Source organism: Rhipicephalus microplus, unplaced genomic scaffold (genome assembly GCF_043290135.1).
Source record: "Rhipicephalus microplus isolate Deutch F79 unplaced genomic scaffold, USDA_Rmic scaffold_18, whole genome shotgun sequence".
Lineage (NCBI taxonomy): Eukaryota > Metazoa > Arthropoda > Arachnida > Ixodida > Ixodidae > Rhipicephalus > Rhipicephalus microplus.
Window position 1 is genome coordinate 5,963,358 of NW_027464591.1, and position 72,089 is coordinate 6,035,446.

The window sequence follows — 72,089 nt, forward strand, 5'->3', positions numbered from 1 at the left end:
ATGTTCGCCTCAGGCGCCACGCTGATGTACTCGCGCGGACACTTCGGCGTACCGTTGGCCGCCATCGTGGGCCTCCTCTTCCTGACGGCCGCCGTGGCCTTCGTCGTAACCGGCGGCCAGGCCGGTCGCGCCTGGTCCCGACTGGGTCTCGCACAAGGCCGCAGCTCGCCCGAAGGCTCCGAGCACGAGACGGCGTAGCCATAGTAAGGCGGCTGTGCGAAAGATCGGACACGAGAGTTACGTCAAGCTGTGCCTGCTGGAGGTCAAGATGCCTTCCTCACGATCTACTTTACCAACTTTCAAACTTTTCAATTTCGCGGCAGTTCCTAATAAACCGTTTTACGGGCTCGCACGTGTGTCTCAAGAGCCAGAAAACGGCCTCATCCAGGCACCATACCTCATGAATGGTACCACGCCTCCTTAATCTGGTTGTCTTAGAGGCCATATATGAAAGCAATCCGTTCTTGCTTCTCATTTGCTTGCCATTTTGCTTGCCATTTTTCACACTCGGTAAACGGTAATGGCAGTGATTTTTTTTTTTCACGTGAAGCATTTTTTTTTTCATCAAACTAAAGGCACGTGCTTTGTGGCCATTTATCCAGCTAGCTATGTCTTTGTGCTCTCGAGGCTCTTTCGTTAGCTTGATATACTACACCAAAATCACAACGACCCAACGTGCACATTTGAATACACTAAAATTTTTTATACCGAAGTTGCATATGAACTCTTTCGCTACGGACCCATAGCCAGTCGGACATGGAGCTGCGATAAATTCAAATCTCCCGCAAATATTGAAAACACGCGTTTTACGGACACGTAGCATTATCTAGCCTAAGCTTGGGCAACCAACTTTCCCCTCTCTCTTTCCTTTGTTTACATTTCTCTGCCAAGCTGCGCTGCAATTTGGTTTGGTTTTGGTAAACAAGAAAGATTTGCAGAGATTGATGGACATCTGCGGAAATGAGGGAGATTTCAGATTAAGTAAGGGAAAATCAGCAGTCATGATTTTCAATGATAATGAAGGTTGTAAGCTTAGGATGCAGGAAGTCACGCTAGAGATAACAGATAAATACAAATATCTGATATCTGGGCGTATGGATAAGCAATGGGACCGAGTACCTAAGAGATGATAAAATATACGTGACGGCTAAAGGTAACAGGAATGCAGCAGTGATGAAAAATAGGGCGCTGTGGAATTACAAGAGGTATGATGTTGTGAGAGGAATATGGAAAGGGGTCATGGTCCCTGGGCTGACGTTCGGCAATGTGGTCTTCTGCATGAGATCAGAAGTTCAAGCAAGATTAGAAATTAAGCAACGTGGAATTGGTAGGCTTGCTTTAGGAGCTCATGGGAATACACCAAATCAGGAGTACGGGGTGACATAAGATGGACATCATTTGAGGGCAGGGGATTAAGCTAACAGCAAGATAAAATTTGAGAAGACATTGAGAGAGATGGGGGAGGAGCGTTGGGCTAGGAAGGTTTTCAGCTACTTGTGCATGAAGAATGTCGATACGAAATGGAAGAAGCGAACCAGGAAATTGACTGATCAATACTTAGAAAGCAGCAGGTGGCCAAACCAAAAAGAACTATCGGTTAAGAAGAAAGTGAAGGAAATGGAGACTGACATGTGGAGAATTGGCGTAATTAGGAAGTCTGCACTAAAGACCTATCGAACTTTTAAGCAAGAAATTGTCGAAGAAAGGATCTATGGTAATACTCGGGGTAGTTCTCCACTGTTTGAGGCAAGGATGGGAGTGTTGCGAACCAAGATATATCGGGCCAAATACGAAGGGGTAGACACGGTATGCAGTGCATGTGGAGAGGAGGAGGAGGAAACTGCTGAACACATCTATAATGTTCTGTAAAGGGCTTCAGGATGATGGCGCAGAGTTTTTCAAAGCACTGGGTTTTAGGGACAGAGAGGGCAAAATAGACTTTAAGCGGGTAGAATTAACTAGAAGAAGGTTATCTGATTAGTGGCTGAAGTCAAGACACGAGTGAAAATTAAACCCTTCACTGCAAAGTAACAGTCCTCAACTTCACTATTTAAAGGGAAAAAAAGATAAAACTAGTGGTTAGTTCACTAAGGAAAACGGCTAGAGGGCGTTAGTCACCGCCCAATTTAAAGGGTACAGCCACATCTATCCATCCATTCATCCATCCAGCTGTTGCTAGCACTTCGGCCGCTTCTACCGACGATTTTTTCAATCTGAGTAATGCAGACGACTCGAGTGAGGACATTTGAGTTCCGACAATAAAACTCCAGACCAGACGCCTCAGACTTCGACAAGTATTATCAGGTATTACCAAGATCGCCAAGCTCGACAAGTATTACCAAGCTCGCCCAGGCCCCCCTCCTGCACCACCCTGCACACCCTGCTCCCAATAGCCTCATGGTGGACGCTTCTTCAGAAGCAGTTGGGGCGGCTCTTCACCAATAGATCAATGGTGCATGGGCTCCAATTTCCTTCTTTTCCCGCAAGTTAAGCGACACTGAGCGCCGATATAGTACTTACGGACGGGAGCTTCTCGCGGCCTACCTTGCGGTGAAGCATTCAGGTACTTCCTTGAAGGGCGACAATTTGCCATTCTTACCGATTACAAGCCCCTTGTTTTGGCTTTACGTTCCTGCCGTGCCACGCACACTCCTAGACAACTTCGACACCTTGCTTTCTTTGCCGAACTCACCAAAGACATACGTTATGTAAAAGGCAGCTTTAAGAGCGCAGTGGACGCGCTCAGTCGTATTACCATCAATGCCACGACAGGCACCACCGACCTTTCATTGTGACGACAGAAAATAGCGCAAAGAAACGGGGACACAAAACGAGGACACACGGCACAGGTGCCGTGTGTCCTCGTCTTGTGTCCCCGTTTCTTTGCGCTATTTTCTGTCGTCACAATGCATCAACAATCCCAAATTTCGACAGTGTTGACCTTTTATTGTCCTCGCTCGCGGAGGCACAGGCATTAGACGATGAGCTTCCACGACTCTGATCCTCTACTTCCCTCCGACTCGAACAAGTCAACTTTCCCGACGACGACGTTACGCTCTGGTGCGATGTTTCACACAACTGCACTCGTATCTATGTTCCTTCACAGCTTCGTCGTGCGGTTTTTGACACCCTCCACTCCATTTGACCTCCAGGCGTAAGAGCTACGCAACATCTGGTCACTGAACGCTGTGTCTGGCTGCGCATACGCGCTAACATTCGTGACTTGTTTCGCACTTGCAGAGCATGTCAGCGTATCAAGGTGCAACGGCACACGAAGCCTCCATGGGGAAAATTCCCTCTCCCTGATGCACGTTTCGACACCATTCATTTGGACATTGTCGGCCCATTACCTCCATGTCGGGGAAATACGTATTTGCTTACGTGTGTTGACAGGTACTCTAGGTGGCCTTAAGCAGCTCCGATGTCTGACATCACGGCAGAAACAGTTGCTCGTACCTTTCTTGCTACCTGGATTAGCCATTACAGTGTACCATCAACGGTGACTACTGATCGAGGCAGACAGTTTGAGTCAGCGCTTTTCACCTCTGTCACATCTATACTGGGTTGTGCGCGTATTCGCACAACTGCGTATCACCCAGCATCAATGGCTTAGTGGAGAGACTTCACCGTCATCTAAAAGCAGCACTCGCCTCGCGGCCTCACGCCGAAGATTGGGTATCACACTTCCCTATCGTGCTTCTCGGCCTGCGTTCAACACTTCGACCAGAACTTGCCTGCTCTGTAGCCGAGATGGTTTATGGCTGCACACTCCATTTGCCTAGTGACCTCGTCAGCCCCGTTACTACGCAGAGTGTTTCAGATCAATCTTCTTTCGTCCAGCGTCTGCGGATCTTCATGCAAAACTTGCTCCCTCACCAACTTCAGCTCACATTAAGAACGACGTTTTTCTGCTGGCAAACCTACAGACATCTTCACGCGTTTTTGTTCGTGTCGATGCGTCTCGCCGTGCTCTTCAGCCTCGCTATGACAGTCCTTTCCCAGTCATCAAGCGTTATGAACATCATTTTACAATCCTGCGTAATGGGCATGAAGACACAGTCAGCATTGAAAGGATCAAGCCGGCACCCACTCTGACAAGCCCCATCTGATCTTTTTTTTTCTTCAAGTGCCCATGGCCACTTGTCTGCAGGGGGGGGGGGCCTATCTGTGGCATACTTTTCTTTTTCTTCTGGCACGACACACTCGGGACATAAGCTAGTAGTAGGTAGTCTGCTGAGAAGAGGGGAGAAGAGGAGTTGGAACAATGGTGGAGATGCATTAATAAACCGCGCTGTGTATTCGGAACCGCGTTTCAGAGTGCTATACCTTTATGTGCACTAGCCCACTGGCGGGGCAGATATATGCGCGCATAAGCCAAAACGACAAAAGAGCTTGCATGAAATGGCGATTAGGAGCGCAGCAAGTTAGACCCGCACTCCGCCGTCGCAGTCGAAGCTTCCTGCGCCAGGCAAGCGCGCCGAGCAAAACAACAGGTACGCGCTCCGGGTAGATGTCTCGAGCTACGCGGCACGCACCGCACGCTTACTCGCTCAGTCGTTCCCGCCATAGAGTGCAGTAGGCCCTCTCCCTACCCCCCCCCCCTCTACCACTTTCATGAAAGCCAGCAGCAAGATCAGGCGCATAATCGTTCGCGTCTCATTTCCAAAGAGCTTCGCTCATAGGTTTCATTCGTTCAAGAAGCAACTGCCAGATGGTTTCTTTCGACTAACTATCTGTTTTATACTAAAATAATACAAAAACGGCCACTAAACGCGCTGAAATAGAAAGTAAAAGCAGCTAAAAAGTATCCATGGTCCAACCTGAAATTTCTGTCGCCAGACAGAGCCGTAAAGTCGCTTTCTGGCGATAAGTAGCCACTAATGGTGACCCTGGACTTACACCAAGGGTGTGGCTAAAGACCTTTGTTTGGCCTGTGAGGGATAAGGTTCGAGTAATCTCGGCAACTTAAATAATCGTTGTCGAGACTGACGAAGACATTTGCAACTTGAGTTATAAGGCTTTAATGCCACGAAAAAAAGAAGAAAACGATAATGAAGCTTGGCGTGTTACATGGCAACAGCGACGAACTGCCTTAGGTACGAGCACGACACACGTTCTCGAAAGACAAGGTCTGACGCTTAGCGGAGTCCCCCACTGCACTACACAAGGTTCGAAACACTTCACCGTGTGACGTCGAAGGCAGATGAGTCGATGCGTTGCGCTGCGTCTTACGCCGACATCAGCGATGCCTCAGGCATGGTCGGAGCGGAGCGTGAGGCAGAGTCGATGTGTGGCAAGCACGTCCCGGTCAGCCAGTAGTAGGCCCAGGTCTGGAAAACGCCCGGATCCGAGTACAACGGACCGGCGCCGGCTGCTGGATCACACGGTAGAAGGGAGCCAGGCTCGTGCGGAACACAGGCACAGGTAGGCTTCGGGACCACGACCCGACGAGCGCTTCAGCCTGCCACTGTTTCGTTCCGATCCTTCTTCTCGAGCGCCCCGTCGTCGTCTTCTTCTTCTCTCTCCCCATCGCTTGGCTTGACTTTGACGACACGATTCCGCCTTTTCCTTGTCTCATCGTCATCTTCGTCGGCGTACGGCACAGCACAAACTCACAAACATCGCGCACCAGATGAACCTGCCGCGCATATCATGACAAAAGTCCCCCCTTTCAAAAGTTTTTTTTCTTTTTTTTAAAAAAAAACTGTCCAAAGTGCGCGGGAGACAAGACTTATGACAAACAAATGTACAGAACTGTTGCACCAAGAGAATAGTCTGTATGTGAGAGTCCCTAGGCATATGGTACATTATTACATTAATGTTGTATAGCTAGCACCTACGTTCTCTGATCCTTTGGCATGCGTCGCATGATTTTACGAATCTTCGTACCTCCTCCTGTACACCGGGCCAATAAAACGACTCCAAAACTCGGTCCTTCGTCTTCTTGATACCCTGGTGACCAGATATCGGTGATTCATGTGCCAAGTGCAACACATGGACACGCAACGCCTTTGGAACCACCGCTTGTTGAACTGATTTACCCGGAGTCAAGTGGTAAACGCGGTACAAGATTCCTTTCTCGAACATAAATGAGTGGTATGTGGTTTCTTTACCGCGGATGAGGGTGTCGACTTTCGCCCTACAAACATCCAGCGACCGGTCTTCCTCTTGTTTTTGGCGAAATGACTCCTGTGTCACCTCTAAGTTTCCAAATTTAGCAGTCGTGAGCTTCCGGCGATGTCCTTTGCTTGAAACACCAACCATGACTGTGCTATTCGTCCCGCATCCATCCTTGGATTTCTCTTCAGAATTCAATGCCTGATTAGTTTTCGACTTCAGGCTCGCTGACTCCTTCCACGTTGAGTCGGGGTCATTAGCGTCACGGGCGCCGGGAACATTTCCTACGATGACATCGTAAAGTGGCGACGTCATGCATTTGACTATCGCATTTCCGGTGAAATAGGGCGATAGAATCCGTACTTCTGCTTCCGGTACCTCGATGCAACTACCATCGGCCAATAAAATAGTGGCGGTAGTACCCGTCAGCGCATCATCGGGAACGAGGGAACGTCGCACGACCAGGGTGTTGCTTCCAGTATCCCTCAAGACTGATACAGTATGTCCAAACACTTCCCCCTGTAACACCGGCAAGTTTCGTGTAGCCGTTGCGGTGCGCGTTCGGAGTGCACTAGCAACATATTCATCTTGTGATGAATCATCGGCACACCGGGGCGTCTCGGACTTCTGGTCAGTAGACACGATGCAAGATGTCATTTTCTTTGACCCGCCGTTGCTTGGGCATGATCTTGCATCGTGGCCGGGCTTCCGACAGTGTCCACAGAAGACTCGTTGGGGTTTCGTGCGGCAATCAGATGCTCTGTGGCCGGGTCGATCACAGACGAAACATCTAAGAGGAGGCTGGGTATAAGTAAATCCTTCTTGCTCCTTGGGAATGTTGTTTGCAGACTTGGTACGAAATACCAGCAAGTTTGTTTGCCGCTGGGCTTCCAAGAAGGTATCAGCTGCTTCTGCCATTTCTTTTACCGTCCTGCATTTCTTCTCCCTTAGAAAAAGTGCCAGACGATCGTGGCAGTTATTCAGAAACTGCTCAGCTACAATGAGGTTGCGCACGGATGCAAAGTCCTCGTCCGTTTCCGACATTTCCAGCCATCTATCGAAGTAACTCTGTAATCTCGTGGCGTACTGTTTACCAGTTTCGCCGTCTTCAGGCTTGCTTTGCCGAAACTTTTCGCGATAGCCTTCGGCTGTGAAACGAAACCTCTGGAGCAAGGCCATTTTCGTATTCTGGTAATCCATTGAGTCTTCTGGCGACAGACGACCGAAGACTTTCAATGCTTCCCCACTGAGGCATAAACTAAGCGCTGTCGCCCACTTCTCCTCAGGCCACTCTTGACCAAGTGCTACGCGTTCGAACCTCTTGAGATACGCATCGAGATCGTCACGCCCCTCGTCAAACACTGGAATCAGGTTGTGAGGATTGATCAAGCACGGGCGGCTTTGACTCCTCTCAGGTTCGCGGTCCCGCGCTGTTGGCTCTCGGCTACCTTCAACCTCAGCTAGTCGAATTCGCAGTTGAAGAATTCTCTCTTCTATCTCCAAACGTTCCTTCGCCGCCTGCCTTTCCGCGGAACGCTCTTCACGCGCTTGCACAGATTCCTCATGAGCCCGCTCTAACCGCGCGTCTACCCACGTCTTTAGCTCGGCTCCTTGAAGCCCCATGCGTTCCGCTAGCGTTATAAGCTCTTGCTCACTCATCTTCCCTATAGATTTCAACCCAGTGCAAACGGCTTCGTCCTGTCGCGCGGACGCCAATTGTGAGGGATAAGGTTCGAGTAATCTCGGCAACTTAAATAATCGTTGTCGAGACTGACGAAGACATTTGCAACTTGAGTTATAAGGCTTTAATGCCACGAAAAAAAGAAGAAAACGATAATGAAGCTTGGCGTGTTACATGGCAACAGCGACGAACTGCCTTAGGTACGAGCACGACACACGTTCTCGAAAGACAAGGTCTGACGCTTAGCGGAGTCCCCCACTGCACTACACAAGGTTCGAAACACTTCACCGTGTGACGTCGAAGGCAGATGAGTCGATGCGTTGCGCTGCGTCTTACGCCGACATCAGCGATGCCTCAGGCATGGTCGGAGCGGAGCGTGAGGCAGAGTCGATGTGTGGCAAGCACGTCCCGGACAGCCAGTAGTAGGCCCAGGTCTGGAAAACGCCCGGATCCGAGTACAACGGACCGGCGCCGGCTGCTGGATCACACGGTAGAAGGGAGCCAGGCTCGTGCGGAACACAGGCACAGGTAGGCTTCGGGACCACGACCCGACGAGCGCTTCAGCCTGCCACTGTTTCGTTCCGATCCTTCTTCTCGAGCGCCCCGTCGTCGTCTTCTTCTTCTCTCTCCCCATCGCTTGGCTTGACTTTGACGACACGATTCCGCCTTTTCCTTGTCTCATCGTCATCTTCGTCGGCGTACGGCACAGCACAAACTCACAAACATCGCGCACCAGATGAACCTGCCGCGCATATCATGACATGGCCTAGTTCAGTGCCAACAAAAACCTCGCCAAACAAGTGAAGTTACTCACAAACATTTTGAGGAATCTGAAGCTAGCTTCACAAGCCGTGAAATAAACAGTTAGTGTATGTAAGATTCCTTCTTTAGCAAGCGTGTCTTATCAGGGACCGTCATTATCACCTAATTATTTATTCTACAAATGAGAAAACGTTTGATATCAAGCAGCCAGGTTTGTAACAATTGCAATTCTTTGAAAGTATTATACTGTACCCAACTAAAATGAACATTGCGATGGGAACCACTAACGGTAAGAAGGCAAAACTGCGGCCTAAACTTCGTAGTATTTGCAATAAATAAACGACATTAATCCCCATGAATATCTCAAAACTGACGTACGTTTCAATTTGTAGACATAATTCATGGAGAATATTATAATACTCGCACAAAAGGGGCGCTTTTTGTGGTTCTTTCCTTGAACAGTCTTTATCTTTCATGACATCGTCTGGGAGACGGTTCTTCTTCAGTGTGACAAAGACCCCTTTATTACTGTCAATACCACTGCTTTATTACCAGCATTATTATGTTTAGCCAATGGATGTTTAAAAACGTTTAATAACAATGCGTTTTGTACATTCTATATAATTCACATAATACTGGTGTTATCGTTTTTCTTCGAAGTATCCTGTGTTTAAGCATATCTAATGCTAAATGTGCTATGCTGTGACTGTGTCCACCTTCCCTTCCTAACTACAATATGACGATGTAGTTGAAGTGTAAATAAATAAAAAATATGCAAGTTTTTTTATTAGAATCAGCACGAGTGCGCCACAATCAGTACGCATTTGCACTCTATCAAAGCGAGCCTACAGGAACAGGCCGTACAGTTGACCGACACGCCGTCGCTGGCCACGGCGCACTAAATGACCTCCTCCCTTCAACTCCTGGTTACCATATCCCCAATTCGAAGGACGCTCATCATGGCTCGGTACTGCGAGTACCACAAATTCTAAGGAGCGTCGTTCATCATCTGGCGTCACCACGGTTGCAGTCGCGCGTCCTGTGTCGTCGTCTTCCTCCAAGCTTGTTCTGGAAACGTTGCCTTCCTCCGAGTAGTTAGTTCTTGCGACGGTGCTCGTGCTGTCGACACTCTGTGTGCCACCTTGAACTCGCGCCTTCGGTTCCCGCGACGTGACGGTGGCACGCCTATTTCCCAGAGGCCGCCGTACTGTCCAGGTGGTGCCGCGTCCGAGTTCACGCTCCTCGGCGACTACCAACTGTTTCGACGCTGACAGCGTCGACGTCTCGTCGGTACTCATTTCCACTCCTGGTTGTCCAGTCGTCAGGCTGCGGTACAGGTAGATGAGCAGAGCAGCCATGGCGAACACCACGGCGCACATGTAGACGAACACGAAGACCACGGCGCCTTCGGCCATTTCTTCGCGGCCGCTAAGCTCCTGGTTGACTCCAGCTGCGTGACTCTGCGGTGGACGCCCATCCCCCCGTCGATCCAATGTAGGACGAGTGACGTTGGCGTCGATCTCGGCTGGTTCAGGTGCCGACCTGCCGGCAAGTAGAGCTGCGGATCGTCAGGTGAATCAACAAACCACACTAGGAAAAGACCATACGCACTAAAAAAACATACCAATCACCAGACTGGAAGTATCTTAATAACACTTGGTACATTCTTACAAAATAGTTCAAATTTCAGATCTCGTAGGCTGATTTCTAGTACATGCAACTCTTCTTTATGTTCTAACTATAGCGCTCGTCTCATCTCTTTGTTCCTCGCTTGTGTTCGTATTTTGAGTCACCTGCTCAAGATGCAATCTTACAAACTAGCTCAAATTTCAGTTCTCGTAGGCTGATTTATAGTACACGGAACTCTTCTTCATGTTCTAACTAGCACTCGTCTCATCTCTTTGTTCCTCGTTTCTGTTCGTATTTTGAGTCGCCTGCTCAAGAATGCAATTTTGCAAACTCACCCATTTTTCAGTCATCGTAAGAATTCGTGAAAACAAAACAAACAAAAAATACCCCTTTCACACCCGTCCCGTGCTTCCAACTTCAAGTTATTCTGCTTGTTTTCTTCTTTTTTTCTCTCAAGAAAGTTTCTAGAAAGCCTAGGAAGAATATTACAAGCTTTGTATCATTCCGTATAACCATGAGGAGTGGATGTTTTTTAATTTGCTTTTTGTTTTTGGAGCAAATGTGAGTCAAGGCTACGGGATGCAGTGCATGCATAGTCATTGAGATCAGCAGGGTCCCGCACTTTTTTGTTGACTCCAGTTGGCTCAATCGTGCTAACTACTTGCGTGCCCAAATTCAAGCATGTACGAGCACCAAAACATGAACACCAGGTGGGTAGCCAGATTTATTTTTCGGCGGTGTTTCAAACAACTTTCACTTATGTTCATGTGTATGCTCTTATTTGTGCGAGAATACATGCTCATCTAAAACTGAAAATTTTCAAAGATTTTCAGCCTGTGTCCCCCCCCCCCCCCCCACCATCTGGCTATGCCAGTGGCCGCAAGGTTCTGCTTCCACTGCGATAATCAAGCGAACTGCGCTGAGGAGTGTGTATACTGCTATGCACCCCTTTCGTGAACGAAACGAACTTGCTCTTGAGCAGCCTCACACAACAACGTTGTGAAACTGCCCTTCTATGTAGCTAGAGTCAGGGTTCGTGAATCCTAAAGCTCTTTTTACGCAAGCAAATTTTACTATGGAGATTACGCCCCCTGTCCTGATTTAGCCTGCTGCGCTTCTGTCGCAGTGTCTGAAGCTGCTCTTGGGAAACTGAAGGAACCCTTGACAGTTCTCGGCACCAAACAATTGAGATGGTCCCTCATGTACACGTTTCAATGAGCAGCTCCAAATGCAGCTAGTCGTACGCACCGCTGGGAGATAGCGACTATGCATAAAGATTCGACTTCAGCCGGACAAGAGCTGTAGACACTGGGCCCTAATGCTACGCTGGCCTTTTGAAAATGCACACTGAGGCGCTGAAAAGACAGGTTCTGGCGATGTGCAAGAGGTGAGCACAGAGGCCACCCCTGCTGGAGCAGATCAGCGAAACATTGCGGAAAGTTCTGGAGCGGACTAGCAGAATGCCCAATTATTCTTTTGTCTTCCCATTCTTACGAAGTTATGGGCATTCCGTGCAGCTTTTTGTCATCCACTTAACCGTCCGCATAGACATCTAGCTAAATTTAATTTTTATAGCCCGACACACGTGCACACGCAGAGACCTCGGAACAATAATTGATCGACGATGCCTTTCACAGGAACGCGAGAAGTTGGCGCACCATGCTCGAACTTGCAACGCCATAATAGTGCGGCATTCACTTCCGCCGCATCACATTAGAACAGTGTCACATTAGAACAATGAGATCAATACGACACCCAACTTTTTCTCTTGTTTGTCCTTCTTTTTATTTTTTTAAAGGGAACTACAGCTGAAGCATAAACTTGGACGCTATTCACTGCCTTAAATACAAGCTACAATGTACCACGTGTCCACATCGCTAGCGAATCCATATGTAATTATTTTGCGCATGTTACTCGAAGTGGCAATCGCAACCATATTGTCCAAATAAAGTTCTGTCCTCCTCCTCTTTCAAAGTCAGGATCAATGCTCCCCGCACTGCTACGTCGGACTGTTAGGCCTCAAGTTCATCCTATACCGGCAACACGACTCAACTCACCTGCCTTGTGTAGAGGAGGTGGAAGAGGGCCACTGGGCAGTGACTGAACGCCATGCTTTGTGACCACCGCTCCGCACTGTTCCTGGGCCAGTCTTAGCAGGCCGTCATGCTTGGCATGCTCATGATCCTGGCCCACCACTGGCAACAATTTGGGATACGAAGTACGCCTGCCGGCCACGGGCACGTTACCTCGGGTGATATAGGGCTGGTGCGCAGGTGCTGTGACATATACAGTGCTGTTGTGGACATCCTTAGGTCGAGCGAGCTGTTTCTGTTCCACCGCGGCTCCCTTAAGACCCACCATTTTGCCCTTCTTCTAATTTGCGATGATGACAATGTGGATATACATGTACAGCCTGTTAGCTGGTGGCACACAACAACTGAGCAATTATCTAGGCACTGTTTATAGATAGGTAAACAACACGATAGATAGATAAAAAACACGATTTTCAACTTTGCCAATCCCACACGGTGGACATAAGCCACTGTGTGGGATTGCGTCATCAGAAAAAAACTCGCAAGGGAACGCAAGACAAACAATAATGCTTCACGAAAATTTAAAACACTGCTGTCACCGTAAATGAGTTGAGGAGTCAAGGAATTTCCGAAGTATCCAACCCTTTTTAGCATTCGTGATAACTATCATCATTATGTCAGCCTGCAATGTCTTCGTCCCTTTCTTCATCTTCTGTTTCACACCTCGAACAAGTGCGTCCATCGCGCGCCACTACAACAATGTGACCGGCTTGAGATGCAATGACTTGGATGGGCGAGAGAACGAGTGCATAGAGAGAGACAGAGAGAGAAACATAAAATAAAGGAAAAAAAGAGTAATACAGAGAAAGAAATAGGCCGAGATAGAGAGACGGAAAGAAAGATCACCGCCCAAGCGCTCCGTAGGGCTAAGCAGCGAAGCTGAAACGTGTTGCCACAGGTGGTTGCAGACGACGCAGCTGAAGCCGAACCGCCGCTCGAGGAACTCCCGCCAAACGCAGGCTTCGGCCCCGGGCCCCGGTGAAGCTCTGCGACGAACGCGTTTCCTCCATTGGCACGTTGATGCTACCCTGCCTGCAACGCCCCTTCCAGCTCGCCGTTGTCGCTTCAATTTGGCTCGAAAAGCTGCCGGATCTTCAGTGAGAAGTTAGCGCTTGTACTTCGCCATTCGAGCCTGTCTTACGCCCGGACTATTGCATAGGCCCGGCGAACATGAATTCCCTCAAGGATAAGCTGCCAGTGTTGTTCTTGGAAAGTTGTCTGCTGTTCGGGCGTTCGTACGATTCGTGCTCTCCCCATGTACAAGTTATAAGTTGAACCTTCCAGCGACGCAGAACTTTTCACGCACCCCTGCAATCACTGGATGTTTCTTTGCATTTCTGACTTGCCTGCCAACTTGATTGACGGCTTTCCTTGGCTAAGAGGGGCCCGTGCGCGCGCATACAAAGTGGGACGAAATTACCTTTTTTCCCATCGTCTCTATTTTCCTTCTCTCCTACATTCGTTTCTTTCCCACTCCCCAATCTCCCTGTGCAGCGCTGTAGTGGTGACCTTCACTGAGAGAGAGAGTTACAGCACTGCACTTTTTTTTCTTCGTTTTTATCTTCTTCAAAGCCACTCCACTGGAACTGCTGCGCCCGGGCTCGGCGGCACGGCTGCGAAGATATGAACGACGTCCCTGACGGCGCTCCCGATAGCACGCGCACTTGGAAGCGACGTAGAGAACGACATGGCTGACGGGGCAGCCAATGGAGACCATTCACGTTTTTCGCGGCGAACAGTTTTTCGTTTCGCTTAACCATACGCAGCTACTGCTGTAAGACAGACGCAGAAAAGAGTGAGAAAAAATAGATCAATACACAAATAGAAGGAAAGAGAAAGAAATAGAGATACAAAAAGGGAGCAAAAAAATCAGAAGGTTCGGAAAAAAAAGATAAAAATAGAAAGCAAGAAAAAGAAATACAAAGAAACAGTGCGTGCTCGGAGCATGAACCGACTGAATAATATGAGATGTGCATGTCCTCTTCTTGGAACCTTCATCGGCCAGTGAACAGATAAGCAACCGACCATGCCTTCAAAACTTTTGTATCTTCTCCAATAGAGCACTCTTGTGAAAGCTGCTACTACGTTCGTGTGGTTAATAAACGGAGACAAAAAAGATAGAAAAACGGGAAAGAGAGAGGGAGACAGGAATAGAAAGAAGAAAGAGAAAATGAGATAGAAAGTGATAGGAAGATACAGAGAGGAACAGACACAAACAGAAAAAGAAAAAAAAAGCCAGCAGATCCCACGCACAGTGGAAACCGATGTTATGGGTTACATCCAGTAAGGAGCAAATAATGCTGTACATAACGTGCATGTCATGACTGGCCTGTACGGACTTGTTATTTACGCTTGTCATGTAGTCCCGTCACGCGATACCAATTTTGTAGTGTCTCAAGCAAGAGAAACGGCCGCGAGGACATCATGAGCATGGCATGTAGATAACGTTGTACATGACATGCATTTCATGATTTTCATATTACAACCTGTCACTTATGTCTTTTTTTCCGGAACTCTCTTTTTTCTTTTTTTTATCTCTCTCTCTTCCCCATTGTGCGCCAAATCGATCGACGTTCGTGTGCTGGAAATGAAGCAGAGGAGATCAAGAAAAAGAAACAGCACCAAGAACGGAGGACAAGGAAAAGGAGACACACAGACAATCTTCAATTATTTGTTTAGTTTAATATTCCTTTTTAGTTAATTATTATTTTCTATTACATCATTAGTTTTTTCATTAAGGATAAACCTTTTAATATATCTCATATAGGATACTTCTAGATTTCATGGCCAATCCCCCATAGTGGGTATGTGCCAATGCGAAGGGACAACAACAACAACAACAACAACAGTCGGCGAAGCTCCGGGGGTATATCGGTAAACCGCGAATCCTCCGTGTTCTACGGTCCGTCTGTCTGGATATTTTGTAATGTCTGTGTGGACATTTTGTAATATGTTTATTTTATAACATTCCTTGTTCTAAATTTAGTTCCATAATAACATTTTATAAGACCACACAATTGTTGGAAAATCCCCGCAGTGGGCGTGAGCCACAGTAGAAGGCGAAAAAGAAGGAATCTGCTCAGAGCTCTGGTAGGGTTGCTCCTCATCTTTCCAATGATCGTAGGAACACAGTTAGAGACATTGAAGCGTTGAAGGCTTCGATCCTTTCTTGAGGCCAAAGAAGTTCGAGCCAGAGACTTTCCTCACCCAATACCCATAGTCCAATCGATCTTGTCATGCACTACGATGGCCAGCAGCCGAGGCGGTCCAGCTTCCAGTGGACGCCGGACAAAGCTCTGTCGCTTCCACTGAATGTGATACAGAAGACGCAATCAAAGCCGGGAATCTCCGTCGACAGCTCTCAGTTACCGCAGTACATCCTCGTTACGCCATCTGGTGAAGCCCAACCGCAGCAGCTCGTTCAAAGCTTATTCCAAGACGAGAACGCCTGGGCCGGCACCAACTGGCTACCTCCGCAGCCGCCAGCTCTACTCGCCGCTCCATTCCTGGAGCCGCGAGCGAAGCCTTTTGATTACTTCTTGGGCAAGTTTCGACCATCGACTCCCAGCGAATTGCAGACTTCATTGATGAGGTGGATCGCAACAGCCAAAACCGTGTGCCTCACTTTCTTAGTGTTGTGCGTCCTCGCTCTCTGTGTGTTGATTTTCTCGATGGTCGGCGAGCTACCTGCCATCACAGCGAGTAGCGTCGGCGAAGGCACCATAGGCCGATTAAGCATTCCTACTGGCGTTTTCAAAGAGAAGCCCGTCACTTCCGACCTGCCGACATCGGTTCGGAACGCGGAGCTGAAAAGCGAGGAATCGCTGGCTGTTGCATTGGGTAGGGGTGATTCCATGGGCGATGCCCAACAGAGGATCCTCGGCACTTGCACGGTGTGTCGTTTCGTGACGCGACATGCGACTGGAGATGCCAGTCTGGAAGAAGGGCACCGTCACGTAAGCACTCCCGGCTCTGGCCGAGGTGGAGTGATGCGAAATGCGGAAACGGCCACCGCGAAACTGCAGACACGAGCACGAATGTCCAGCTCATCTACTTCAGAAGAATCCCGAAACTAAGTGACCGCGCTTGCGACACCGCGGCGCAGTATTATTTTCCACTCGAAATGATTTGCAGCGTTCATTATGGACGAAGTTCTTACTTGTTTTCCTTTCCTTCAAAAATTCAATATAGCGTTGACAGTACGATCAGCTTGTTTACTATATCATTAATGTACCTTTAATTGGTAAGCTGTGCAGTATGGCGATTTTTAATTGCATTAACTGGTGTTGGAGATGAGTAGGATGAGACAATCTGCATAAAACTAAGATTATACCTGCGCTTTTTATTTCGTGTTGAGGACCTCCTCTTACGAGGTTGCTATAGTATAAAGTCAATATTTTTCTAATTATTTCAAGGTCAAATTTTCTCATTTCATGCAAGTACGGCCACCATGTCGGCCCCTACACTGTAGCTTCACTTTGTATTTTTCTCAATGCAGGCAAGTCAACCACAGCGGGGACGAAGAAATGAAGAACCTTCTTTCTTTCATAGGGCAGCTGTTTAAGCTAACCGTAATTTGTGTGTGTGGCCCATCAGAAAAGAATCCTCATAATAAATGGCTATGTGGCACGCAAATTAGGAAAATCTCACTCATGCGGCGTTCATGTGGTGTCCCGGGCCAGGGACTCCGACCATGCAGCGGTGTCGTGCTTTGGCCCCCAAACAGTTCTCCTTTTAAATGCGAAGCAATTCTTAGTGAACCACAGGTACTTTGAGCGCTTCTATGTACATATAGCCGCCTACGTCTGGGTGCTCTCGTGATATCCTCCTTCAATTACAGTAGACCAAAATTAGTATGGGAGGTTAAAAGGCTTCGACGAATATGTCTGGCTGATCTTGACAAAAATACCATGAAAATGCCGTCACGTACGTCGTCAAAGTGTTTCCTCTGGACCGATGTGAAGCATACCCGAATACCACCAGCCACGATATGCGGCGATGAGCCAAAGGTGAATAACAGTTTTTACATATACCCAGGAACTGCCAGAACACGACGTTGACGCGACGAATGCAAAGAATAGATATCAGGGTCCCAGCAGGAAACTAACTCAAGCATTCTGCGTGTCAACGGAGTATTCTACCACAGAACAACGCCAAGCTTTAGAATTTCTCCGCAAAAAGACCGTCGTGCCAGCGTAATTTTGGTAGAAACAACTATTGTGGTTATAATAAATATCTAATTATACAAACTCTACATATGTACTCTTCTAATACAGCAGTCACGTCGGGTTAACGTTAATTGTAGTTACATACCATCTACTAAAGGTGTTCTACATTACACTATCCACGGCTACCATCTTCTCAGGCACAAGCGCTACATATCAGCTTACCGCTTCTCGTGTTATATGTTGGCATCGATGAATACGCAACTGTGAATGACTGGCTATGTAAAACATATGCGACTGTTCAGCATACGTCTGTACATACATTTTTACATGTATTTAGCGTCAGTTTGTGGTGTCGCTTCACAACAAAAAGAAAAAAAACTGGTGATCCCACAAATCCTATCGATGTTATGCGAAGCATGTGAAGGGAAGGTAGCTGAGTCGTGCTTTTTTTATTGGGCAAGACGTTACAAAAAATGGCGCGAAAGATGTGTAAAAATGTTGTCCGCATAGACATGAGTTGAACATTTAAATATTTTTTATATAACCACTTGTTTACAGTTACGTAACCATCATCATCATGATCATCAGCCTGACTACGTCTCTTGCAAGACAAAGGCCTCTCCCATGTTCCGCCAGTTAACCCGGTCCTGTGCTTGCTGCTGCCAATTTATACCCGCAAACTTCTTAATCTCATCTGCCCCCCTAACCTTCTGTCTCCCCCTAACCCACTTCCCTTCTCTGGCAATGCAGTTTATAACCCTTAATGACAAGCGGTTATCCTGTCTACGCGCTACATACCCTGCCCATGTCCATTTCTTCTTCTTGATTTCAGCTGTGATATCCTTAACCCCCGTTTGTCCCCTAATCCATTCTGCTATCTTCTTGTCTCTTAAGGTTACACCTACCATTTTTCTTTCAATTTCTCGCTGCGTCGTCCTCAATTTTAGCTGAACCCTTTTTGTAAGTCTCCAGGTTTCTGATCCGTAGCTAAGTACCGGCAAGATACAGCTGTTATATACCTTCCTCTTGAGGGATAGTGGTAATCTACCTGTCATAATTTGAGAGTGCTTGCCAAATGTGCTCCACCCCATTCTTATTCTGCTAGTTACTTCAATCTCGTGGTTCGGCTCCGTGGTTATTACCTGCCCTAAGTAGACATACTCTTTTACAACTTGAAGTGCACTATTACCTATCTCGAAGCGCCGCTCTTTTCCGAGGTTGTTGTACATTACTTTCGTTTTCTGCAGATTCATTTTAAGACCCACCTTTCTGCTCTCCATGTCTAACTTCATATTCATGAGTGTCAATTCGTCCCCTGAGTTAATCAGCAATGCAATGTCATTGGCGAAACGCAGGTTACTAAGGTACTCTCTATTAACTCTTATCCCTAACTGTTCCCATTCTAGGCTTCTGAAAACCTCCTATAAGCACGCGGTAAATAGCATTGGGGAGATTGTGTCCCCCTGCCTTACACCCTTCTTGATTGGTAATCTGTTGCTTTTTTTATGAAGCACTATGGTAGCAGTTGATCCCCTGCAGGTTTCTTCCAGGATGTTTATATATACTTCATCGACGCCCTGATTCCGCAGTGTCTGCATGACGGCTGATATTTCTAATGAATCGAACGCCTTCTCGTAATCCATGAAGGCTATGTATAGTGGTTGGTTGTATTCTGAGCATTTCTCTATTACCTGATTGATAGTATGAATGTGGTCAATTGTTGAGTAGCCTGTTCGAAATGCTGCTTGTTCCTTCGGTTGATTGAATTCTAATGTTTTCTTTACTCTGTTAGCAATTACCTTTGTAAATAGCTTGTGTACTACAGAGAGCAGGCTGATCGGCCTGTAATTCTTCAAGTCCTTGTCATCTCCTTTCTTATGTATTAAGATGATGATAGCATTCTTCCAGGACTCTGGTACTCTTCCCGTCAGGAGACACCTCGTAAACAGGGTGGCTAGTTTTCCTAACACAATCTGTCCTCCATCTTTCAGCAGATCTGATGTTACCTGATCCTCACCAGCAACTTTGCCTCTTTGCATGCTCTCCAAAGCTTTTCTGACTTCTTCTATCATTACTGGTGGGGTGTCTGTCATCTGGGTTACTGCTAGTTCTTGTAGTATCAGGGTCGTGGTTGTCTCGGCTACTGTACAGATCTCTGTAAAACTCCTCCGCTATTTTAACTATCCTATCCATATTGGTAGCTATTTTGCCTTCTTTGTCCCTTAGTGCATACATCCAATTTTGTAACCTCAACTTGGCAACGTTTAACGCTAGAACCTTATCTAGTGAGGGAAGTCTAGCTGTGCTGTTTGAGAAGTAGAGGGTGTTAAATGGCATATAATAGGGCTTAATGAGGTTAGGAGGACAGATGAGGCCTATACGGTGCTACAGAATGGGCACGACCTTTGTTATCGGGGCTTGGCAGACAGAAGAGAACAGGGAGTGGAGTTCCTTATTCACAGAATCATAGCTGGCAACATAAAGGAATACTATAGCATTAATGAAAGGGTGGTAGGTATCGTAATTAAACTGAATAAAAGATACAAGATGAAGGTGGTACAGGCTTACGCGCCTACATCCAGCCATGATGACGCTTCAGTTGAAAGCTTCTATGAAGACGTGGAGTCGGCAATGAGTAAGGTAAAAACACAGTATACTGTAGTGATGGGCGACTTTAATGCAAAGGTAGGGAAGAAGCAGGCTGGAGACCAGGCAGTAGAAGATTATGGCATCGGTACTAGAAACGCCAGAGAAGAACTACTAGTAGAATTTGCAGAACGCAATAAATTACGCATTTTGAATACCTTCTACCAAAAACGAGGAAACCGCGAGTGGACATGGAGGAGCCCTAATGGCAAAAATAAGAACGAAATTGACTTTATAATGAGTGCACACCCGGGAATCGTGCAGGATGTGGAAGTGGTTGGCAAGGTACGATGCAGTGACCATAGAATGGTACGGTCTAGAATTCACCTAGACTTGAAAAAGGAACGACAGAAACTGATACGCAAGAAGCTAGTCAATGATCTAGCACTGAGAGGGAAAGTACAGGAATTCAGAGTGTCGCTTCAAAACAGGTACTCGGCTCTTAGTGAGGAAACCAACCTTAGCGTAGATGCAATGAATAATAATCTGACTAGTATCATTACGGAGTGTGCAGTGGAAGTTGGAGGCAGGGTAGTTGGACAGGACACTGGCAAGCTTTCCCGGGAAACAAAGAATCTAATTAGGAATCGTCAAATCATGAAAGTAACAAGCACGTAACGATGCAGTTGCGTAATGATTGTTACCAGCGAGTCATATTCGTCCCACCACCTTACCCTTCCGTATTAACTTTGCTTTACGCCAAGCCAACGGGCTGATCACGAGAGTGCCCAGACGTAGGCGGCTAAGTAGATAGATACCGAGTACGTAGACAGACATGTTAAGAGTGCATGCAGTAGGCAAGGAAATGCTTTGAGTTTAAAATTACACCACTGTCCCCTTCTGCCTACAGGCTTGGGGTAACGACTCCCATTGTACGTGGCAAATGTCAACTCTTTCTGTTTTACAATAAATGTTTTCATCTCTCTCTCATCATCATTAGCACGCCTGGATTGCATGCCGCTTTTCGACCAAAGAACCTCAGAATGCCGGAACGGCCAAGCTTCTAAGCAGAAATTGGCTCCATCGCCACTGAAGCTTCTGAAATCAGAAGGAACAATTCTGGTACTTGCGTATTTAGGTGTGTGCAAGTTTAACAGCAAAGCTGTTTAACGAACCATTCCTTGTTGACCTCGCCCAAAAAACTTGTCATCACCATAAATAGACATGTGCCACAGAAATTGGGTAAATACCACAACTCACCAACTTGTTCATGGACTAAAGATAGGCAACGGTTAGCCAAATAAATGGTTGCAAAATGACGGAGGCGAGTTGAAGACCCCCAATACGTGCAACGAGATAATGCTAATGAACAGCAAAGATAACGGCGACTGTTAGGAGAATCCAAAGCGATTGGAGGCCTATGTCAACGACGGCAGGCCCGTAGACTTGTGAAAGGTGCGAACGCTTTGTTTGAGCGCGAGTTTCTGTCTCTGGAGTTTCGACATACGCGTCGTGTCTGTGACTGTCCGTGGCTTAACTCGAACCTCTCTACGCTGATAATCAACTTAAAAACAGCCTAGCATCCCGTAGCCAAAGCCTAGCCACGTCCTAGAAGTAACCTACAAACAACCTGCATCGCATATAAAATTTAAGCCTAGAAACAATCTCGAAACAACCACATTAGCCATTACAATCATCCAGCTTTGATGGATGATTGATGGATGAAAACAAGACGATGTTCCTCTCTTCACGTGGCATTATGGAATGGAATGAAAAAACTTTATTTTGGCCCGGAACAACACGCTTAGCGCAAAGCGGGCGTCTCCCACGTATGGACTGACAAGGAGTACCTGGCGGCCGCTTCGTGGGCCTGCGGGGCGGCCCACTGCTGGTCGGCGAGAAGTGAGCTTCGGAGGGACCTTTCTCCCTTGTTTGAGGTAGAGTCGGAAAGAGCGTTTCTACACTCCCAGAGCAACGTCTTCCCAAAGCATGTGTGCGAGTGTCACTGTGCATATGCACGAGGGGCACGTGTCGCTGGGGTACGCATTGAGATAGTAGACGGAAAGTTTGGTAAGGTTCGGGTACGTGTGAGTTTGTAATAAGCGTGTAGGATTAGCGCCTGTGGTCTGTTAAGGTTGGTATGTGGGGGCGGAAAAATGCGATGTTCAAGGTAGAAGTCTTATGTGATGTCGTTGTACGTTATGGGCACCCCGACTGGTCTCTAACTCAGCGAGATGGAATTGCCCTGTGGCGACGTGGTCCGCAAGTGCACACGCTGCATCACGGGTGATCTCGTTAAGGTTGGACGGGGCACCTGGCACCCGGCCGAGATGAACGGGGAACCAGATGACAGTGTGGTGCTTCAGGGTACTCTGGTCCACGCTATGGAGGATTCGTAACGCCTGGTTGGAGATGACGCCATGTTCAAAGGCTTTGATGGCCGGTCTGGAGTCGCTGTAGATGACCTTGCGTTTGCTGTCGAGCACACCAATGGCTACACTACTTGCTCCGCTACTTCTGGGTTTCGGGTGAGGATCGTGGTGGAGTTAAGAATTCGCTGCGTAGATAATAGAGAGTTTTAGTACTGCGTACGCTGCGTACGTGGCGGCGTTGCGTACGTAAGGACGCCACGTTCTGCATAGTGCGCATGCGCAGACCGGAACGCGCACGTATCGCGTTACGTACGCAGCCGCTACGTACGCACGCATGAGATGCGTGCGTGCGTACGTATGAGGTGAACGCGCCGCTCTCGAACAAGTTCGCGACAGCTCGAGACTTCGTTTTGCAAAATGGCGGCATCGAGGGCAAGCACGGACCGGCTCTGTGGCCTAAAATATGGCCATAATCTGGCTATAACACTTCGATTGGCTCACATTGGCTGCCAACAACACGTGCTTCTATTTTGATCTACCAGATGGCACAACACGCTTCACGCTCGTTACGTACGCGGGTACTACGGCGTACTAAGAGCCGATTAGTGGCAAACGACGCCACGTAACGCAAGGCGCCTGCGTGATGCGTACGTAGCACCATTCCGCAGTACTAAAACTCTCTAATAACGCGACCGCAGTGAAGGCTCGGTTGTTGCGATAGGCGGTGGCGTCCGCGAACGAGACGTCGTCCGCTTCCGTGCCTATGCGCTTGAGAGTGGTGGTCACCCGCGCAAGGCACCTGCATCTGGTGTATTCGGGGTGTATATTTCGCGGAATATTCGGGAGCGATCATGATAAGGTCATGGATTTCACGGGGAGTCAACTCTGGGGATCCCTGTGCGTGGCATTATCTTCGACCGTTTCAAGTTCGTTTCTCTGCTCAGTGTTGCTGAGGAGTGAAGTGGTTCTAGATGTAAAAAAGCTACATGTGTGTGCGGTTTATTTTTCACAATACCGATAAAGAGTTACGGAGTTGCAGAGAACGAATGAGGAAAATATACCTCGTAAGCACGATTTACCACAGTAGCACAGTGGCATGTGATGAAATGAAGAGCACTCGAACTGGTGGATATGCGAGAACAATGCAGAACTTGATATTCTCCTGTTTAAAAAGCGCGTAGTTTCAAGCAACGTTTTTCGGAACTCTTAAATGCTGCACAGACTCGTACCACAGTCGCGAACTTCGTACTGAGTTCACGTAAATCATAATGTAGTGCAATGCGACAAACAGGCAACAAAAGATCGATAGAACGAGGACACAGCGCATTCTTCCAACTAAAGTTTACTAGATTTGGACGCACGCATATATATACACAGGTGAAGCAAAAAAGATAAAAACCAGGAAGAAAAAATCAAAAAGTGGAAACTAAAGAAGTGGCGGTAAGTCACACACGAGCACTATAGCACCAGCCCACTATAGTACTCGTGTGTCAATTCTCGTGTGGGACTTATCGGCACGTCTTTGGTTTTAACCTTTGATTTTTTCTTCCCGATCTTTTCTTTCTTGGTTTTCATATTTTGTTGGTTTGTCTGTGTATATGTGAGTGTTTCCCAATCTAATAAACCTTAGTAAGAAGAATGTGCTTTGTCCTTGTTTTCTATCTCGTTTGTTGCCTCTTTTTCGCGCTGAACTACATCATGATAGACTTGTTGCAACTCACCCGACAAGCAACGTTGCTTAGTTCACGTGCAAATAGGTCTTATGAAAGTCTGCCAGGCTTAGAAATATCCCACTGCAGCATAAAAGAAAAGTAACAGCCACAAAGGACACCCACAAGGATTTCCTGAAATTATGCTACTGAGGTGAAAAAAAAATTTCATCTTGTCCACTGCTTCAACCCGAAGATGTCGCGTTTTAAGATCGGGCACTATGATTTGAACTAACCAGGGCACTTTTCTTTCTCTTTAATGATTGTAAAGAATGGAGTAACTCTCTCCTATAATTGTGTTCCATTGGTACACATGCGCAGGGATTCATGCTGTGTCTGTAGAGAAGTCTCTTATCATGGCAGTCATGACAGCTGGCATGATAACACATTGCACAATATACCGGCTTGAGGTTCCTTGCATATGGTTCACATGGCGAACACGTGACGTGCACTGTGCCTTGTGGCGAACGTATAGCAGATTCTCGTGTCGTTTTTAGAATAACGAGCATGACGCGAGCATGTCACGAGCATGTCGACAGATCCGATGTATTTCAGACGGATGAATAGAAGAAAAAAGTTTGTTGAGGTTCTCGAAATGCGCTCTAGCTTTGTATATCCTATAACGCCAACCAGTTCAGCATCTATAACAAAGTAGTAAGTAGTTCATGACCGATCCCACGTGGTAGGTTGATTACACCAGGTTGCGAGGAAGAATTCATTACCCGAGCAGCAATGACAGTGATGCGGTTTGTTTTCTCTGAAGTGAAGGTGATGGCAATACACTGGCCTTGTAGTCCGACTGACCAAGAAGTGCACGCCCCCTGAAAAGGTCAGAGCCATGTGTGTGCCTCCTCATCACCATTATCATATCGGCTCGCTCCTGTCCCATATACAGAAACGTCAACGGCAACAATGTCGGCTCCCAACGAAGCTCACCCACGAAATCGTTCCAACAGCGTGTACCACACAGCCTCGGAGCATTCCCCAGCGTTGAATCAACGTCGCCCGACGTCAGTGGCACCCCATCGCTGCAAAGCGCACCCGGGACGTGCTGGCGGTTCGGCGATTACTCCAATATCGAAACCTCAAGAGAGACACGAGGAGCACGGCGGGCGTGTTTCGTACACGGCGAGCCCGACAGGTCCGCCAACGGCGACGGCGCCAGCGGCCTCAAGCGCTGCCCACGACGACGGCACTAAGGAATTCGACCTCTGGGAAGATCACTCGTGGCAGCGCTGCCTGATCGTCTATATAATCTTAGTGGCCGTTATAGGGCTGGCTCTGATTTTCTTCGTCACCGTGGGTTCCACGTCGAGGCATCACGCAGTGGAGGAGACGACGCGACGGGCGTTCACCAGGATAAGTCCCCAAGCCAGGGTGTTGGTCTCGGCGAACGCGTCCAGTGGACTGCCGAATCCAGTGACCGCCGACGGCGATCACGTTGCCCATGTGCCGACTGCAGCCGCTACCTTGGTTGACGAAGGTGACGGTGGAGAAGAGGCCACCACTATGGAAGACTAGATGCCCATCAGAGTATACATATATTGAAATAATTGTGAACGTGTCAAACGTGCACCCGGCGTGTTAATTAACTAAGTTTTATTTATTTTTGTTTTCATCACCTTCCTTGCTTCGAATTTACTTCTTGTGAATCTCGTGATCGTGCATCCAACAAACAGGACCATTAAGCAGAAGTGTCGCATCATGTCCCGCACAGCATCTGCGAATACCAACTGCTTCACAGGTGTGTGTTGGAGTGGTTTAGCATGCAAGAGCACGCGGAACTTCAAGCGGGCCATCGCAGTGGCCGCTCGGACTATCGCAAGCATCGTCACAGTTTATTAAACACAATATTTTCTAATAAACGAAAAAACGAGCTAATTTGGGGTGTTGCGACGCATAAAGTATTCTAGGCGCTGAATTCTGACAGGTCCGTAATTCCAAGACTTTTTCGGCACACTCGGAATATACGCTGCAGATCGGCAGTCATGGCTCCTTGAACATGCGAGCCAAATAATATATCAAAGCCCGTGGCCTGGAATTCACAATAAATTTTCATTCAGCTAGCAATCGTTCCTCCTTCTTTCTTCGAATGAAGCCCCATACCCAAATGAGCGCGTAAGACCACAGTCCTTTGCTGATTTTATTGATTTTATTGATTGATTGATTGATTGATTGATTGATTGACTGATTGATTGATTGATTGATTGATTGATTGATTGATTGATTGATTGATTGATTGATTGATTGATTGAATACTTCGTTGAACTATATCACAACGTTCTCTCACTTGTTGGCTTCAGCACTATCAGTCATTTATACGGTATACCCTGTCGCCGGTTCAAATCACAGAGGAAGAGCTTCCTAGTACCACCTCTTCGAAATCGGTCTCGAAGTATCAGAATAAGTTATTCTTTCCTTTGGCACATCTACTCTAGCCTACAGTCACAAGGATGTTTTCTTCGCCATTGAGGACTTCACCGTTCAGTCTAAGAGAGAATCTAGCTAAATTCTCCGTAAATCAACTATTGAATTTCAAATAAGTAGTACTTAAATTGGATATCTCAGTTAACTATAGCTTATACAAGTAATACAAAATACAAAAAATACCGAAAAAATCACCTACTACGCAGCCATTGCCCTGCATTGGATATGAGCCATCATGTGAGAATAACTGGTGAGTTTATTTGTGCTTGCCATTGCTAGGCAGGGGATATTCATCATGAGCGAGGCATCACACCGCTTATACAGCTTGGCTCGGATGAGTAGATTTTCGTATAAAACTCGTATAGATTAGGTGTCGCGTGCTGTGTAGTTATTGCGGCCGCCGCAGGGGGCCACCATGTGCACGCTCACTCACTCGCGATCACACTGAAAGTCACGCGTTCAAATAAAAAAAATATCGCTGCCTATCCACGAAGTGAATGACGACGAGTGGGCGAAGCAGCAAGATCGGTTGTTGTCACCGTAAATTCGTGCCATTAACCACTCACGTATGTATACGAGTGACAGAGCGGTGTACAGGTATATACAATGTTTGGGGCAGGCTAGTTGAAACGCTAGAGTGATAGTGAGTGACTCCCAAAGGAGTTGCCCGGGTGCAGGACGAGCGCAGTTATATACAATGTTTATTAGTGATGAATAGTATGCCGTCTTGAGTGGTGGATTCCGTTTTGCCTTCGTGGAACCCGAAGGAGTTGCCCGGGCGCAGGACAAGCTCGACAGTAATATACAATGTTTATTAGTGATAAATAGCATGTCGTCTCGAGCAGAGGATTTCGTTTTGCACTCATTATTATTGCCACGCGGTCCGTGAAATGCAGAGCCAATTATTGTTCCATCGAATGCAGCCTGAACTTGGCAAATGCGAGGTCTCTCTGCGTTCTACGTGTGGCTGTTGGCTGTTCCCAGTCAACGAAATGCATCATACAGCGCATTAAGACGTCACATACTGCACAAGCCAGTCGGCGTTGCCGTTAAGCTGCTGCATCCCGCACCCTCAACTCCGCTTGGCGTTTTTGTCGTTTTGCCGCTGCTTTTCACGCCCTCACCTTCGGAGCAGTTTGTCGTCGGCGTTGCTCTTGAGTCGCCGCTTCCCGCGCCTTACGTCCGTCTTCATCCTTGACAAAAAGGAAATGCTCCGTGGTCTGGAACGCAATTTTATACGCATTCGCACCGCAGCGTCCACTCGAGCTTTAAGCGTCATCGTTATCAGGTGCCTTGCATGAGCTAACGCGCTTATCCTTGATAGTCATGGCGTATAACGGATACAATGGACAACGCACAACGGCCTCCGTAAGGTGCTTAGTCCTTAAAAGTGCTCTAGGTCATGACACGTGCGTGACGTATCTTTTACCCGTGCCATTCCTCCCTACTTAGCTTCCAGAGTGTTTGTCGGTACAAGAGAAGAGCGAAAGCTATTGTATACAGCACGCGATGCATCTCCAATTCTGCTCGTACTCTAAAATTTTTACCATTTTTTGAAGCTGTTCATGGTGGTAGGATAAACCTTTATTTATTAAGAGTAACCACAGAGTTGCTGAACTGCATGCTTGAGCGGCCAGACCCTATTGCGGGACGCCAATATATACAGGTGGCCGCTGCCCAGGCGCACTTCACTCAGGAGCGTCGAGCATACAAGTAAGGTACCTCGATACACGCGCCCAGACCATCGAGGCACCCTACATCCAAGGTGAAGCAGCCGCGCAGGTACTCCTCCCAAGCCTGTCTATTTGGGATGGGGAAGGGGGATGAAAAGGGAGGTAGGCTGGCGGGGCACGAAGCGACGAAGTCGTAGGTGTCGGCTAGGACTTGACAGGTCACGCAAACGCCATTGGTTTCCGGCAAAAATTGATTGGTTGAGGGTTACTTGGAAACGTGTTGCAGTTCACCTTGCATACATCTTTGTACGTAGCTGGCTTTTGCTAGTTGTGTGACAGTGGCTAACAAAGAACAAGCCCACATCTGGGCACCGTTGAGGATGTACAACTTCTTGGCAAGTTACGACTGTAGGGACCATGGACGAAGTCCCTATTTAGAAACTGGTACGCAAAAAAGACGATCAATGGGTTAGTGCTAAGAGGGCAAGAAGAGAAATTTAAGACCTTGTTCTAGAGAGATACTCGACTCTAGACGTGCCACAGGGCTCTGCCCTTAGTCCTCTATATCTAGTTCACATTAACAACGTATACCTTTGCATGTATCTTCAAATTTCCACATTCACGTTTGCCGACGACTGTTATTTATCGTATCGTTACTAATGCTTCTGACCAAACATTACTGCGAGAATACCTGGACTACATCCTACAAAATAACGTGATGACTGGCATATGTCCTTAAATTATTCTAAAACTTTATACTATTTTATAAAACCTAGCCAATCCTTAGCCAATCCCACACAGTGGGTATGCGTCACAGTTAATACGTGAACCAGAACAAGAACGTCAAGACGTCTCCAGAGCCAGCCGGAGAAAAAGCCGTGCGTCGATCATGACCGTGAGTGAAAGCCTGGGATACGGCCTGATGGGCTTCGGACCGGCGCTGTCCATGTTCGCGCTGACCATCGCGCGACACCCGAGCCGAGTCGTGGTGCTGCTCCTGTCCTCCTTCAGCTGGATACTATCGCTGCTGCTGTCCTCGCTCGCCTGGTTCGTGCTCTCGCCGCTCGGCTCATCCCTGGACGTGGTCGTAGCCATCGCCGTGCTCTTCCAAGAGGGCGCCCGACTCGCCACCCTACAGGCGCTGCGCAAGGCGGACCACTCGCTCAAGTTGGCTGCGCTCGCCGGAGATGCGCAACTGGCTCGGAGCAGGGCTGCGCTTGCGTACGCTTCGGGACTCGGCTTCAGCGTCGCCAGTGGAGCCTGCTCACTGCTCAACCCACTGGCGGACATTGCCGATGCGGGAGTTCCTCCCGGTGTCGCGGGTACCGCCAAGAGGTACGTCTCATGGTAGCTCCACACGGCACGGTTTCCCATCGCGATTCGCCTCGGCGGTCACTGCGGATTCACATGCCCTGATGTACTTCGTCGCAGTGACAAGTGGGCTCATATAAACATTAGGCATGCGCGTAGACTCGCGTGAAACACAACCGTTTCCGTTCCTACACTAGCTTTTGTCTTAGTCATTGAGCGCGTTGCTGATGTTGTAAGATGACAACCGTATCAACTTGCCTAGATTATCTATCCTTGCAAGACAGAGCGCTGCTATACGCAAGGAAGAATGGAGGAGGATGGTATAAGCCTAAAAAGGAGATCTATGTGACAATTTTGAGTTCTGGTCATAAAAAGAATGAAGGGAAGGCTCACTGGAAAAGTACATACTTACCACGTCATAGGATTTTTTTATTCGCTAAATGTGGAAAGCAGAGCGGCAAGATTACCTTGACGTTGGCATCTCTAAAAACTGTCACAGATGGAGTAATGCCTTGAACGGTTTGGCGACAGTGAGCGGGGATTAGTTTCCAAGAGTCATGTAGCGCATATAGACTCTGAAGACGGAAGGACAAAATATCCAACCCCTCGTTAGTTTGATGAGATGTCGGCTTGACGTCAGTCGTTTTCCATCCTCCGAAAATTAAGGCACGTGCTGGTTGGAAATTCTCGAATTTCATGCGATGTGTGTGCGTGCATTTTTGCGAGACGTCCTCTGTACGATAGCTAGAATATACCACCACGTGTACGTGTCCAAAGTGGTCACCTCATTGCTGGTCCAGAAAATAGAAGACCAGCTCTTTCGTAACGTCTTTCGAATATAAGAAAACCAATGCAAGATGTAAAACGAAAACAGAACGCTTAAGTAGAATTATACTGGCCAGAACAGGTGACTAGATACTGGTTGAAGTAGAAATATTGTCAAATATACTGACATAATTAAGCATCCTTCTTGCAATGTGAATAGATTGAACTTTTCTTTTCAATTGCCTTTCAAGGTCGCAAACAAGCAGCACTTCCATAGTGTTGCCCTGTAGAAAAGCATTTACACTGCGCCTACTGTCCTTTAGTGCTAATTTGTAAGATTCGTACTGTTCTTACTTGTTTTCGTTGTTTCGTTTGTTTATGTACAAATTGCGTCTACAATACAACTTCTTTACTGGAAAAATATTGCGTGATTACAGTCTCAATGTCATTAGGCGTCCCTACTTTATCCCGTATCACGAGGCAAAAAAAAGTGCCGCCGATACGTGGCGCTGCCTTCACGGCAGCTTGTGGAACAGATAACCCGTGACGAGCCGCAGCATTGCACTCGTCATCCACACATGCGCGGCGCACACTGTGCAAGCACGAACCACTACAACGCAGGCTTGATTGATAGGACCTTACTTGTTTGCCGATGAGTATCCAATGGATGTCGTGCTTAACAACCCATGTTTGCAGCATGTGCGGCGTGTGCCACTTAACCGACGTAGCCGATCCAAATTTTCCTATTTAAAATAAATTCGGGAATCTCTTCCCCTATCGGGAGAATGAAGGCAATTAAGCGAAGCTTGGAATGTGGGTGTCTGACATATTAGGGAGGAATGATCCTTACTGACCGAAACCAGCAAATTTACCAGGTGGCCGGGCTTAGGCTTCCCATGCGGGGACGTCAAGCCCTGCAACGACGCCACTTTGCAGGGGTGCTTTTCTTGTGCATTTTTGCAAACGGAGCGGAACAAGCATGAAAGAAAAGGACACGTAAACAGGACGAGTGCTAGACTTGTAATGTAAGTTTACTGATATAACGCGATGAAAATATACAGACGTTCGCAAAGCCCACAGTGTCAGTAAACTTCAGTTTGATATCTAGTGCCCGTCCTGTTTACAAGTCTGATTATTTTCTTTTATTCCGCTGCACTAGCTAAAATACACAGGCTGTAATCTGATCAACTAAACCACATCTCTGCGTTGAACAGTGTGTTTTCTTTTCGTTTTTTTCTTTCTATGTCATTGCGTTTTTTATGTTTTATGTCATCACGGACGGACGGACACACAAACGGGCGAATGAACGCACGGACGCACGGCCGTAGGGACGAACGCAAGTATGGACGGATACACGGAAGATGGCACGGACGGAAGCAAGGACCAACGCACGTATGGGCAGAAGCAAGAAGGAACGGACGGACGAAAGCACGGGCGGACTGACGGATGCTTCGCCCACTCATCATCATTCATTCCATAAATATGCTGTGATTTTCGCCTTCCTCATGCCAGTTTCACACAGCGCGACACTTTCATTATTACAACATTCAACAACGAAGGTCACGCGGCCATATTCAAGAAGATGTGGAACCATGGAATGACAAGTGACCTCAATAAAAGGTCAGATAGAGATATCAGAAACGGTCTATTGTCGACAAGCACATGATGAAAAGACCACCAATCATTGGAAAACTGCGCGTACAAATAAACATGTCGCCTGCGCGCCCTATGGGGCCGCATTTCCACAGCTTCATTGTCGTCCGGCACTCCACGTATCATGCCAATGTATTAAATTGTATTATAAAGTGTGAGCCTTAGTACCACGGTTGTGAGGCTCCGTTTCCAAGGGACGGCTCTCAGCTCTCCCATAGTGGAGTACCGAGTACTCTAAATCGTTAACCAATTCTTCTAAACACGTCTTCTTAACGGGACGGCTTATGCTCTCCCATAGTAGAGTACATCGTGCTCTAAATCGTTATCAACTCTATCTAAACACACAGAGCTGCCAACAGGACGGCTTTAAGCTCTCCCATAGTAGAGTACCTCTAGTACTCCAAGTCGTTACCCGCTGTTTTCTACACACACAGCTGCATGAGATATTTTATGTATAGTGGGACGGCTTCCTGCTCTCCCATAGTAGAGTACCAAGTACTCAAAATCGTTGAACACTGTTTCCTAACCAACGCTCGTCCCATGGAATCCTTGTTCCGGGACGGCTATATCTATGTTACTCTATGGCTATATGCTCTCCCATAGTAGAGTATCAAGTACTCTAAATCCTTAACCACTTAACCACTTAACTTAACGCAGCCTTTTTTTATTTCCTGTGGGCAAACGCGTCTTATTCGACGCCGTGAACTCGTTCATGGCGTAATTTTTGTTAACAGGGCCTCATCAAGTGTGAGGCCCACGGGACGGCTAACAACTTTTCCATAGTAGAGTGACCGTTGAAGGGGCCCTGCAACACTTTTTGAGCATGGTCAGAAAACGCTGCCGATCAGTAGTAAAGGCTCCCTACAACACGCGAGCCGAATACTATAGCACAGGACGCGGCCTAGAATTCACAATAAACTATCAAAGTAAGCAAAAAATTGCTGTCTCTTCTCTCGACAAACCATGCAATATGCCGGAAAATCACACCTAGTAAGCCCATCGTCAGCCGCTGGCTGATTTGAACTTGGTGCGCTCACTCGTTACAAATATTGCCGCGGGAAAACGCTACTTGTACACGCGTGCGCGCGCGATCACACTAAAGAAACCGCGCATTCGAAGAAAAAAAATACTAAAAAATTGGCAGATCCCACGTACCTGAGAATCGACGCTATGCGAAGTATGTGGAGGGAAGGTGACTGTGTTGCAATTATGTATTGTGCGACGCGTCATAAAATGACGCTAGGTATACGGACAAATGTTGCACGCACAGACATAACTTGAAGAGTTGCAGATGTTTATATAACCAGATCTTTGCACTTGCGTAACGATGCCAACTGGAACATGCGTATTAGCAACATCAGAAGCTGATATGAAGCGCAGATGTTCGCGAAGATGCTGGCCCTGGACACTACTACATAAATCAACTTCAGCGTATGGCAAATAACCACAATTGGTGTTAACCCGACGTGATGACTCTATCAAAGGAGTACATGAGTAATGTTTATGAAATTGGGTAGGCAGCACAGCAACCACTATTGACTTTTCACAAAGATCAGCGTCTATTTGAGAAGTATAGTTCTGAGACCTGGCGTAGCTCTGTAGTAAAATGCTTCATTGCCACGCAGAATGCTTAGGTTGATTCCAGCTGAGACCCTGACATTTATTCTTTGCATTCGTCGGGTCGACGCTACCAATGTCGAGTATTTCTTAACGCTCGCACATTAAAATTGCCCATGTGGGTTCTCGTTGTTCCTAGGTAGGCACTGTCTATCACCTGTGGCACGTACCCGCATACCAACGGCATATACCCGCCCGTGGGTATGTGCCACTGTCTGGCGAGAAGTGTTTGACGACGTACGCGGCGGGATTGTGACATTGTTCATGTTTTTACCAGCGCGTCATATTCGTCAAACCATTTTACCCTCCCATGCTAATTTGGTTCATGCTAAGTTACGGGGGTGACCACGAGAGCACCCAAATGTAAGCGGCTAGATCGATCCATAGATAGATAGATAGATAGATAGATAGATAGATAGATAGATAGATAGATAGATAGATAGATAGATAGATAGACAGACAGACAGACAGACAGACAGACAGACAGATAGATAGACAGATAGATAGATAGATAGATAGATAGATAGATAGATAGATAGATAGATAGATAGATAGATAGATAGATAGATAGATAGATAGATAGATAGATAGATAGATAGATAGACAGATAGATATATAGATAGATAGATAGATAGATAGATAGATAGATAGATAGATAGATAGATAGATAGATAGATAGATAGATAGATAGATAGATAGATAGATAGATAGATAGATAGATAGATAGATAGATAGATAGATAGATAGATAGATAGATAGATAGATAGATAGATAGATAGATAGATAGATAGATAGATAGATAGATAGATAGATAGATAGATAGATAGATAGATAGATAGATAGATAGATAGATAGATAGATAGATAGATAGATAGATAGATAGATAGATAGATAGATAGATAGATAGATACGCTCAAAGTCACCGAAGCTCCCTAAGAAATGCTTCGCATTTAGAAGCGCTCAAGGTCGCGATGCGCGCGTGAGGTTTTTCTGTGGCCCTGCCATCCCTCCCTGCTTAGCTTCCAGCGCGTTCGACGGGTCGAGAGGAGAGAAGGCAAATGCAGCATGCGACAAACCTTTGTAACTCCACTCGCACTGGACGGATTCTTAAAATTTTTGCAGCGTTGATTTCGTGAGGCAATCATCTCTTCGAGTGAATTCATTCCATGGTTACTTGAAAAAGGTCGTGTGTCAGCAGTGTGCTCCTTTCATAAACGTGGCCGCGACAGCACGCGAAGTGACCTTCGTCCTCTCCCAAATTACGAATATGATAAGCTCACGCGCAGGAGAGACCACGCTCCGTGGAGGAGCCAACGCTAGAGCCATCTTAGGCTTTAGCCACGGTGGCTTTAGCCAACGAGAGCTTGTCCCGCCATCTCGCCACTCATAACAAGAACACACCCAAGTTTCGAAGCTCCGAGGACTTCCAAACGGCTTATGGTGTACATAAATCAATAAACAATTGTATCGAGCCAGTTGGTAAGGATCCATCTTGCTAGGAAGCGCAGCCACTATTACAATCCTTGTGGAAGCGCTTGTGTTGTGTGTTCTTTGTAATAGTGGCTGCGCTTCCTTGCAAGAAGGTACATAAATCGCTTCCCGTTAGCAAAGCACGAAGCGTACTCAAAGTACGCTTCGTGGCGTCTACTGTGGTTAACATCACGCGCTGAAAATCTAATTGGTGCTGGTTCAAATCCGCGCGACGAATGCTTGCCTCCCGATTTTTTTCAATATATTTTTCGATGTAGTTCCGTAAGTACGTCAGCGGAGCCGTGGTGGACCACGGCGTAAAACATTTTCGTGTTAAAAAATCTACACGGTGGTGAAGTGAGCGTCCATATTCCCGTAAAATCATGACCTTGGCGTCGCTTCATCTGCGTGGACTTTGCATGCACTTTGACTTCCGGACACATCTGTAATTCACTAATTAAAACAAAAAAAAATGATCCCTTGCTCCTCCAACGCGTTGTCCTATTGTCCTTTTGGAGTTTTCTTCTTATCGCCTTAGTGGTAATTATTCAAAAAGAAAGATGACATATATATATATATATATATATATATATATATATATATATATATATATATATATATATATATATATATATATATATATATATATATATATATATATATATATATATATATATATATATATATATATATATATATATATATATATATATATATATATATACATAAAGAGGTGTTTCTGCAGACCCAGTGCTTTGCATGCGTTAAGGAACGACGGACGAACGTGCAAAAATGTGTGTTTCTTCCAACGTTCCTTCGTATGTACTTCCCCTGTACATTCCTTTGCATTACTGTCTGTTAGAATTCATTAATACTGTGTTAAAACGAGCCCTTAGGTGTACACTTCTTTCCCTTATTTCATTAAACGAGGGTCTCGTACTGGCAGACTTGGTGTCGTTAGGTTGTATACGAGGGACTATTAATCAGCTGCCCGCTCAAAATAGGTTCACGTGCTACGTGACGCCAAACATGCGCATAAAGAGTGTTTTCACACTTGTCGCTTGGCTTATAGATGGCGCTGACTGTCACTCCTACTTCTAAATTCACATATAAACCCAAAAAAGCGGATGAAGGGAAGGCCGCTGTGGTAGCTCAGTACAATAAAGAAAAAAAAAAGCTGTGGTAGCTCAGTGGTTAGAGCATCGAACACGTTATTCGAAGGACGTCGGTTCGATTCCTACTCACGGCTGGTTATTTATTTATCCACTTTTTTTTCTTTTTATTTACATTCCATTGGTTCTAACAACTTCCCCTGTACATTCCTTAGCATTACTGTCTGTTAGAGCTCATTAATATTGTGTTAAAACACGGAAAAACGAGCCCTTAGGTATTGTTACGCTTCATTTTACGCGAACCCCTTTGGGCCCAAATGCAAGACCACGGACAGCGTGCGAACGCTCCCGGGCCTGTAAACGTATCGGGGGTAGAGGTGCAGAAGTGTATGCCCAGACGCCGAGGAACCTGAGACGCTGCTGCCGCGAAGGTCGTCATGTGCTGTGCGCGAGAACGCGGTGAGCTCGTGGCTCATTCGCACCTGGCTCTTGAGTGTGGGAACGCCGGTGGTGTGATCCGTGGCGCGATCAGTCGCGTGATCGGTGGCGTGACCAGTGGCGTGGTAGGTGGTGCGAACACAAGGTGTTCCATATTTGGTCATGTCTGGAGGCGCCTGACGTCACACAAGCGTCTGGAACCCTTTAAAAACGCGCAGGGAGAGACTGGGTGGAGCAGTCTGGATTGAGACTCTGCCGGAACTCTGCTCCTCGGCTTCTTACCTTTGTTTGTAAACTCGAATGTCCACTTTGGTCTAACTATGTAGTATTAAACTCTTTTGATTTGCTGTTCTGCGCCGTCTCGCCGGTACTTCCCTTCTCGTCGGTCCTGATGCAAGTTACGAGCACAACCTGCTGACGGCGGCGGTCAAGAGATACCCGTAACAACTGGTGGCAGCGGTGGGATGCTGCAGTCATTTCGACGACTCGAGGGCTGAGCTGCGACACAGATCCATGAGCCGTCTCGTCTGCCAGGCCGTAACCAGATGCAGTGTTTGCGAGGGTCTACGCGGAATTCTTGGCTGTTGAGTGGTGAGTGCGGGGCTTTGTCTGCTGAGTTTTGCCAGGCTTTTTCAGTGTGGAAGCGTAACTGGTAATTCGAACTATTGTTGTCGCCAAAGTGGGCTGCGGCAAGATAGTTGTGTACAGTAGGAAAGGTCGCACTGAACACAGCCATGAATTTGAAGTTGCTGCGTAAAGCGGAGTTATTACAGCTTGCAAAGGAGTTGCGTTTGGATGTTTCTGACGCACTCCGGAAACCAGAATTGATCGAGGCTATTGGTGCTCTGGAGGCTGAGGAAGATGAGCTGACGGAAATCCTTGAGATAATTCGAGAAAGGGAAGCCGCAAAGAGACAGGCAGAGGAGCGTAGAGAACCGCAAAAGAAAGAGCGTGAGGAAAGGGAGCTCGAATTAAAACGACTCGAGTTTCAACGTTCGAGAGAGCGCGAGGAACGCGATCACGCGCTCGAGTTAAAGCGACTCGAGGTGGAAATAGAGCGCGTGCGAACGGCAGGGCAGAGAAGCGAGGCAAACAGTGCAGGGGTGCACATATTGCTCAAAATGACAGAACTAATTCGCCCTTATAAACTCGGAGAGGACATTGGGTTGTTCTTGGTGAACTTTGAGTGGACGTGTGAGAAGCAGGGGTTCTCCCGTGAGTCATGGCCACAGCGCTTGCTCACACTCTTACCTGGCGAGGCAGCAGAAGTAATCGCTCGTTTATCCACTGAGGAGGTCGACGATTACGATAAAGCAAAATCCAGTTTGCTTAGGAAGTACAGGCTGTCCGCGGAGGCATTCCGGCGGAAATTTCGTGAATTGGAGAAAGGAAGGAGTGAGTCATACACTGAATTTGCCTATAAACTGAAGTCAAACATGGTGGAATGGCTAAAGGAGGAGAAGGCCTTCGGTGACCACGCAAAGGTTAGTGTTTTTTACTAGAGCAATTCTACAACCGGTTACCAGAGAACATTAGGCATTGGGTGCAAGACAGGCCAGATGTTAGCTCTGTAGCCAGAGCCGCAGAGCTAGCAGAGGAATTCGTCACACGTCGGGCTCGCGAAGGCAGTGACAGTGGTCGAAAAGGGGGTCCCGATTTTGGGTTCAAGCCAAAGAGAAGGCCTGTGAAAACGAAGGAAGAGCCTGAAATTGGGAATGGCCGAATCGTAAATACGTCGGAGTCGGAACGGAACACCGAACCTGCGTTAGAACAGCAAAGGAAGCTAGAAGCGAGGAAACCGTTCCTTTGCTATAACTGCCATAAACCCGGTCACATTGCGGCGCACTGTAAGAAACCAAAAGTTGTGTTGCTATCCATCAGTGGTAGGGACGAGAATATCGAGCTTCTCGAACCTTACATGCGCGACCTTGAAGTGAACGGGAAGCCATGCCGCGTACTGCGCGATTCTGCGGCTACGATGGACGTAGTTCACAGCTCGTACGTTGAACCGCAAATGTTCACGGGTGAGTGTGCTTGGATCAAGCAGGCTGTAGAGTCGTGTAGTGCATGCCTTCCCGTCGCAAAGGTAACTATCAAAGGCCCTTTCGGCACGCTCGAGACGGAAGCTGCCGTGTCGCCGGCACTCCCTCCGCAATACCCTTACCTGTTTTCGAATAGATCTGACAAGATGCTGCGCGAGAGAGGGCAGCTGTTTGGGGAGGCAAATGTGATGGCGCTAACGCGTTCGAAAGCACGGGAACTCGCTGCGAAGGCAGTTGCCGAGTCCCCTTTAGCTGAAATCGACCTGACGCAGGACTCCCCAGCAGAGGGCGAACTTACGCCAGCGTTACAACAGCAGGGGGTCACATCCGTGGAGGATGAAGCTACGGCACGGGCACCATCAGCAATATTGGAAGAGCATTCCAGAGATTTACTTGTAGCGCCTACGTCGGAAAGCTTACAGCGACTGTTAATGGTAGACAGCATGGCCTTGAGGAATCAACAACATAAAGACCCGAGCTTGCGAAACATCCAGAGCAGGGTACATGAAGAGATAGCCCCGAAAAACATAAGTTATTATGAGAAGGATGGCATACTGTACAGGAAGTATGTTGACAAAAGGGGTGTAATGTTTGATCAGCTGGTCGTGCCTCAAGCTTATCGAGAGGATTTACTGCGCTTGTCGCATGGAAGTTCTTGGTCAGGTCATTTAGGCGTCAAGAAAACGAAGGGACGGTTGTTGCAGGAGTATTATTGGCCAAGCTGTTTCCGCGACGCAGAGCGATTTGTAAGGACATGCGACACGTGTCAGCGTGTAGGTAAGCCGGGTGACAAGTCGAGGGCGCCGATGAAGCTGGTGCCTATCATCACAGAGCCGTTTCGGCGGCTCGTAGTGGATACTGTAGGCCCACTGCCGGCGACATCGTCGGGGTACCGCCACGTGCTGACCGCGATATGCCCAGCGACTAAGTTCCCCGAAGCGGTTCCACTTAAAGAACTTAGCTCTGTGGAAATAGTTAACGCGCTCCTTTCCATATTCGCACGAGTTGGCTTTCCCGCCGAAACACAGTCGGATCAAGGCTCTGTGTTTACTAGTGCTCTTACCACTACGTTTTCGGAAAGGTGCAGAGTAAAACTAATTCATAGTTCAGTCTACCACCCTCAGTCTAACTCCGTGGAGAAGCTCCACTCCGTTCTGAAGCGAGTGTTGAGGGCGTTATGCTACGAAAGGAAGACGGACTGGGAGCTATGTTTGCCGGCTACCGTGTTCGCGTTAAGGACTGCCCCGCATGAAGCAACGGGGTTTTCACCAGCCGAGCTCGTGTACGGCCGCTCGTTGCGATCTCCTCTTCGCTTGCTTCGAGAATCGTGGGAAGGCCGAGCCGAAGACCCAGTAGTGGTCGAGTACGTTTTGAAGCTACTGGAGCGTTTAAGAAGCGCTCAACGGCTATCAGAGCAAGCCATGGCTAAAGCGCAACATAGGTCAAAGGTGTACTATGACCGCACAGCCAGAACCCGTCGATTCGATGTCGGGGACAAAGTAATGATACTGCGACCGTCGCAGAAAAACAAGTCAGAAGTGCAGTGGGAAGGTCCCGCAAACGTAGTTGAAAAGCTTTCTGACACAAACTACGTGATACGCCTGCCAGGAAAGCGAAAGATACAGCAAGTGTATCATTGCAATCTGCTCAAGCCATACCGAGAACGGGAGGCAGTGGTATGCATGATGGTGAACATCCCCGAGGAGATTCCAGTTGAACTTCCATGGCTTGCATCAGTCATAAACGGTGAGGATGGTGAACCACTAATCAAAGTATTAATATCGAAAGCGCAGTTAGAGCCGGGGCAAAAGATCGAGCTCCAGGATCTTCTGACAGAATTTCAGGACTTATTTGTAGATAGGCCTGGAAGAACCTCGGTTGTTACTCATGACATCGAGCTGACATCCTCAGAACCCGTGCGTAGCAAAGCTTACCGAGTGTCACCGCGCCAACGAGAGATTATGGATTCCGAGGTGAAGAAGATGTTGGAATTAGGCGTGATCGAGCCTTGTGAGAGCGATTACACTTCGCCCTTAATCTTAGTTGAGGTGCCGGGAAAAGATCCATGCCCTTGCGTGGATTATCGCAAGCTAAACTCGATCACCAAAGATCAGATTTACCCGATACCAAACATTGAAGAGCGCATTGAGAGGGTTAGTGGAGCTCGATATATTTCCACGCTGGATCTCGTTCGAGGCTACTGGCAGGTTCCTCTCACCGAAAGGGCTAGCAGATATGCAGCGTTCATATCGCCGTTGGGAACGTTCCGCCCTAAGGTATTAAGCTTCGGTTTGAAAAATGCACCATACTGTTTTTCAAGCCTTATGGACAAGGTGTTACGAGGACTAGGGGAATTCGCTTTACCCTACTTAGACGATGTGGCGATGTATTCGTCCTCTTGGTCGGAACACATGCAACATCTGCGAGTGGTTCTAACGCGTTTGCGTGAAGCGGGACTAACTGTGAAGGCACCTAAATGCCAACTCGCTCAAGCTGAGGTGATCTACCTAGGTCACATAATCGGACAAGGACGCCTCCGACCTTCTGAGCTCAAGGTGGCTGCCATACGTGATTTCCCGCAACCACGCTCAAAGACAGATATCCGCTCATTTCTGGGGGTTGCAGGTTACTATCAACGTTACATCCCGAGATATTCGGAATTAGCTAGCGCTTTAACTGACGCGCTCCGGAAAACTGAGCCACAAACTGTCATCTGGGATGACCGTAAAGAGGAGGCTTTCAAAGCATTAAAAGCCGCCTTAACAGGTCAACCTGTGCTGAAATCACCTGATTATTCGAAAGAGTTCATAGTTCAGTGTGATGCTAGTGAGCGAGGCATGGGAGTAGTGTTGTGCCAACGAGGAGAGGATGGTGAACACCCAGTTCTTTATGCCAGTCGTAAGCTGACTGTGCGAGAACAAGCGTATAGCGCAACCGAGAAAGAATGTGCGTGTCTCGTATGGGCAGTGCAAAAGTTGTCGTGCTACCTTGCAGGCTCGAGGTTCATAATAGAGACAGACCACTGTCCTCTCAGATGGCTGCAGTCCACTTCTTCCAAAAATGGTCGCCTCCTGCGCTGGAGCCTCGTTTTGCAGCAGTATTCATAAGAAATACGGTACAAAAAGGGGAGTCTCAATGGCAATGCCGATGGCTTAAGCCGAAGCCCCTAGGTCATGAATTGGCCTCGATTGTTTTTCTTCCTGACATAGGTTTTTGTGTTATTATTTCTTCCGTAGTTTTGGAAGACCTGTGCGTCGTTAGGTGGGCAACGAAATTAGGGGTGTATTTAGTACTTTGTACGAGTAATAAGATTGAGACTTTTGTGTTTAAGGTAAGCCTGGCGGGGCTCAGTGGATACGTGTCTCGCGCTTGCTTCTTCAGTGGCTTTGTTATCCTGTGTTTTCCCGTGGATTGTTTGTTCAGTCGACCGGCTCTACCATGGCGAGGATCTTGCTCTCCCAGAGAGAAAACTTCGTTGTCATCTGGCATCTCTTCGGACACCACGTCGGTTCCAAACTCTTGGCAGGAACGCCGGAAGAACCTGTGGTTTCCCTTCTTGCTGATGAAAGACCTGAAGCGGTGGGGTGTGATGATCTCACCACCCGGAGCTGCCTGGCGACCAGCCCCACCGACGAGCCCCTGCGGGGTCGCCCCGGAAAGGAGCTCATACCATTGTCTTTGGCCACTTTTGACTGTCGCCATTTGCTGGATTCCATTGTATGGTTCGCCTCCAGCCTCCGGCGAACCTCGACAACATCGGGGAAATCTGGCGGAACTACCTTACGAGACGGAACAGGGCCTGGAGCCAGGTATCACGTACCGTGCTCCAGGTTAAGAGGGCTACGAGCTTCGACGACTGATCCCTGTTGACAGTGGATGCTGTCCCCTGCCATTCGGGATCTCCATCCGCGAGGGGGACGTCTGTTACGCTTCATTTTACGCGAACCCCTTTGGGCCCAAATGCAAGACCACGGACAGCGTGCGAACGCTCCCGGGCCTGTAAACGTATCGGGGGTTGAGGCGCAGAAGTGTATGCCCAGACGCCGAGGAACCTGAGACGCTGCTGCCGCGAAGGTCGTCATGTGCTGTGCGCGAGAACGCGGTGAGCTCGTGGCTCATTCGCACCTGGCTCTTGAGTGTGGGAACGCCGGTGGTGTGATCCGTGGCGCGATCAGTCGCGTGATCGGTGGCGTGACCAGTGGCGTGGTAGGTGGTGCGAACACAAGGTGTTCCATATTTGGTCATGTCTGGAGGCGCCTGACGTCACACAAGCGTCTGGAACCCTTTAAAAACGCGCAGGGAGAGACTGGGTGGAGCAGTCTGGATTGAGACTCTGCCGGAACTCTGCTCCTCGGCTTCTTACCGTTGTTTGTAAACTCGAATGTCCACTTTGGTCTAACTATGTAGTATTAAACTCTTTTGATTTGCTGTTCTGCGCCGTCTCGCCGGTACTTCCCTTCTCGTCGGTCCTGATGCAAGTTACGAGCACAACCTGCTGACGGCGGTGGTCAAGAGACACCCGTAACAGTATACACTTCTTTTCCTTATATATATATATATATATATATATATATATATATATATATATATATATATATATATATATATATATATATATATATATATATTGTACAGAAGCCGCCGAACACTGAAGTGGGTCGAACTCTTATGTGCTTTCTAGTGGGTCTGCCCAAAGAGAACGCCGCTCGCGCGGAGACCCCGTGTTTTGGCCGTTACTGTCGCCATTGTGTAGACTCGCTGTGTGCCGGCTAATAAACGCCATAACAAATTGGTGGAGAGTGCTACGATCCCCTTCGATGCCCTTGGAACTACGCTCACGTACGCTGCAATCTACCATGTCCCACGACGCCTCTCAGCAAACGCCTCCTCCCATGCCACCCCCATGTCCCGGTGTCCCCAGGATCCGCGATCCACCCATCTTCACGGGCGCCGATGGCACTGACGTGGAGGACTGGCTCGCCATTTACGAGCGCGTAAGCGTCCCCAACAAATGGGACGAGGACGGCAAGTTGACAAACTTGGTGTTCTACCTTGCGGGCGTTGCAAGTTTGTGGTACACCAACCACGCGTCCGAGTTTGCAACCTGGTCCGGTTTCAAGACTGCTATCACCAACGTTTTTGGCCGCCCTGCCGTTCGCAAGCTGCAAGCCGAGCAGCGCTTACGCGAACGCGCTCAGCAGGCTGGTGAGTCATTCACCAGTTACATTGAAGATGTCCTGGACTTGTGCAAGAAGTCGAACGACAGCATGTCCGAATCAGACAAGATCCGGAACGTCATGAAGGGCATTGACGATGATGCCTTCACGATGCTGCTTGCCAAAAACCCAGGCACAGTAGCTGAGGTCATCACGCTGTGCCAGAGCTACGAGGAGCTCCGCCGGCAGCGTTCGATGACCCGTCGCTCCACATCACGAGATGCAGGGCTTACAGGCTTGGAGGCGAGCTGTGATCAGGTGGCACTGCTGGCAGATCTCAAGTCCTTCATACGTGAAGAAATCGCGCGGCAGTTCTCTCTCCTGCCCTTTGCCCACCCACCGGCTGCTCAACAATCGGCCCCTACCATTCTTCCACCCATCCGCCGAGCGATTGAGCAGGAAATAGCGGAGGTCATGCCTGCGTACCACCCACAACAACTTCCGGCCCCTGCACCCCCAAGTTACGCCCAAGTGGTCGCAAGGCCGCCTCCAGTCGTTCAAGCGCCTGCACCAGTGACTTACGCCGAAGCTGCCGCACGACCTCCGTCCTTTGCAGCGGGTATGCCGGCTGCATATGTTGGCGCAACCCCTCAGCCTCATTTTCAGCCCACCATGCAGCCTTTCCAGACACCGTTCCGGGCGAGACCCACCCTGGCAAACCGATGGCGCACACCCGACAACCGGCCCATCTGCTTGGCTTGCGGTTACGCCGGTCACGTAGCCCGTTATTGCTCTCGACTACAGCCGGCTCCCACTTCTCCTGTTGCTGGCCACCTTAGCCGTTCGTATAACGAGGAACTGCCGTCTGTGCCACTGTCGACTCGCCCAGGTCCGTCTGCTCGAAGGTCGCCGTCTCCACGACGTCGGTCTCTGTCCCCCATGCGGCCAAGTTCTTCTGCTCATGAGCGGGAAAACTAGTCGTCGCAGTCCCAGAGGCAAGGACTGCGACGCTATCGCATTGTGAAAGCCCTCAGAGCCGCCCATCTAATGTCATTGACGTGCTTGTGGACGGTGTTCATGCATCTGCTCTTATTGACACTGGAGCTGCGGTATCAGTTATGAGCGAAAACCTTTGCCGCTTGCTTCGAAAAGTGACGACGCCGATTTCTGGACTGTCCCTTCGTACCGCTAGCTCACATCGTATTAATCCTACAGCAGGCTGCACAGCTTGCGTTGTCGTTCAGGACGTTCTGTATGTCGCCCAATTCATCATCATTCCTGCATGCTTTCATGACGTCATCTTGGGATGGGATTTTCTCTCCCGCAACGACGCCATCATTCATTGTGCCGCCGCCGAAATTGAACTCTCGCCCTTCTCGCATTTGACGCCAGAAGACGGTCCCTCGACACTGAACAAGATTCTTGTGAAAGACGATACTATAGTGCCTCCAAGCTCGACGATGGGCGTATCGGTCTACTGCACCGGTCTCTCCGACACAATTGCACTTGTTTCGCCATCCTACCGTGCTTCCAGGAGGAAAGGGTTGCTAGTACCTTTCGCGACCGTGCAAATCACCCAAGGCAACGCCGCTATTTTTGTGACCAACCCATCCCCGTACACTGTTACCTTGGTTCAAGGGGAATGTCTCGGCAGAGTGGAAGCAGTCGACGACGCACAAGTCCTGGACGTACCCGAAGACTCGCGTTGTCCCGATTCACGTACCATCAGTGCTGTTTCTACTTCTGACCCATCATCTCCTGATGTATTTGGCCCATTCATTGATGACAACCTTACGTCAGTGCAGCGTTCCCAGCTTCTAGACCTGTTGCAAGAATACCGTTCTTCTTTCGATGTCGGGCGAAGTTCTCTCGGTCGCGCGTCCACTGTTACGCATCGTATTGACACTCGTGCTCATCCACCATTACGGCAACGTCCATACCGCGTGTCGCCTGCTGAACGCCGGCAAATTAACGAGCAGGTTGACGATATGCTCCGACGCGACGTCATTCGGCCCTCGGACAGTCCATGGGCGTCTCCTGTTGTTCTTGTTGCGAAGAAAGATGGTTCTGTGCGGTTCTGTGTGGACTACAGACGGCTCAATAAGATCATTCGCAAGGATGTCTACCCACTGCCGCGCATCGACGACGCAATTGACAGCCTTCACGGAGCCCAATTTTTTTCTTCTCTCGATCTGCGCTCGGGGTACTGGCAAGTACCCCTGGCTGATGACGCTCGACCGAAGACTGCCTTCATCACACCCGACGGCTTGTACGAATTCAACGTCATGCCGTTTGGTCTGTGTAATGCACCTGCGACATTTGAGCGCATGATGGACACCGTACTGCGCAACTTGAAATGGCACACGTGCTTGTGTTACCTCGATGACGTTGTTGTCTTCGCTCCAGATTTCTCCACCCATCTCCAACGTCTAAAAGAAGTTTTCGCACGTGTGAGCAATGCCGGCTTGCAACTAAATCTGAAGAAGTGCCGCTTTGCAGCACGCCAACTCACCATCCTAGGGTACGTCGTGTCCAAGGATGGCATTCTTCCTGACCCAGCCAAGCTTCGGGCCGTGGCCGAATTCCCAAAACCTGCGTCCGTCAAAGAACTGCGTAGTTTCGTGGGCCTGTGCTCATACTTCCGACGCTTTATACGAAACTTCGCCACGATTATATCACCGCTGACGAAGCTCCTCGGAAGTAACGGGCCCCTCAATTCGTGGTCGTCAGAGTGCGACAACGCGTTCTTGAAGCTCCGCCACTTGTTGACGTCTCCTCCCATTCTCCGCCACTATGACCCTACGGCCCCAACAGAAGTGCACACGGACGCCAGTGGTGTAGGCCTCGGCGCTGTCCTGGCGCAGCGCAAACCCGGGTTCCCTGATTATGTTGTGGCATATGCAAGCCGTACGCTCACAAAAGCCGAGAAAACTACACCGTCACGGAAAAAGAGTGCCTGGCAATCGTCTGGGCTCTTACAAAGTTTCGACCTTATTTGTATGGTCGCCCATTCGATGTCGTCACTGACCATCATGCACTATGCTGGCTGTCATCATTGAAGGATCCCTCAGGCCGCCTCGCCCGTTGGGCTCTTCGCTTACAAGACTACGACATCCGCGTCCTCTACCGCAACGGACGCCAGCATGCTGACGCCGACGCCCTCTCGCGCTCCCCTCTGCCTGAAGCTAACGTGCTCTGCTCAGTATCCTCGGTTGTTGTTTCTGCCATTGATGTTGACATCATCGCTACCGAACAGCGAAAGGATAATTGGATCGCCCAACTGATCGACTTGCTCTCTGATCCGTCCGCAACGCCATCCACGCGTGCCTTGCGTCGTCGAGCTCACCATTTCGCCATTCGTGACGGCCTCCTACACCGACGCAATTACGACGCCGATGGCCGGCAGTGGCTACTCGTGATACCCCGCAGTCTGCGGTCGGAGATATGTGAATCCTTCCATTCTGATCCACAGTGCGCGCACTCTGGGGTATTCAAAACCTACCATCGCATTAGACAACGCTACTTCTGGCGCGGGATGTACCGCTACGTCCAGCAGTTCGTTCGCTCCTGTCTCGCTTGCCAACGCCGCAAACCGTCCGCACACATGTCACCAGCCGGTCTGCAACCGCTACCTTGCCCTGACCGTCCGTTTGGGCGCATAGGTATTGATTTGTACGGACCACTTCCTCTGACGTCCACTGGCAACCGCTGGGCCATCGTCGCCGTAGATCATTTAACGCGATACGCCGAAACCGCCGCTCTCCCTGCGGCTACTGCGCGTGATGTTGCGTCCTTCCTACTACATCGATTTATATTGCGCCACGGTCCACCCCAGGAGCTTCTCAGCGATCGAGGCCGTGTCTTCTTGTCAGAAGTCGTCGATGCCATTCTCACTGAGTGCCATTCTGTCCATCGCAAAACTACTGCTTACCACCCGCAGACGAACGGTCTGACCGAACGCTTTAACCGCACCCTCGGCGACATGCTGTCGATGTACGTCGCCGCCAACCACACGAATTGGGATACCATACTGCCCTTCGTCACTTACGCCTACAACACCGCCCCTCAGAGCACGACTGGTTTTTCACCTTTCTTTTTGCTGTACGGAAGGCACCCGTCACACACCATCGACACGATACTCCCGTACACGCCGGATCCATCTGAGTGTAAACCTATTTCCGAGACCGCTAGGCTTGCTGAAGAGTGTCGCGAGCTTGCCAAGACTTTTACGACGCATGAGCAAGAGCGGCAGAAGAGTATTCGTGATGGCTCCGCCACTTCTGAGCCCACCTTCCTTCCTGGTTCCCTTGTATGGCTCTCAATCCCGACCTCTGTAGCTGGCCTTTCTTCCAAACTACTCCCGAAATATGACGGTCCCTACCGTGTGATCGAGCTCACATCTCCGGTCAACTATCTTATCGAGCCAATTGAACAATCTTCGGACATGCGCCGCCGCGGGCGCGACATAGTCAACGTGGAGCGTCTGAAGGCTTACTATGACCCGCTCGTAGTGACAAGCTGTTAGGTCGCCAGGCGGCTCCCTCTTCGACCCCGGGGTAATTGTACAGAAGCCGCCGAACACTGAAGTGGGTCGAACTCTTATGTGCTTTCTAGTGGGTCTGCCCAAAGAGAACGCCGCTCGCGCGGAGACCCCGTGTTTTGGCCGTTACTGTCGCCATTGTGTAGACTCGCTGTGTGCCGGCTAATAAACGCCATAACAATATATATATATATATATATATATATATATATATATATATATATATATATATATATATATATATATATTTATATATATATATATATATATATATATATTGTGGGCATTTAGTATACGCATCCACTTCACCGGTACATTATTATCATTATCATGTGTGGCTCATGCATCCTCATCGTTGTCGTGTAGCATCACCATCTTGGCTCATTCATCGTAGCTGTCGGTTGCCGGTTCCTCGGGCCTAATAAAAGGTAATCCTAACCAAGACTTCATACGTGGTGGAGCGTGCTGTTATATCCCCCGCCATCCTCTCAACCACTCTACCCCCTGGAGCTACGTTCAGGTCACCGCTTCGGCCAGGTGTCCGGAAACATGTCGCACCAAGATGAGGCCGGTGCTGCAGCCGTTCCCGCTCAACCACCGCGTGCCGCCCCTTCTCACGTCATCAACAGCCTCCAGCGTGAGCCCCATCCCTTCGCTGGTATGCGCGGGGAAGATGTGGAGTAATGGCTGGACGATTTCGAACGTGTCGGCGCTGCTAACCGGTGGGATAACACCTACAAACTCGCTCACGCGTCATTCTACATCACGGGTGTCGCGAAGACGTGGTTCCTCAACCACTTCATCGACATCCCCGACTGGTCAGCCTTCAAAGATCAGCTTCGCCATGTGTTTGGCACACCGGCTGTTCGTTCGGCTCTCGCAAAGAAAGCTCTCGCGACTCGGAAACAGCACATCGGGGAGTCGTATACATCCTACATCGAGGATGTTCTTTCACTATGCCGCCGGGTTGACACACCAATGACACACCAGACAAGGTGCGCCAGCTTCTTAAGGGGATCGCACCCGTCGCATTCAATGCCCTTGCAATCCAGAATCTGGCTACCGTTTCTGACGTTGCGACAACCTGTCAGCGCCTCGAAGAACTTGAGTCTATGCGCCTACAACCAGACAGTGACGCGGCCCTTATTACGACTGATCCAAACCTGCGAGACACGATAAGGGCGATTATACGTGAAGAAACAGAATCAATGGGATTCACACTACCTTAAATGTGTCCCATTCGGTCTTCTTCAACGTCATTGCGGGATGTCATTAGAGAAGAGCTCACGTCCATGACCCACATGGCCAACCTGCAGCCCATTGTCTCTCGTACTCTACCATCGTTCCCGCACACCGCCGCCGAACCACCAGGCACCGTCAGCTCGACGTCCCCGTCACGAACGTACGCGTCGGTTGCTGCCGCACCTCCCACAAGCTTTCCCACGAGCTTTTCATCACCACCGCCCGAGCCGTCACCTGTCCCTCTGACTGCTCTCTCTCCCGGTGCAATTAGCGCAAGCTACTACCCTCCTCATCGATCGACTCGGCCTACTTGCTATTATTGCGGCTATCGTGGTCACATTGCACGCTTTTGCCGCAAGCGCAAGCAAGACGAGCGCCGAGGGTATGACATACGCGAACGGGACTATACCGCAGGAGCCTTGTACCAGGGCCGCCGTTATTCGTCACCGCCGCGTCGGTCTCCATCTCCACCAGCATCGGGTGAACTGCGCAGTAGTCACCGATCAACCCGACGCCGTTCACCGTCGCCATACCGTCGCTCTTCTTCTCTTCAGCCTGCTTCCCTTACTTCTGATCGGCGTTCGGAAAACTAAGCGATGCAGTTTTTGGAGGACAAACTGCATTCCAACACAGGACTCCGATTCCTCCAGCGCGCCCCTACAATATGATTGTGGTCACAGTTGAGGGAGTGGACGTTGATGCTTTGGTAGACACTGGGGCTGCGTTTTCTGTTATTCGTGCTGATTTGTGTGCCCGTCTTCGAAAAGTCACGACGCCTTATGATGGACCGACACTGGTTACAGCCCAGGGAACAATGATTCGCCCTTCCGCTCTCTATACTGCCCGTGTACTAATCGACGAAATTCTTCATCATATAGAATTTGCTGTGCTATCCCCGTGCTCCCATGAACTCATTTTAGGCTGGCACTTTTTTCCTCTGCTTCTGCGGCTATTTGCTGAGCACAACGTGTCGTACATCTTACTGACACGGACCACTTGCTCAACGACGAAACCTACAGGCCACTTCGACTCATCGCTGGAGTAGACATCGAGTTACCACCAAACGAACATCAATTAGTTACAGTTTTGTCCAACGACGTCGACTCTAGTGACATTTTGGTCACTCCGTCACCGCGTTGCCTTAATAAAGGCATAGCTCTCGCATCAGGTGGGGCTCGCTTCAACAATGGATCAACTGTACTCGCTGCTACCAACACCACACAAGATAAAATTTTACTGCCACGGGGCACTACTGTCGCCTGCGTTGCCGATCTGCAGCCTGTGTGTGTTGTGCATCTTACCCCTGGCTCCTCAAAAGTCAATCCTGGAGATCACGCTGCTTCCTCGGCCTTTACAGCAGCCATCAACAAAGACTTGAATGACTCACAGAAGCAGCAGCTGCTTGATTTGTTAGAAAAGCATGCAAACTCTTTTGACGTTCATTCATCCACTCTGGGCCAGACAACCGCTACAGCACATCGTATTCAGACCGGCAGAACATCCAATGTGCACCGCCGTCCGTACCGCGTGTCTCTAGCCGAATGAAAAATCATTGAAGAAAACGTAGACGATATGCTCCAACGGGAGATAATCCGACCCTCAACCAGTCCTTGGTCGTCGCCCATCATTCTGGTACGTAAAAAAGATGGTTCCGTATGATTTTGTGTCGATTACCGAGCACTCAATAAGATCACTAGGAAGGGCGTATACCCCATGCCACGCATCGACGACGCCCTAGATTCCTTACAGGGTGCTGAATACTTTTCGAGCCTCGACTTGCGTTCCGGCTATTGGCAAATCCCCATGCACGAAGATGATAAAGAAAAAACTGCGTTTGCAACCCCGGACGGCCTATACGAATTCAATGTTATGCCGTTCGGTCTATGCAATGCGCCCGCAACTTTTGAGCGCATGATTGACACCGTGCTGCGTGGCCTGAAATGGAAGACTTGCCTAAGTTACCTCGATGACATTGCTGTCTTTTTCTCGACGTTTTCTCAACATCTGCAACGCTTGGACGAGGTCCTGACTTGTCTTGCGGGCGCTGGTCTTCAAATTAACACTAAAAAGTGCCATTTCGCCAGCAGATCTATCAAGGTACTCAGTCATGTTGTGAGCAAGGACGGAATTCGTCCAGACCCTGATAAAACTACTGCAGTGCTTCGCTTCCCTCGCCCTGACAAACCGAAAGATTTGCGAAGTTTCCTTGGTCTCGCCTATTACTTTTGGCGATTCATACAAAACTTTGCCTCCATAGCCGCACCACTTCATAAGTTACTTGCTGCTGGTATGCCCTTTCAGTGGTCTCAGGAATGTGAATCGGCTTATACAGGTTGAAGAGTGCCCTCACGACCGACCCTGTACTTGCTCATTTTCACGATGATGCACCGACCTTCCTGCACACAGACGCTAGCGGCCGCGGTTTAGGAGCCGTGCTCCTGCAACGCGACAACTCTTCGCGAGAGCGAGTCGTTGCATACGCCAGCCGCGTCCTCTCCGCAGCCGAGAGGAACTACACGATCACCGAGCAGGAGTGCCTCGCCATCGTTTGGTCAGTACAGAAATTTCGTCCATATCTACATGGCCGCCATTTCATCATTGTGACCGACCACCACGCTTTATGTTGGCTTTCGACAGTCAAGAACTTGTCGGGACGCCTCGGACGCTGGATTCTACGCCTCCAAGAATATGATTTTGAGATCGTGTACAAGTGCGGCAGAAAGCATAGTGACGCCGATGCTCTTTCTCGCTTCCCACTACGCGACTTCACTCGGGGTTTCCGCCATCAATTTGCAGAACACGCCCTCAGAGCCCACGTCTACGGCGGGTTCCTCTCTCGCCTCTATAGACTAGCTGCCTTTGGACGACCCCCACGATTTTCCTTCTCGACAGTTGGCTGACCCATACTGTCGACGTATTATAAGCTACCTCACTGGCAGTTCCCGTCCACCTAATGCAAGGCTGCGTCGCCAACTCTCGCAATTTAAGCTGGACAACTCGGTGCTGTACCGCAAAATTTACCATCCTGACGGTCAGCGCTGGGTTCCCGTTCTACCCCGATCGCTTCGGTCCGAAGTCCTCAGGGCGCTTCTTGACCATCCGACTGCTGGTCACCTTGGTTACCATAAAACCTACGATCGCCTTCGAAGTCGGTTTTATTGGCCAGGCATTACCACTAGTGTAGCTTGGTACGTCGGGTCCTGCACTACCTGCCAATGTAGAAAACTACCAACATCTGCTCCTGCTGGTACACTACAGCCTCTTCCGTGCCCAGCCACACCATTCGAAGTTGTAGGCGTCGATCTTTATGGTCCCCTCCCAGTCAGTGCTGCTGGAAACCGGTGGATAGTAACAGCCGTTGACCATTTGACGCGCTACGCTGAGACGGCATTCGTTAGTACTGGTTCAGCTTCTGAGATTGCCGATTTCATCCTCCGAGCCATTATACTGCGTCATGGTGCTCCACGTGTGTTGCTCAGTGACCGTGGAAGGGCCTTCCTTTCACAAGTAGTGAAAGAACTTCACGCCTCCGGCACAACTCACAAGACTGCCTCTAGTTATCATCCCAAGACTAACGGCCTCACTGAGCGATTCCACCGCACTCTTGCTGACATGATCGCCGCCTATATTCAACCAGACCACAAAAACTAGGACGTTGTTCTACCATTTGTCACTTTCGCCTACAATACGGCCATTCAGCGGACAACCGGCTACTCGCCATTTTACCTAGTTTATGGACGCTCCCCTACTTCTTTCCTGGACGTCTCTTTCTTTACCTGCCAAGCGAATTCATCTCCTTCCTCTTCAGAGGAATACGTTTCATGCCTCACACAGTGCCGCCAACGTGCTCGTATAAACACTGAAGCCCGCCAGCAAAACAGAAAGCTAGTTTATGATGAATCGCATCGTGCTGTATCCTTCCAACCTTGAGACGAAGTGCTCCTTTTGACGCCTATTCGCACACCTGGTTTGTGTGACAAATTTTAGCCTCGGTTTATCGGGCCGAACACAGTTCTTGAAGAGACTTCACCAGTGAATTATCGCGTGACGCCACTTGCAGCCCCAGCAGATCGCCGTTATCGAACTACAGAGGTTGTTCATGTCTCCCGTATGAAGCCCTTCATGCGACATTCTTTGTCCTCTTGACTTGCCGTGGCCAGGCTGGCCGCTTTCACGTGGGGGGAATTGGTGTGGGCATTTAGTATACGCATCCACTTCACCGGTACATTATCATCATTATCATGTGTGGCTCATGCATCCTCATCGTTGTCGCGTAGCATCATCATCTTGGCTCATTCATCGTAGCTGTCGGCTGCCGGTTCCTCGGGCCTAATAAAAGGTAATCCTAACCAAGACTTCATAATATATATATATATATATATAGCTTCGTGCATACGTAGCTCGTCTTTCATGAGCGCGGAAGCCTGGATGCTTTTCTGAAAAACCCACCTGCCCTAAATAATTGGAATCGAACCTGGAACACTTTTCTTTCATATCATTGGTGTTCTGCGTAGTGGCGTGCAAGAAAACATTTCATATAGTTTTGTTTATAATCTGTAAATTAACACAGCCACCAGTAAATTCGTTGGACTTGAGAAAATGCCAGACAAATGCTTGGCAAAATGATTTAGCTACTTTTTTAGCTCCTTGCAAGGTTTGTTTAGCTACTTATTACGCTTCAATCTAGCGATTTTTGCTCTCCGACATTCGGCAGCACTGCTTGAAACGTATGCAGTCCCAAAGTATTTTGAACACACTTAAGACAAACACTGCTTGGATATGTTTCACGAAATGTTTTCGTATTACCGTGTCATCAATACACACACTGCGCGGCAATTCTTCCGCTGTACACAAAAGAAAACTATGGTAACAGTTTTGCACAGACGGCTATAGCTGTTTCCTTGTTCACCGTTATGCAGCATTCCTGAATCGTTCATCCTGGCGTCGGCATTGACCACGGGCATTCTGACGGTGCTGCACACCCTGTGGAGCGTGGTCGCCTTCCAAGCCCTGTGCCTTCAGAGCACGCTGCTCATCACCTTCCCGCTGGTAGCACACATGTTCGCGTCAGGCGCCACGCTGATGTACTCGCGCGGACACTTCGGCGTACCGCTGGCCGCCATCGTGGGCCTCCTCTTCCTGACGGCCGCCATGGTCTTCGTCGTAACCGGCGGCCAGGCCGGTCGCGCCTGGTCCCGACTGGGTCTCGCACAAGGCAGCAGCTCGCCCGAAAGCTCCGAGCACCAGACGGCGTAGCCATAGTAAGGCGGCTGTGCGAAAGCTCGGCCACGAGAGTTACTTCAAGCTGGGCCTGCTGGAGGTCAAAATGCCTTCCTCACGATCTACTTTAGCAACTTTTGAACTTTTCAATTTCGTGGCAGTTCCTAATAAATGGTTTTACGGGCTCGCACGTGTGTCTCAAGAGCTAGAAAACGGCCTCATCCAGGCACCATGTCTCCTTAAACTGGATGTCTTGGAGGCCATATATAAAAGCAGTGCGTTCTTGCTTTGCATGATTTGCTTGCCATTTGGCTTGCCATTTTGCTTGCCATTTTTCACACTCGGTAAACGGTAATAGCAGTGATTTTTTTTTCACGTGAAGCATTTTTTTTTTCAGCAAACTAAAGGCACGTGCTTTATGGCCATTTATCCAGCTAGCTATGTCTTTGTGCTCTCGAGGCTCTTTCGTTAGCACGATATACTACACCAAAATCGCAACGGCCCAACGTGCACGTATGAATACACTCAAACTTTTTATAATGAAGTTGCATATGAACTCTTTCGCTACAAACCCATAGCCAATCGGACATGGAGTTCCGACAATTTCAAATCTCCCGCAAAAATTGAAAACACGCGTTTTACGGACACGCAGCGTTATCTAGCCTAAGCTTGGGCAACCAACTTTCCACTCTCATTTTCCTTTGTTTACATTTCACCCGCCAAGCTGCGCTGCAATTTGGTTTGGTTTTGGTAAACAGGGAAGATTTGCAGAAATTGATGGACATCTGCGGTAATGAGGGAGATAGGTTAGATTTCACATTAAGTAAGGGAAAATCAGCAGTCATGATTTTTAATGATAATGAAGGTTGTGAGCTTAGGATGCAGGAAGTCACGCTAGAGATAACAGATAAATACTAATATCTGATATCTGGGCGTATGGATAAGCAATGGAACCGAGTACCTAAGAGATGACAAAATATACGTGACGGCTAAAGGTAACAGGAATGCAGCAGTGATGAAAAATAGGGCGCTGTGGAATTACAAGAGGTATGATGTTGAGAGGAATATGGAAAGGGGTCATGGTCCCTGGGCTGACGTTCAGCAATGTGGTCTTGTGCATGAGATCAGAAGTTCAAGCAAGATTAGAAATTAAGCAACGTGGAATAGGTAGGCTTGCTTTAGGAGCTCACGGGAATACACCAAATCAGGAGTACGAGGTGATATGGGATGGACATCATTTGAGGGCAGGGGATTAAGCTAGCAGCAAGATAAAATTTGAGAAGAGATTGAGAGAGATGGGGGAGGAGCGTTGGGCTAGGAAGGTTTTCAGCTACTTGTGCATGAAGAATGTCGATACAAAATAGAGGAAGCGAACCAGGAAATTGACCGATAAATACTTAGAAAACAGCAGGTGGCCAAACCAAAAAGAACTATCGGTCAAGAAGAAAGTGAAGGAAATAGAGACTGATGTGGAGAATTGGCATAATTAAGAAGTCTGCCGAACTTTTAAGATCTATCGAACTTTTAAGCAAGAAATCGCCAAAGAAAGGACCTATGATAATACTCGGGGTAGTTCTCCACTGTTTGAGGCAAGGATGGGAGTATCGCGAACCAAGATATATCGGGCCAAATACGAAGGGGTAGACACGGTATGCAGTGCATGTGGAGAGGAGGAGGAGGAAACTGCTGAACACTTGATAATGTTCTTTAAAGGGCTTCAGGATGATGGCGCAGAGTTTTTCAGAGCACTGGGGTTTAGGGACAGAGAGGGCAAAATAGACTTTAAGCGGGTAGAATTAACTAGAAGAGGGTTATCTGATTAGTGGCTTAAGTCAAGACACGAGTGAAATTTAAACCCTTCCCTGCAAAGTAACAGTCCTCAACTTCACTATTTAAAGGGAAAAAAAAGGTAAAACTAGTGGTTAGTTCACTAAGGAAAACGGCTAGATGGCGTTAGCCTCCACCCAATCTAAAGGGTACAGCCACATTTATCCATACATTCATCCATCCAGCTGTTGCTATCACTTTGGCCGCTTCTACCGACGATTTTTTCGATCTGAGTAGTGCAGACGACTCGAGTGAGGACATTTGAGTTCCGACGACAAAACTCCAGACCAGACGCCTCAGACTTCTACAAGTATTATCAGGTATTACCAAGCTCGACAAGCTCGAGAAGTATTACCAAGCTCGCCCAGGCCACCCTCCTGCACCACCCTGCACACACTGCTCCCACTAGCCTCATGGTGGACGCTTCTTCAGAAGCAGTTGGGGCCGCTCTTCATCAATGGATTAATGGTGCATGGGCTCCATTTTCCATCTTTTCCGGCAAGTTACGCGGCACTGAGCGCCGATATAGTACTTTCGGACGGGAGCTTCTCGCGGCCTACCTTGCGGTGAAGCATTTCAGGTTCTTCCTTGAAGGGCGACAATTTGCCATTCTTACCGATTACAAGCCCCTTGTTTCGGCTTTACGTTCCTGCCGTGCCACGCACACTCTTAGAGAACTTCGACACCTTGCTTTCATTGCCGAATTCACCACAGACATACGTTATGTAAAAGGCAGCTTTAACAGTGCAGCGAACGTGCTAAGTCGTATTACCATCAATGCCACGACAGGCACCACCGACCTTTCATTGTCCTCGCTCGCGGAGGCACAGGCATTATACGATGAGCTTCCATGACTCCGATCCTCTACTTCCCTCCGACTGGAACAAGTCAAGTTTCCCGACGACGACGTTACGCTCTGGTGCGATGTTTCACACAATTGCACTCGTATCTATGTTCCTACACAGCTTCGTCGTGCTGTTTTTGACACCCTCCGCTCCATCTGCCATCCAGGCGTAAGAGCTACGCAACATCTGGTCACTGAACACTATGTCTGGCCGCGCATACGCGCTAACCTTCGTGACTTGGTTCGCACTTGCAGAGCATGTCAGCGTATCAAGGTGCAACGGCACACGAAGCCTCCATGGGGAAAATTCCCTCTCCCTGATGCACGTTTCGACACAATTCATTTGGACATTGTCGGGCCATAACCTCTATGTCGGGGAAATACGTATTTGCTTACGTGTATTGACAGGTGTTCTGGGTGGCCTGAAACAGCTCCTATGTCTGACATCACGGCAGAAACAGTTGCTCGTACCTTTCTTGCTACCTGGGTTAGCCATTACGGTGTACCATCAGCGGTGACTACTGATTGAGGCAGACAGTTTGAGTCAGCGCTTTTCACCTCTGTCACATCTCTACTGGATTGTGCGCGTATTCGCACAACTGCGTATTACCCAGCATCAAATGGCTTAGTGGAGAGACTTCACCGTCATCTAAAAGCAGCACTCGCCTCGCGGCCTCACGCCGAAGATTGGGTATCACACTTCCCTATCGTGCTTCTCGGCCTGCGTTCAACACTTCGGCCAGAACTTGCCTGCTCTGTAGCCGAGATGGTTTATGGCTGCACAATCCGTTTGTTTGGGGACCTCGTCAGTCCCGTTACAACGCAGAGTGTTTCAGATCCATATTCTTTCGTCCAACGTCTGCGGATCTTCATGCAAAACTTGCGCCCTCACCAACTTCAGCTCACACTAAGAACGACGTTTTTCTGCCGGCAAACCTACAGACATCTTCACACGTTTTTGTTCGTGTCGATGCGTCTCGCCGTACTCTTCAGCCTCGCTATGACAGTCCTTTCCCAGTCATCAAGCGTTCTGAACATCGTTTTACAATCCTGCGTAATGGGCATGAACACACAGACAGCATTGAAAGCATCAAGCCGGCACCCACTCTGACAAGCCCCGTCTGATCATTTTTTTTTTCAAGTGGCCACGGCCACTTGTTCCCGGGGGGGGGGGGAGGGGGGGCTATCTGTGCCATACTTTTCTTCTTCTCGCCCGACACACTTGGCAAATAAGCTAGTAGTGGGTAGTCTGCTGAGAAGAGGGAAGAAGAGGAGTTGAAACGATGGCGGAGATGGGTTAATAAACCGCGCTGTATTTTCGGAACCGCGTTTCAGAGTGCTATACCTCCATGTGCACTAGCCCTTTGGCGGGGTAGATATATGGGTGCATAGGCCAAAACTACAAAAGAGCTTGCAAGTAATGGTGATTAGGAGCGCAGCTAGTTAGACCCGCACTCCGCCGTCACAGTCGAAGCTTCCTGCGCCAGGCAAGCGCGCCGAGCAAAACAACAGGTACGCGCTCCGGGTAGATGTCTCGAGCTACGCGGCACGCACCGCACGCTCACTCGCTCAGTCTTTCCCGCCATAGAGTGAAGTAGGCGCTCTCCCTACCCGCTCCCCCACCCCCTTTACCGCTTTCATGAAAGTTAGCAGCGACATCAGGCGCATAATCGTTCGCGTCTCATTTCCAAGGAGCTTCGCTTATCGGTTTTATTCGTACAAGAAGACTGCCAGATTTTTTTTTCGACTAACTTTCTGTTTTATACTAAAATAATACAAAAACGGCCACTAAACGCACTGAAATAGAAAGTAAAAGCAGCTAAAAAGTATCTATGGTCCAACCTGAAATTTCTGTCGCCAGACAGAGTCGTGAAGTTGCTTTCTGGTGATAAATAGCCACTAATGGTAACCCTGGACTTACACCAAGGGTGTGGCTAAAGACCTTTGTTTGGCCTAATTCCGTGGCACCGAAAACCTCGCCAAACAAGTGAAGTTACTCACAAACATTTTGAGGAATCTGAAGCTAGCTTCACAAGCCGTGAAATAAACGCTTAGTATATGTAAGGTTCCTTCTATAGCAAGCGTAGCTTATCAGGGACCGTCATTATCACCTAATTATTTAATCGACAAATTAGAAAAAGTTCAATATCAAGCAGCCAGGTTTGTAACAATTACAATTCTTCGAAAGTATTATACTGTACCCAACTAAAATGAACATTGCGATGGGAACCAATAACGGTAAGAAGGCAGAAACTGCGGCTTAAACTTTGTAGTATTTGCAATAAATAAATGACATTAATCGTCATGAATATCTCAAAACTGACGTACGTTTCAATTTGTAGACATAACTCACGGAGAATATTTTAATACCCGCACAAAAGGAGCACTTTTCGTGGTTCTTTCTTTGAACAGTCTTTATCTTTCATGACATCGTCTGAGAGACGGTTCTTCTTCAGTGTGACAAAGACCCCTTTATTACTGTCAATACCACTGCTTGATTACCAGCATTATTATGCTGGTAATGGATGTTTAAAAACGTTTAATAACAATGCGTTTTGTACATTCTATATAATTCACATAATACTGGTGTTATCGTTTTTCTTCGAAGTATCCTGTGTTTCAGCATATCTAATGCTAAATGTGCTATGTTGTGACTGTGTCCACCTTCCCTTCCTAACTACAATATGACGATGTAGTTGAAGTCTATATTAATAAAAAATATGCAAGTTTTTTTATTAGAATCAGCACAAGCGCGTCACAATCAGTACGCATTTGCACTCTATCAAAGCGAGCCTACAGGAACAGGACATTCAGTTAACCGACACGCCGTCGCTGGCCACGGCGCACTCACTGACCCCCTCCCTTCAACTCCTGGTTACCATATCTCCAATTCGAAGGGTGCTCATCATGGCTCGGTACCGCGAGTACTACAAGTTCTAAGGAGCGTCGATCATCATCTGGCGTCACCACAGTTGCAGTCGCGCGTCCTGCTTCGTCGTCTTCCTCCAAGCTTGTTCTGGAAACGTTGGCTTCCTCCGAGTAGTTAGTCCTTGCGACGGTGCTTGTGCTGTCGACACTCTGTGTGCCACGTTGACCTCGCACCTTCGGTTCCCGCGATGCGGCTGTGGCACGCCTATTTCCCAGAGGCCGCCGTACTGTCCAGGTGGTGCCTCGTCCGAGTTCACGCTCCTCGGCGACTACCAACTGTTTCGACGCTGAAAGCGTCGACGTCTCGTCGGTACTCATTTCCACTCCTGGATGCCCGGTCGTCAGGCTGCGGTACAGGTAGATGAGCAGAGCGGCCATGGCGAACACCACGACGCACATGTAGACGAACACGAAGACCACGGCGCTTTCGGCCATTTCTTCGCGGCCGCTAAGCTCCTGGTTGACGCCAGCTGCGAGTCTCTGTGGTGGCGGCCCATTCCCCCGTCGATCCGAGGTAGGATGAGCGACGTTGGCGTCGATCTCGGCAGGCACTGGTGCCGACCTTCCGGCAAGTTGAGCTGCGGATCGTCGGGTGAATCAATAAACCACACTGAGAAAAGACCATACGCACTAAGAAAAAAAAACATACCGGTCACCAGGCTGGAAGTCTCTTAATAACACTTGGTACATTCTAGGAAATCTAGTCCAAATTTCAGTTCTCTTAGGCTGATTTCTAGTACACGGAACTCTTCTTTGAGTTCTAGCTAGCGCTCACTCATCCCTTTTTTTTCCTCGCTTGTGTTCGTATTTTGAGTTACCTGCTCAAGAATGCCTTTTCGCAAACTAGTCAAAATTCCAGTTCTTGTAGGCTGATTTCTAGTACATGGAACTCTTCTTTATGTTCCAACTATAGCGCTCGCCACATCTCTTTGTTCCTCGCTTGTGTTCGTATTTTCAGTCACCTGCTCAAGATTCAATCTTACAAACTAGCCCGAATTTCAGTCATCGTAAGAATTCGTTAAAACAAAACAAACAAAAAATATTCCTCCACACCCGTCCCGTGCTTCCAACTTGGAGTTAGTCTGCTTGTTTTCTTTTTTTTTCTCTCAAGAAAGTTTCTGGAAAGCCTGGGAAGAATATTGCAAGCTTTGTATCATTCCGTATAACCGTGGGGAGTGGATTTTTTTTAATTTGCTTTTTATTTTTAGACTAAATGTGAGTCAAGGCTACGGGATGCAGTGCATGCATAGTCACTGAGATCAGCAGCCTCCCGCACTTTTTCGTTGACTCCAGTTGGCTCAATCGTGCTAACTAGTTGCGTGCCCAAATTCAAGCATGTACAAGCACCAGAACATCAATATCAGGTGTGTAGCCAGATTTTTTTTCAGCGGTGTTTCAAACAACTTTCACGTATGTTCATGTGTATGTTCTTATTTGTGCGTGAATACATGCGCATCTAAAACTGAAATTTTTCGAAGGATTTCAGCCTGTGCCCCCTCCCCCACCACCATCTGGCTATGCTAGTGGCGGCAAGGTTCTTCTTCCACTGCGATATTCAAGTGAACTGCGCTGAGGAGTGTGTATACTGCTATGCACCCTTTACGTGAACGAAACGAACTTTCTCTTGAGCAGCCTCACACAACAACGTTGTGAAACTTTCCTTCTCTGTAGCTAGAATCAGGGTTCGTGAATCCTAAATCTCTTTTTACACAAGCAAATTTTACTACGGAGATTACGCCCCCTGTCCTGATTTAGCCTGCTGCGGGTCTGTCGCGATGTCTGAAGCTGCTCTTAGGAAACTGAAGGAACCCGAGTCAGTTCTCGGCACCAAACAATTGAGATGGTCCCTTATGTACACGTTCCAATGAGCAGCTCCGAATGCAGCTCGTAGGCACCGCTGGGAGATAGCGGCTATGCATGAAGATTCGACTTCAGCCGGACAAGAGCTGTAGACACTCGGCCCTAATGCTACGCTGGCCTTTTGAAAATGCACACTGAGGCACTGAAAGGACAGGTTCTCACGATGTGCAAGTGGTGGACACAGAGGCCACCCCTGCTAGAGCAGATCAACGAAACATTTCGGAAAGTTCTGGAGCGGACTTATGCCTAGTTCACACTGAAACATCCGCTTTCTACAGCGACCGAAATTCCCCTGCCGCCGAAACGCAGCGTTGTTCGCACTGGATGCGCCCCGCGCCGCCGTATATGCCATCTACTCCGGGGCGAACGCGGGATGGATGCGCTGTCACCCGGTTGTTGTCGCGGCTCGCAAACGCCACTATGCTATCCGATGATGTATACTTGGACGATTCTCGCACAGAAGAAGCAAGAAAAGACAGTGCTGCTTACTTTGCTGGCAAGTGGCTGTCTTGTAATGCACGAAGAGCAGAAAAACCACCGACGCCAGCGGCGTTGGTGGTTTCGTTTTGCTCTGCAAGACCGCAACAAGCTCGGTCACGCCAACAGCATGCTCGGTCACCTCTTCCACGTAATACGGACGTGAAGTAGGCACAGAGTAGGTTAAACTCCCGTTAGTTTCAACATTCAGTTACGTGCACTGCGGCATAACAAGTGAGTTGGGCTTGGCCACCATTTTTCGAAATTCCTTGACCAGCGCTCCTATTGGTCCGCGGTGACCGATTCGGCGGCAGACGCCGCAAAAATCAGTCCGAGAGCGATCGGCGTGGTGAGGGCCCTTTCGGCGAATCTCGACGCCGCCGAACCGGATTCGGAGAACTTTTGGTGGCCGGAATGCTCAGTGTGAACGCGACCTAACAGAATGCCCATTTAGGCTTTTGTCTTCGCATTCTTACGAAGTTATGGGCATGCCGTGCAGTTTTTTGTGATCCACTTAACTATCCGCATAGACATCTAGCTAAACTTGATTTTTATAGCCAAGCACACGCGCACGCGCAGAGACCTAGGAACATATATTGATCGACGATGCCTTTCACAGAAACGCGGGAGGTTGGCGCACCGTACTCGAACTTACAACGCCACCATAGTGCGGCGTTCGCTTCCGCCGCATCACATTAGAACAGTGTCACATTAGAACAGTGACATCAATATGACACCAAATTTTATGTCTTCTTTCTTCTTTCTGTTTTTTTTCCAAAGGGAACTACAGCTGAGGCATGAACCTGGACGCCATTCACTACCCTGAAATTCAAGCTGCAACATGCCGCGTATCGACATCTCTAACAAATCCATATGTATTTATTTTGCGGATGTCACTCGAAGTTGCCATCGCAACGATATTGTCCAAATGAAGGTCTGTCTTTCCGCTCCTTCAAAGTCGGGATCACCCCTCTCCACACTGCTACGTCGCACCGTTAGGCCTCAATTTTATCCGATACCGGCAACACGACTCAACTCACCTGTCTTGTGTAGAGGAGGCGGAAGAGGGCAACTGGGCAGCAACTGAACGCCTTGCTTTGTGACCACCACTCCGCGCTGTTCCTGGGCCAGTCTTAGCGGGTCGTCATGCTTCGAATGTCCATGATCCTGGCCCACCACCGGCAACAATTTGGGATTCGAAGTACGCCTGCCGGCCACGGGCACGTTACCTCGGGTGATATAGGGCTGCTGCGCAGGCGCTGTGACATATACAGTGCTGTTGTGGGCATCCTTAGGTCGAGCGAGCTGTTTCTGTTCCACCGCGACTCCCTTCGGACCCGCCATTTTGCCCTTCTTCTAACTTGCGATGATGACAATGCGGATATACATGTACAGCCTGTTAGCTAGTGGCACACAACAACTGAGCAATTATCTAGGCACTGTTTATAGATAGATAGATAGATAGATAGATAGATAGATAGATAGATAGATAGATAGATAGATAGATAGATAGATAGATAGATAGATAGATAGATAGATAGATAGATAGATAGATAGATGGATGGATGGATGGATGGATGGATGGATAGATAGATAGATAGATAGATAGATAGATAGATAGATAGATAGATAGATAGATAGATAGATAGATAGATAGATAGATAGATAGATAGATAGATAGATAGATGGATGGATGGATGGATGGATGGATGGATAGATAGATAGATAGATAGATAGATAGATAGATAGATAGATAGATAGATAGATAGATAGATAGATAGATAGATAGATAGATAGATAGATAGATAGATAGATAGATAGATAGATAGATAGATAGATAGATAGATAGATAGATAGATAGATAGATAGATAGATAGATAGATAGATAGATAGATAGATAGATAGATAATATGGCGCATACTTATATAAATGGATGCTCCAATTTGACACAGTTTTCGGAAAATAATCTATAAACAATGCATAGTGCCACATAAAACAAGTTCGTTATAAGAATTCACAAAGCAGCAAACTAACCCCTGCGCGTACTCAGTGCGACATGATTATATTTCAGTCCCCAGATTACATGCATGTCCGCGCTATAGCTGTGAAAAAACACGATCTTCAACTTTGCCAATCCCACACGGTGGACATAAGCCACTGTGTGGGATTGCGTCATCAGAAAAGAACTCGCAAGGGAACGCGAGACGAACAATAATGCTTCACGAAAATTTGAAACACTGCTGTCACCGTAAATGAGTTGAGGATTCAAGGAATTTCCGAAGTATGCAACCCCCTTTAGCATTCGTGATAACTATCATCATCATGTCATCCTGCAATGTCTTCGTCCCCTTCTTCATCTTCTGTTTCACACCTCGAACAAGTGCGTCCATCGCGCGCCACTGCAACAATGTGACCGGCTTGAGATGCAATGACTTGGATGGGCGAGAGAGCGAGCATAGAGAGAGACAAAGAGTGAAACATAAAAAGAAAGAAAAAAGAGAGTAATACAGAGAAAGAAATAGGCTGAGATAGAGAGACGGAAAGAAGGATCACCGCCCAAGCACTCCGTAGGGCTAAGCAGCGAAGCTGAAACCTGTTGCCACAGGCGGTTGCAGACGACGCAGCCGAAGCCGAAGTTCCGCTCGAGAAACAGCCGCCAAACGCAGGCTTCGGCCCCGGGCCCCTGCGAAGATCTGCAGCGAACGCGCTTCCTCCATTGACACGTTGACGCTGCCCTGCCTGGAACGCCACTTCCAGCTCGCCGTTGTTGCTTGAATTTGGCTCGAAAAGCTGCCGGATCTTCAGTGAGAAGTTAGTGCTTGTACTTCGCCATTCGAGCTTGTTCTTACGCCCGGACTGCTGCATTGGCCCGGCGAAAATGAATTTTTTCAAGGATAAGCTGCCAGCGTTGTTCTTGGAAAGTTTTCTGCTGTTCGAGCGTTCGTACGATGCGTGCTCTCCCCACGTACAAGTTAAAAGTTGAACCTTCCGGCGACGCTTAACTTTTCACGCACCCCTGAGACAATCACTGGATGTTTGTTTGCATCTCTCACTTGTCTGTCGACTTGCTTGATGGCTTTCCTTAGCTAAGTGGGGCCCGTGCGCGCGCGGACAGAGTGGGACCAAATTACCTTCTTTCCCATCGTCTCTATTTTCCTTGTCTCCTACATTCACTTCTTTCCTCCCCAATCTCCCTGTGCAGCGCTGTTGTGGCGACCTTCACTGAGAGGGAGAGTTACAGGACTGTACCTTTTTTTCTTTGTTTTTATCTTCTTCAAAGCCATTCCACTGGATTTGCTGCACCCGGGCTCGGCGGCACGACAGCGAAGGTATAATAGACGTCCCTGACGGCGCTCCCAATAGCACGCGCACTTGGAAGCGACGTAGAGAACGATGTGACTGACGGGGCAGCCAATGGAGACCATTAGCGCTTTTCGCGGCGAACAGTTTTTTCGTTTCGCTTAACCATACGCAGCTACTGCTGTAAGACAGACCCAGAAAACAGTTAGAAAAAATAGATCAATACACAAATAGAAGGAAAGAGAAAGAAATAGATATACGAAAAGGGAGCAAGAAAATTAGAAGGTTAAGAAAGAAAAAAAGATAGAAAGAGAAAGCAAGAGAAAGAAATACAAAGAAACAGTGCGTGCTCGGAGCATGAACCGACTGAATAATATGAGATGTGCATGTACTGTTCTTAGAACCATCAATGGCAAGTGAACAGATAAGCGACCGACCATGCAATCAAATCTCTTGTATCTTCGGCAATAGAGCACTCTAGTGAAAGCTGCTACTACGTTCGTGTTGGTTAATAAACGGAGACAAAAAAATAGAAAAACGAAAAAGAGAGAGGAAGACAGGAATAGAGAGAAGAAAGAGAGAGGAAGAAACAGAAAGGAACAGACACAAACAGAAATAGAAAGAAAGCCGGCAGATCCCACGCATTGTGGGAATCGATGTGATGGAATGCAGCCAGTAAGGAGCAAATAATGCTGTACATAACGTGCATGTCATGACTGACCTGTACGGACTTGTTATTTGCGCTTGTCATGTAGTCCCGTCACGCAATACCAATTTTGTGGTGTCTCAAGCAAGTGAAACGGCCGCGAGCACATCATGAGCATGGCATGTAGATAACGTTGTACATGACATGCATTTCATGACTTTCATATTACCACCTGTCATTTATGTCTTTTTTTCCTAAACTCTCTTTTTTCTTTTTTTTATCTCTCTCTCTCTTCCCCCATTGTGCGCCAAATCGATCAACGTTCGTGTGCTGGAAATGAAGCGGAGGAGATCAAGAAAAAGAAACAGCACCAAGAACGGAGGACAAGAAAAGGAGACACACAGACAGTCGGCGAAGCTGCGGGGGTATATCGGTAAACCGCGAATCTTCCGGGTTTTACGGTCCGTCTGTCTGGATATTTTGTAATGTCTGTATGGACATTTTGTAATATGTTTATTCTATAACATTCCTTATTCTAAATTTAGTTCCATAATAACAATTTATAAGACCACACAATTGTTGGCAAATCCCCGCAGTGGGCCTGAGCCACAGTGGAAGGCGAACAAGAAGGAGTCTGCTCAGAGCTCTGGTAGTGTTGCTCCTCATCTTTCCAATGTTCGTAGGAACACGGTTAGAGACATTGAAGCGTTGAAGGCTTCGATCCTTTCTTGAAGCCAAAGAAGTTCGAGCCAGAGACTTTCCTCACCCAAGATCTATAGTCCAATGGATCTTGTCACGCACTACGATGGCCAGCAGCCGAGGCGGTCCAGCTTCCAGTGGAAGCCGGACCAAGCTCCGTCGCTTCCACCGAATGTGATACAGAAGACGCAATCAAAGCCGGGAGTCTCCGTCGACAGCTCTCAGTTACCGCAGTACATCCTCGTTACGCCATCCGGTGAAGCCCAACCGCAGCAGCTCGTTCAAAGCTCATTCCAAGACGAGGACGCCTGGGCCGGCACCAACTGGTTACCTCCGCAGCCTGCAGCTCTACTCGCCGCTCCAGTCCTGGAGCCACGAGCGAAGCCGTTTGATTACTTCTTGGGCAAGTCTCGACCATCGACTCCCAGCGAATTGCAGACTTCGTTGATGAGGTGGATCGCAACAGCCAAAACTGTGTGCCTCACTTTCTTAGTGTTGTGCGTCCTCGCTCTCTGTGTGTTGATTTTCTCGATGGTCGGCGAGCTACCTGCCATCACCGCGAGTAACGTCGGCGAAGGCACCATAGGCCAATTACGCATTCCTACTGGCGTTTTCAAAGAGAAGCCCGTCACTTCCGACCTGCCGACATCGGTTCAGAACGCGGAGCTGAAAAGCGAGGAATCGCTGGCTGTTGCATTGGGTAGGGGCGATTCCATGGGCGATGCCCAACAGAGGTTCCTCGGCACTTGCGTTGTGTGTCGTTTCGCGACGCGACATGCGATTGGAGATTCCAGTCTGGAAGGGCACCGTCACGCAAGCACGCCCGGCTCTGGCCGAGGTGGAGTGATGCGAAATGCGGAAACGGCCACCGCGAAACTGCAGACACAAGCACGACAGTCCAGCTCATCTACTTCAGAGGAATCCCGAAACTAAGTGACCGCGCTTGCGACACCACGGCGCAGTATTATTTTCCACTCGAAATCATTTGCAGCGTTCATTATGGACGAAGTTCCTACTTGTTTTCCTTTACTTCTCAAATTCAATATAGCGTTGACAGTACGATCAGCTTGTTTATTATATCATTATTGTAACTTTATTGGTAAGCTGTGCAGTATGGCGATATTTAATTGCATTAAGTGGTGTTGGAGATGAGTAGTATGAGATAATCTACATAAAACTAAGATTATACCTGCGCTTTTTATTTTGTGATGATGACCTCCTCTTACGAGGTTGCTATAGTATAAAGTCAATATTTCTCTAATTATTTCAAGGTCAAATTTTCTCATTTCATGCAAGTACGGCCACCATGTCGGCCCCTACGCTGTAGCTTCACTTTGTATTTTTCTCAATGCACGCAAGTCAACCACAGCGGGGACGAAGAAAAGAAAAACCTTCTTACATTCATAGGGCAGCTGTTTAAGCTAACCGTAATTTGTGTGTGTGGCCCATCAGAAAAGAATCCTCATAATAAATGGGTATGTGGCACGCAAATTAGGAAAATCTCACTCATGCGACGTTCATGTGGTGTCCCGGGCCAGGGACTCCGACCGTGCAGCGGAGTCGTGCTTTGGCCCCCAAACAGTCGTCCTTTTAAATGTGAAGCAATTCTTAGCGAACCACAGGCACTTTGAGCGCTTCTATGTATATTTAGCCGCCTACGTCTGGGTGCTCTCGTGATCGCCTCCTTCAATTGCAGTAGACCAAAATTAGTATGGGAGGTTAAAAGGGTTCGACGAATATGTCTGGCTGATTTTGACAAAAATACCATGAAAATGTCGTCACGTACGTTGTCAAAGTTTTTCCTCTGGACCCATGTGACGCATACCCGAATACCACCAGCCGCGATATGCGGCGATGAGCCAAAGGTGATTGACAGTTTTTACATCTACCCAGGAACTGCCAGAACACGACGTTGACGCGACGAATGCAAAGAATAGATATCAGGGTCCCAGCAGGAAACTAACTCAAGCATTCTGCGTGCCAACGGAGTATCTACCACAGAGCAACGCCAAGCTTTAGAATTTCTCCGCAAAAAGATCGTCGTGCCAGCGTATTTTGGTAAAAATAACTATTGTGGTTATAATGAATATCTAATTATACAAACTCTACATATGTACTCTTATAATACAGCAGTCACGTCGGGTTAACGTTAATTGTAGTTACGTACCATCTACTAAAGTTGTTCTACATTACACTATCCACGGCTACCATCTTCTCAGGCAGAAGTGCTATATATCAGCTTACCGCTTCTCGTGTTGATATATGTTGGCATCGATGAATACGCAACTGTAAACGACTGGCTATGTAAAACATATGCGACTGTTCAACATACGTCTGTACATACTTTTTTACATGTATTTAGCGTCATTTTCTGGTGTCGCTTCACAACAAAAAGAAAAAACTGGTGATCCCAAAAATCCTATCGATGTTATGCCAAGCATGTGGAGGGAAGGTGGCTGAGTCGTATTTTTTTTATTGGGCGAGACGTTACAAAAAATGGCACGAAAGATGTGTAAAAATGTTGTCCGCATTGACATATGTTGAACATTCGCATATATTTTATATAACCACTTGTTTACAGTTACGTAACGATCATCATCATGATCATCAGCCTGACTACGTCCCCTGCAGGACAAAGGCCTCTCCCATGTTCCGCCATTTAACCTGGTCCTGTGCTTGCTGCTGCCAATTTATACCCGCAAACTTCTTAATCTCATCTGCCCCCCTAACCTTCTGTCTCCCCTTAACTCACTTCCTTTCTCTGGGAATGCAGTTTATAACCCTTAATGACCAGCGGTTATCCTGTCTACGCGGTACATGCCCGGTCCAGGTCCATTTCCTCTTCTTTATTTATTCTATGATATCCTTAACCCCCGTTTGTCCCCTAATCTATTCTGCTATCTTCTTGTCTCCTAAGGTTACACCTACCATTTTTCTTTCCATTTCTCACTACGTCGTCCTCAATTTAAGCTGAACCCTCTTTGTAAGTCTCCAGGTTTCTGATCCGTAGCTAAGTACCGGCAAGATACAGCTATTATATACCTTCCTCTTGAAGGATAGTGGCAATCTACCTGTCCTAATTCGAGAGTGCTTGCCAAATGTGCTCCACCCCATTCTTATTCTTCTAGTTACTTCAATCTCGTGGTTCGGCTCCGTCGTTATTACCTGCCCTAAGTAGACATACTCTTTTACAACTTGAAGTGCACTATTACCTATCTCGAAGCGCCGCTCTTTTCCGAGGTTGTTGTACATTACTTTCGTTTTCTGCAGATTCATTTTAAGACCCACCTTTCTGCTCTCCATGTCTAACTTCATATTCATGAGTGTCAATTCGTCCCCTGAGTTAATCAGCAATGCAATGTCATCGGCGAAGCGCAGGTTACTAAGGTACTCTCCATTAACTCTTATCCCTAACTGTTCCCATTCTAGGCTTCTGAAAACCTCCTGTAAGCACGCGGTAAATAGCATTGGGGAGATTGTGTCCCCCTGCCTTACACCCTTCTTGATTGGTAATCTGTTGCTTTTTTTATGAAGCTGTATGGTAGCAGTTGATCCACTGTAGATTTCTTCCAGGATGTTTATATATACTTCATCGACGCCCTGATTCCGCAGTGTCTGCATGACGGCTGATATTTCTAATGAATCGAACGCCTTCTCGTAATCTATGAAGGCTATGTATCGTGGTTGGTTGTATTCTGAGCATTTCTCTATTACCTGATTGATAGTATGAATGTGGTCAATTGTTGTGTAGCCTGTTCGATATCCTGCTTGTTCCTTCGGTTGATTAAATTCTAATGTTTTCTTTACTCTGTTAGCAATTACCTTTGTAAATAGCTTGTATACTACAGAGAGCAAGCTGATCGGCCTGTAATTCTTCAAGTCCTTGTCATCTCCTTTCTTATGTATTAAGATAATGTTAGCGTTCTTCCAAGACTCTGGAACTCTTTCCGTCAGGAGACACCTCGTAAACAGGGTGGCTAGTTTTCCTAACACAATCTGTCCTCCATCTTTCAGCAGATCTGATGTTACCTGATCTTCACCAGCAGCTTTGCCTGTTTGCATGCTCTCCAAAGCATTTCTGACTTCTCCTATCATTACTAGTGGTGTGTCATCTGGGTTACTGCTAGTTCTTGTTGTATTAGGGTCGTGGTTGTCTCGGCTACTGTACACATCTCTGTAAAACTTCCCCGCTATTTTAATTATCTTATCCATATTGGTAGTTATTTTGCCTTCTTTGTCCCTTAGTGCATACATCCAATTTCGGAACCTGAACTTGGCAACGTTTAACGCTAGAACCTATCTAGTGAGGAAAGTCTAGCTGTACTATTTGAGGAGCTAGAGAGTGTTAAATGGCATATAATAGGACTCAATGAGGTTAGGAGGACAGATGAGACCTATACGATGCTACAAAATGGGCACGTCTTTTGCTATCGGGGCTTGGCAGACAGAAGAGAACTGGGAGTGGGGTTCCTAATTCACAGAAACATAGCTGGCAACATAAAGGAATGGAAAGGGAAAAGGAGACCAGGTAGTAGTAGAAGATTATGGCATCGGCACTAGGAACGCCAGAGGAGAACTTCTAGTAGAATTTGCAGAACGCAATCATTTACGGATTTTTAATACCTTCTACCACAAACGAGGAAACCGCAAGTGGACATGAAGGAGCCCTAATGGCAAAAATAAGAACGAAATAGACTTTATAATGAGTGCACACCCAGGAATCGT

At 48.1% G+C, this 72,089-nt stretch overlaps 2 protein-coding genes across 2 annotated transcripts in view; both read left to right on the forward strand.

The window, feature by feature from the left end:
• The window catches only part of LOC119182140 (gamma-secretase subunit Aph-1-like), a 7,886-nt gene extending 7,688 nt beyond the window's left edge, over positions 1-198 (forward strand). The window contains exon 2 of the mRNA XM_075883636.1: positions 1-198. This exon is cut by the window's left edge and continues 139 nt beyond it. Within this exon, the coding sequence (XP_075739751.1) occupies positions 1-198 (198 nt within the window).
• A 28,908-nt stretch (positions 199-29,106) lies between these two features.
• On the forward strand, positions 29,107-54,819 carry LOC119187165 (gamma-secretase subunit Aph-1). Its single transcript, XM_075883637.1, has 2 exons — positions 29,107-29,552; positions 54,483-54,819. The coding sequence occupies exons 1-2, from the start codon at positions 29,107-29,109 to the stop codon at positions 54,817-54,819; spliced, it is 783 nt and encodes a 260-aa protein (XP_075739752.1).
• Positions 54,820-72,089: the final 17,270 nt, after the last annotated feature.

Bases quoted from the DNA above. Each gene is read 5' to 3' on its own strand.
- LOC119187165 (XM_075883637.1), top strand. From the start codon at position 29,107: ATGACCGTGAGTGAAAGCCTGGGATACGGCCTGATGGGCTTCGGACCG. The intron at 29,553-54,482 runs GTACGTCTCATG...ACCGTTATGCAG, and splicing joins GTCGCGGGTACCGCCAAGAG to CATTCCTGAATCGTTCATCC.